Source organism: Triticum aestivum, chromosome 2B (assembly GCF_018294505.1).
Source record: "Triticum aestivum cultivar Chinese Spring chromosome 2B, IWGSC CS RefSeq v2.1, whole genome shotgun sequence".
NCBI lineage: Eukaryota > Viridiplantae > Streptophyta > Magnoliopsida > Poales > Poaceae > Triticum > Triticum aestivum.
In genome coordinates, this window is record NC_057798.1 from 390,502,418 (window position 1) to 390,574,506 (window position 72,089).

At 45.1% G+C, this 72,089-nt stretch overlaps 3 protein-coding genes and 1 long non-coding RNA gene across 6 annotated transcripts; 1 reads left to right on the forward strand and 3 right to left on the reverse strand.

Annotated features, from left to right (window-relative positions):
* Nucleotides 1-34,170: 34,170 nt before the first annotated feature.
* Nucleotides 34,171-38,328, forward strand: LOC123045070 (uncharacterized). Of its 2 annotated transcripts, none has more exons than XR_006421041.1 (2): nt 34,171-37,330; nt 37,848-38,328. It is a non-coding gene; the product is annotated as an uncharacterized lncRNA (long non-coding RNA). The 2 variants fall into 2 exon arrangements; XR_006421042.1 differs by having other exon boundaries at nt 38,075-38,328.
* Nucleotides 38,329-39,214: 886 nt separating this feature from the next.
* LOC123045069 (uncharacterized) lies at nt 39,215-40,317 on the reverse strand. Its single transcript, XM_044467995.1, has one exon. The coding sequence runs from the start codon at nt 39,998-40,000 to the stop codon at nt 39,449-39,451; it is 552 nt and encodes a 183-aa protein (XP_044323930.1). The 5' UTR covers nt 40,001-40,317; the 3' UTR covers nt 39,215-39,448.
* Nucleotides 40,318-41,735: 1,418 nt separating this feature from the next.
* On the reverse strand, nt 41,736-44,467 carry LOC123041274 (tRNA dimethylallyltransferase 2). 2 transcript variants are annotated; one of them, XM_044463919.1, is made up of 10 exons: nt 44,159-44,465; nt 43,957-44,036; nt 43,793-43,861; nt 43,573-43,654; nt 43,377-43,471; nt 43,168-43,242; nt 42,666-43,019; nt 42,503-42,578; nt 42,249-42,412; nt 41,736-42,073 (listed from the first exon to the last, which is right to left on the reverse strand). In XM_044463919.1, exons 1-10 carry the CDS (start codon nt 44,427-44,429, stop codon nt 41,939-41,941), a joined length of 1,401 nt encoding a protein of 466 aa, XP_044319854.1. In that variant the 5' UTR covers nt 44,430-44,465; the 3' UTR covers nt 41,736-41,938. The 2 variants fall into 2 exon arrangements, with proteins under 2 accessions (XP_044319854.1, XP_044319853.1); XM_044463918.1 differs by having other exon boundaries at nt 42,249-42,578; nt 44,159-44,467.
* A 3,219-nt stretch (nt 44,468-47,686) lies between these two features.
* LOC123041275 (uncharacterized) lies at nt 47,687-49,918 on the reverse strand. Its single transcript, XM_044463920.1, has 2 exons — nt 48,658-49,918; nt 47,687-48,256 (listed from the first exon to the last, which is right to left on the reverse strand). Exons 1-2 carry the CDS (start codon nt 49,754-49,756, stop codon nt 48,225-48,227), a joined length of 1,131 nt encoding a protein of 376 aa, XP_044319855.1. The 5' UTR covers nt 49,757-49,918; the 3' UTR covers nt 47,687-48,224.
* Nucleotides 49,919-72,089: the final 22,171 nt, after the last annotated feature.

Here is a 72,089-nt window from a genome sequence, read left to right on the forward strand (position 1 = left end):
AGGTTTGGAAACTTGAACTACACGACGGATATTCGCGGAGACTTGATCTTCGATGGATTCAGCCCTGTGCCGGCAGCGCCGGACAATCACGACGGGCACGTCCTAGACTTGCTAGCAGACAATGCTCGGAACATCATCCCTGCAATAGCCCCGGATCTAAATCTGGAACAAGTTGTGTTGCCCAAGGACGGAGGGGTAGACCCCGCCCCGCAGGACGCATACTCATCGGCGTTGGAGCCGAACACAGGTCTCACCTCTATGGAGACCTATAACCCCGGACCCCCGGACTTGTATCCGGTCGTTGGTTCCGGTCCGCGCACCCTCGAACCAGCCGAGCCAGGTTGGGCTCCGGTAATGGATTTTACCGCTGCGGACATCTTTCAACACTCGCCCTTTGGTGATGTGCTAAACTCATTGAAGTCTCTCTCTCTGACAAGAGACTCTGGGCCGAACTATGTCCAGCTTGAGTGGGAAGCAAGCGACGAAGGAATTCGCTTGCCACCCACCACCCACTTGATTGCCACGATCGATGATTTAACTTCAACCCCGAAGACTTCGACGGTATGGACGAAGATGCAGGAGAAGCTCCCGAATCTCTGGGGCGCGGGATCACTACCTTGTCACATTATATATACATGGTGGATACGCCCAAGAAGGACGACAGCGATAAACCGGATGATAAAACACCCGAACAAAAGCCAAAATGGCGGCGTAGACGCTGCTCAAAGTCCAACAATAGTGAAAACTGCGACAAGAGCGCAAGAAGGGCTGACATACCATAAGGCAGTAATGACCACACAGACCCAGCGATGGAGCAGGATGAGCCAGGTCACGCCAAACCAAGTTCGGAGCAAATATCCGATCACGATGATCCTGAGGGACGAGCTCGCGAAACCGCCCCAGAACAGGAACGCAGTCCGGACGACGATGCATTCATCATCCCGGACGAACAAGTGGAACGAGATAACCTCCACCGAAAGCTTTTGGCCATAGCAAGAAGTCTAAAGAAGCAGAAACAACGGCTTAAGGTTGCACAGGAAAAGCTCAGTCGCAGATGAAATAAAGTGCATAAAGTGCTAGGCACTGAAGAAAGATATGGCGACGATCGCCATACCAGAAGCTGCCCAAGGCGCAAGCTATTGCCAGAATTCGACAACAAGGCCGTTCCACCAAAGAATAATACAACCTGGAGACCAGACGTACCGCGTCACAACCACAACAGAGCGGCTACTGACGCCAGGCACGATCCACGTGAGAAGCCGGATAAGAAGGCCGGTGCACCCAGGTCCATCTACGGATCTAAAGGACACACCCCGGCGAGGGACTATGGTCACCCAAATGCTAATACAAGCCAAATGCCAGTTCGGAATAAAGTCCAGACACAACAACAGCCGACTACATGCCACGACGCGCCCAGATACAGAGGGGCTGCACACCCCCTGTGCTTCACCGAAGAAGTACTGGACCATGAATTCCCACAAGGTTTCAAACCTGTGAACATAGAGGCATATGACGGAACGACAGACCCAGGGGTCTGGATCGAGGATTTTATCCTGCATATTCACATGGCTCGTGGGGATGATCTCCATGCAATCAAATACCTTCCCCTCAAGCTGAAGGGACCAACTCAACACTGGTTAAAAAGCCTCCCCGAGAACTCAATTGGGAGTTGGGAGGAACTAGAAGACGCTTTCAGGGCCAATTTTCAAGGGACTTATGTTTGGCCTCCGGATGCAGACGACCTAAGTCACATAATCCAACAGCCCGGAGAGTCCGCTCGCAAGCTTTGGAACAGATTCCTCACTAAGAAGAATCAAATTGTCGATTGTCCGGACGCCGAAGCCTTAGCGGCATTCAAACACAGCATCTGCGACGATTGGCTTGCCAGACACCTCGGCCAGGAAAAGCCAAGGACAATGGCAGCCTTAACAAGCCTTATGACCCGCTTTTGCGCGGGTGAAGATAGATGGCTAGCCCGTAAAGGCACCATCGACCCCAGCACGTCCGAAATAAGGGACAGCAACAGGAAGCCTCGGCGTAATAAACACAAACGCCAAAGCAAGGAAGGGAGCTCGGATAACATAATGGTCAATGCCGGATTCAGGGGCTCTCAGCAAAAGAAGCCATTTAAAGGCAGTAAAGAGGGACCGTCCGGTCTGAACAGAGTCCTGGACAGACTATGCCAAATTCATGGCACCCCGGAAAAACCTGCGAACCACACCCATAGAGGGTGATGGGTCTTCAAGAAGGCCGGCAAACTAAATGCCGAACACAAAGGGAGGGAAACACCAAGTGAAGACGAGGACAAACCTCACCAGCCGAACATTGGGGGACAAACAAAATTCCCGCCAGAGGTTAAAACAGTAAACATGATCCACGCGACTCACACATTCATGAGAAGGCAAGGATGCGTGCTCAAAGACGCGCACCTATCTGACTACTTGATGTCTCGTCCGATCACTTCCGATCACACGGATGACCGAACTAGTATTCGGTGCGAAGGATCACATGCCTTGGTGCTCGACCCAATAATCGACGGATATCGTCTCACCCGTGTCCTCATGGATGGTGGCAGTAGTCTCAATTTAATATACGAGGACACTGTCCGCAGGATGGGGATAAACCTATCCTGAATTAGCCGAAGCAACACCACCTTTGAAGGGGTGATACCAGGCATTGAAGCCTACAGCAGGGGCTCCGTCGTACTGAGAGTAACATTTGGCCCCCCAAGCAACTCTAGAAGTGAGGAACTACTCTTCATCGTTGCGCCCTTCTAAAGCGGATATCATGCACTGCTCGGAAGACCGGCCTTTGCCCGCTTCAATGCATTGCCGCATTATGGCTACCTTACACTCAAGATGCCCGGTCCACGTGGCGTCATCACCGTTAGCGGAATCACATAGCGCTCTTCACGCGCAGAGGAACACGCGATGGCCCTGGCGGCCGGACTCTAAGCGGCCTCTAATAACATAAAACATGGTTGGTCATTAAGACCACAGACACAGTTAGACGAGTCCGGTGGCCCGGATAAAATTCAACCGGAGACCGTATATGTAATCCCATAGTGGAAACCAGGGGCTATAAACATTTAATGTAGCCCCAAAGCTTGGCTCAACCTTATTGGCAGGCCATCATATTACACTTTTACTATCTACCGCATATTTACATTGTATTCTCCTATGAGTTTTCCTTTTTTTTCACAGACAACGTTCGCGCGATACCCTTCCAGGATATGACACAATGGAGACAAAGGCGCAGACGTGCAGCAGGGCCCCATTCAACAGGTTTCTTTTTAGATTAAGCCCCTGTGTAAACCTTTTCTATTGCCTCTTGTTGTTTAAACCGTCCCATGGGTTCCATACCCACAGAGGACACTATCGTTATTAGCATTTCGCCACGACAGGTCACCGCACCTACCTGGAAACACAGGGTTCATATTGAATGGGCATTCTTGAGCCCATCTTCTGTTATAAAGTCCGAACACCTTCAGGAGTGTTCGGCGTCACGAGTTTGGCCTTATATGCATCAGCTCCGAATCATGTCTTGGGTCAAATGTTGGGTTTGCCCAGCTCCTGGGTTTGCCGCCTTATGTTCTGTTATTATCGGTTGTCGGTGTACTAGAGTAGGGGTACCCTAGTATCCCGAACTTGTGCACGGGCAGTTGCAGCACCCCGCGGCAAGGCTTGCCGGGCGACCGCCAAGGTCCTCCGTGGTTCCCTTGGAGCCAATCAAGAACAAAGTATTCAAGCCAAGGAGACAAGGCCCCGGCAAGAGGAGCTTGCCGGGAAGGCCAACCAAGGCATCTCAAGGAACTTGCCGCAACGCGCCGCGCGTCCCGGCAAGGCCTGGTGAGCGACAAGCTTCCGGGCGCGACAAGACAACGACCGTGGCAAGGCACTTGCCGCGGCAAGTAACCACCCTGTACCCGCGCTCCAGCACATCCACCAACGTGTTGCCCTGGGGCCTTTCCAGGCGCGCGTGGCAGGAGGCTGGCAGCCAGCGGTGCACGGTGGCATGCAACGCTGACAAGATCGCCATCGTGGTGAACGGTGGCGTCCCTGACGGTCCTTTTCTGCACTGTTTGGGCGACACAGACAGGCATTTAATGCCCTTGTCCCCTGCCGTCAGGGTTAGGTAGGATACACTGTACAAGTAGTTGTACCAACCGCAGCTCCTTTTACGTTTTTACCCTTGTCTGCGTTGCCACTTGTCGGTGACCCCTTGGACATATAAAAGGAGGCCCGTGCGCAACGTAGAAGGGGTTCGAAGGCCAAAATACACACACGCTCGGTCTTGTTAGCAGCACGAATGTACTGTAGCATTCAGCGCTCCCGAGCAAGAACACAATACAATCAGACAAGCAGCAGTAGGAGTATTATCTCTCCGGAGAGCTCCGAAGCTGGGTAAACTGCTCGTGTGCTTCGCCTCGATCTGCTCTTCGTGTGATCTCCGCCCCCCGCCGAACCGAAAGGGGCTTGGTCCGCCGGTCCCATAGGTGTTCGTGGATCAGTTTCCCCGACATCGGCTAAGGCAGGCCAAAGGAGAACTACTGCGATTGTGCCCTGGTTATTCCGGATGAGCGCCTCAGTAGAGAAAGCCGAAAACTGGCCGTCATGATACAGCGAGAGACTGTTCAACCACTCGAAGACTCACCGGAATCCCTAGGATTCCTCCGCATTAATGAAGGGCCGTTTACCGGCCATGTACACATGCGCCCGTATTTGGATGCCCGCGAAGGTACCAGGGGCTACATAGTAGCCCCACTATTATATCCCCACGGCTAAGCGAAAGTGTTAAAGCTATATAGTCTGGTTGCCTAGTTTGACGTGCGATCACCTCCTTAATGGACCAAGACATTGGATCAAGTGTGATTCAGCATATTCTTCGCGAACACCCCCGCATTGTATGCGTGGGGGCTGAAGCCAACGACTACTATCTTTCAGACTACTTATACATATAAGAATAGCCGTACAGGGGACACAATCATATTTTCAGGCAAAGAATATAAGTATAGCCTCATAATCAAAATAAACATTGTTTTTACAATAATTCGACTTATTACTCAAACAAAAAATTCTTTGAGCACTGCGCCTCTATTACGCGAGCACCCTCTGTGACCTGCGCCAAGTAGTGCTCTACCGGATATTGGCCTCCCGCCGGATCCTGGGTCGCTACAATGGTGGCCTCCATATCCGTCCAATAGGATTTAACGCGGGCAAGAGCCATCCGCACACCCTCTATGCATGCCGACCTCCTCACGACGTCGATCCGAGTCACGGCCCCAAGGAATTGTTGCACCAAACCAAAATAAATGTCCGGCTTGGGCCCCTTCGGCCAAAGATGGTCTATTACAGACCGCATTGCCAGCCCAGACAGCCTATGAAGCTCCGCCACAGCAGCCACCTTCTCATTCAACGGCAGCAAGCGGTGGGAAGCATTGAACTGCGACCAAAAAAGCTTCTCCGCTTCCTTATCACCTTGATCCTCGAAGAACTTGGCAGCGTTAGTTTTACTTTTCGTTAAGTCCGCATATGCGTCTGCAGGACTCCAACACCCAGCTAGGGGAGCATACTTTGGATCCAAAAACTTGGTCCGCAGTAAGTAGGAGCCCCCGACCACGATTTTGTCGGCCTGTTGGAGCTCCTCCCGCATACCCCGGATCTCGGTCCGCATCTACTTGGCGGCATTAAGCGCCTTGTCCAGCTCGTCCGAACTAGCCTTACTCTCCTTTTCAAGGAGCACATACCAGTCGGTGGCATTTTTCAACTCTTCAGCCATCTCAGCTATCTTCTCCTCGCTTCGGCGATGAGCAGCCTGTTCGGCTCTCAACTCCTCGGCCGCCTTTAGGGCACCCGCATTGCTAGCCCGAGCTTGTTCTTTGGCTTGAGCGAACTCGGCCCTTAGGGCCTCCACGGCAGCAGCACCATCTGCAGTGCATACACCGGGCATTAACATCATGCCATTCTCGCATCTTCCTATACAATATAATAAGGGAAGCAGAGTACATACCCTGAGATTCTTCCAGCCGTCTGTTCACCAGCATGTATCGGCATCAATAGAGCCGATCTGCCTTCTCAGTTCGGCAACTTCAACAGACTGGTCGGCTGTCGGATCCTTGTATATTTGCACATATATACAGCACAGCCATTAATAATTGATCCCCCGTTTGCCGCCTATGGAGGGCAACCAGAGTCTCAAGGGCTACTATCCATAGGGAGCACACCTAGCGCGTGCTTCTTAACAAAAAAATATAGTGCATTTTTTTCACCGCATACCTCGAAGCCTTTGAGCAGGCTTGTGAATGCCTCATTCAAACCGCTGGTAGCGGATGAAATCTTTGTGAGCACCATGCTCATTAAAGAGCGGTGCTCCTCCGAGAGCGCAGCTCGCTCCAAAAAGCATGTCAGTATGTCCGGTCGTACATCGAACTGAGCCGGACCCTTCCCTTCGCCCCTTGTGGGAGCCAAATGCTCCGGGCTCAGGGTGACTGACGTGTTCGCTCCTGGCTTCGGCAGATCCGGACTCCTCCATGATGACACCTCTGTGTCGCCCGCTTCATGAAGCGGAGTGGTGGGCGGAGTCTCACTCTCCATCAACTCCGGACGAAGGTCCCCCGAAGACGAACTCTGTTGAGAAGAGCTGCTCGGCGAACTACAAAAGACGAAGTCTCAGTTACAGATCTCGAAGTAACGCCATACCTTCGAATTAATGATTAACTTATGGCTTGGTGGAGGGCTGGCCCGTTGGTGAGCACGACGTGGTAGGGGCGCCTGTCGCGGCAGAGCCCCCTAGTGAAACTTTCTTCCCTTGCTTGGGCGTCTCCGCCTCCAAGTCTTCGGGGGCCGCCCTCTTCTTCCCGCATGGGGAGGAGGTTTTAACCTCCCCTTCCTGGCTATCCTCCATAGTAGAGGTAGTGATTCCTTCGGTCTGGATGCGTGGTGCGGTTTCACTGCCCTCTCCTTCGCCTTTCCCTGAGGGGATTTTGCTGAGCGCCCGGTCAAGCATCTTTGCGATGGTTGGACTAGGCGAGCCTTCAGGAAGTGGCACCGGACACCTGATTCTCTCCGCCTTATTGAGCCATTCCTGGCCACAGAGGGATTTTCAGAATTACAATTATGATAAATATAAATGAAGTGTCCGGCTTTAAGGTTACTTACTCGGGCGTCTAGGCGATTGCAGCTTAGGCCCGCATCCTCGGTGGTGTCTGGACACTTTACTTGTGGTCCGAAGAATAATTTACACATTCCTTCGAGCTTCAGGCCGAAGAAGTGCTTAATAGTCCGCGGACCCTCCGGATTAAACTCCCACATCCGGAGAGGCCGACTGAAAGTGCAATCATGCCCTTAATCATATTTTGATGTTGATGACAACACATATGCTCGGGACTAATCATGTTTATCAAGTATATCTCAGGATTATGTTCCAAAGACCGTGTGCATGGATCATGACTAGGGACAGAAGCATATAACTCAAGAATGGAGATACAAGATGTTGACTTCATTTATGGTTTGTTCTTGAGTATAGGGATCCCGCACTATTAAGAGGGGATCGATGGATCTGTGAAAAACTTGCTCAAAGTTGCTACCTTACCTTCGGACGTCCGGTGTTCTATGGACGTCCGGTCCTTCCTGATTGCCCGGACGTCCGGACACTTCCGAACGTCCGACACTTCCACAACAGAAACATTTTTACGGATGTCCGGAACCCTCCGGACGTCCGATACTTTCACATCAGAAGCGTTCTTACGGATGTCCGGCCCAGCTCGGACGTCCGTATCCTGTACACTGGATTGTGGGTCACACTTTTCACAGCGGCCGGTCGTCCGATGACTGTCGGACGTCCGGACCCATTTGGGCCTCCGGACGTCCGACGTTCTCCGGACGTCCGGCCATCCTGTACCCCAAACGGTCACTTTTTCCCACCACCTATATATACTCCCTTCCCTTCCATGGGATAGGGTTGACCATTCACTTTTGAGCCCCTCAAGAACACTCCTCACTCTCTCTCTCATTCATCCACACTAAATCCTAGATTCCAAGTGTTCTAGGAGCTTTTTGAGAGAAGTTCTCCAATCAAGTGATAGATCCACTTCTTCCCTTTCTTTGCACCAAAGGAATTCGTGACTTGAGCAAGTTTTGAGCATTTCCCCATCGTTCTTGTTACTCTTGGAGGTTGGAGACTCCTAGGCGGTAGGAGTCATCCGGCGAGGAATCGACCTTTGTGATTACCCTCGGAAAAGTTTGTGAGGGTTTGGAGACCACCCCAAGGTCTACCACTAGTGGTTGAGAAACGCCTCTGTGGTGTTGTCTCAAAGAGAGAATAGGGTGAGCCTTCGTGGCGTTGGTGTGCCTTCGTGGTAACATCCACCTCTCTAAATGGTGACGTAGCTTCCCTCCAAGGAAGTGAACATCGGCTTACATCCTCGTCTCTCGGAGTTGCGGTTATTCCTAACCCTATCTCTCTACTTGTGGTTACTTGTCTCTTAGCACTTACTTATCTCATCTTGTGCTTACTTACTCATATATTTGTGCCACTTGATTATCTTGCTTAGCTCATTAGTATCATACTTGCAATTGTTAGGCTCACTTTCATTTTCCGCATTATTGCCTAAAATTGCTTAGTAATAATTAAAATTTGTAATTGTACCTATTCACCCCCCCCCCTCTAGGTCCATCTCGATCCTTTCAATTGGTATCAGAGCCTCGTGCTCTATTCTTGTGGCTTAACCGCCCTAGAGCGAGATGAACCCAGATGGGACTCCCCTGGTTGTAGATCCTAAGGATAAAGGTGAGGCTTCTTCTGAAGTCAAGTCCTTTACGTCTCAGGATCTAGAACGGGCCCTTGCTAAGCAAAAAGAGGAGCATGATGCTTCTCTTGAGGCCTTGGTCCAACTGAGATTAGCCACGTTGTCCGCGGTGCTTGCACCACACTCAAGTGGTGTGAGTCCGAGCCCAATTGTGCCTACTTCATCACTTGCTCAACAACCTCCTAGCAATGAACACACCAGTGTTCCTTGGCTTTACGCAAGACCTCAGGTTGAGAAACCAAGATATAACCCTCAAGGCAAACCTCCTTTACTTACTGCTACTGCCGATTTTGCATTGTGGAAAGTTGCTATGCAGGATCATCTTCGACATGGAAACGATGAGATGCTGGAGATTATAGAGTATGGCTATCATGTGCTTGATCCAAAGAACCCCACACCAAGAGAAATATATGACAAGAACCTCAATGACACGGCAATCATGTGTATAAGGAGAGGTATGGATGAAAAGCAAAGGAGACCGTTCATACACATCAAAAGTGCCAAGGAACTATGGGAAAGTATTATATGATCCAGGACTGGCACTTCTACCCTCCGGAGTGCTCAATATGAAATTGCCAAAGGGCAATTGCAAAAAATTTGTATGGAAAAAGGTGAAACCCCCAATCAACTCCTTGAGCGTCTCATGACTCTCACTGCGGATATTGAGTCATGTGAGTGTGACAAGACTCAAGATGGATTCAATATGACTAAGAGGTTTCTTGTGGATAAGTTGCTTCATGCTCTTGCTCCATATCATCATCAAATGGTGTGGGACATAAGACAACACCATACCTTCAAGGAAATGACTACAGATGACATCATATCCACCTTCCAACTATTTGAAGAATCAAAGGCCAATGCCACAAAACATCTTGCCATGCATGGTTCCCCATCATCAAAAATCAATCTTGCGTTGAAGGCCAAGCAAGTATGTGAAGATGAGCAAAGTGAAGAAGAAGAAGAAGAAGATGAGGATGAAGATGGTAATGAGATTGACTCCGACGAGGGCCCTTCGTATGAAGACATGGCTCTTTTTGTCAAGAAGTTTAGCGCCGGAAAATTCAAGGGAAGATTTCAAAAGAAGAAAATGAGAAAATGCTACAACTATGAAGAAACCAGTCACTTCTCCAACGAGTGCCCTTATGAGAAGACAGAAGATAAACCAAGGTTTCCCAAGACCTTTCCCAAGAAGAAGTTGCCAAATCCTTTGAACTCCAAGCTCAAGAAGAGAGATGGAATGGCAATGGTTGCTCAAGAAGAATCTGATCCGGATGATGTTAGTGGTGTTGCCGGAGTTTCTCAAGACTCTCAAAACACGTTGAGGTTAGTAAACAAGAGTGGTGATGTGGTCACCTACAACTACATGAAAGATTACAAGGGCAACGCTCACAAGTGCCTAATGGCAAAGGCCATGGTTGAAGAAGGAGAGGACCAAAGCTCTTCTGACAAGGTCAAGGTAACTCCACGATCAAATCCTCCTCTTTTCACACCTTCTACTCCTAGTGATGAGTACCTTGATGCGGAGGATAGCTATGAGGATGATGATCTAGATGATCCTATGATTGCTAAACTTAATAAGTTCATGTGCTCCCTCAAAGGAAAGAAACTCACTATGTTTCGTATGCTTATGGAGATGGTGAGTAAGCACACCATCACCATTAAGGAACTCGAAACCCTCGTCACCGAGGAAAAGGAAAAGTGTGAAATCCTTGAGCGGAAAGTCCAATATGAGGAAGCACGAAATGATGAACTATGCTGAAAAATTGGTGCAAACATTGATGTTCACACTAATGATCTTGCCTCCTTGAAAAAGGCTATTGACTCTTGTGACGAGTTAATGAATGATAAAAGCAAGCTTGTGAAGTCTCATGCTTCTCTATCTAAGGATTGTGAGCTTCTATCCGTGTCCCTCAAGACTAAGGAAGGAGAGCTCACCGTTCTTAGAAAGAGTTTTGAGACGCTCAAACTTACTTATCTTGAAACCTTAGCCAAGGCTTACTCTTCCCCTATTATAAATGTTGATGCTTGTGTTACTAACTCTAGTAGTGATCTAGCATCTATTCTTGAGGAAAATCGTTTTCTCAAGGCTCAAATTGAGAAAGGTCTCATGACATGTGCTCAAGGGCAAAAGAATCTTGATGAGATTTTGAGTCAACACAATGAGGTGTTTGCCAAAGAGGGACTTGGGTTTGACCCTAGCACAAGTAAGAAGAAGACGTTCTCCCAAAAGTGCACAACTCCTCTAAACGAAACTTTTGTAAGAGAAGGACACAAGGAGAAAGGTAAGGTTGTGAGTGGAAAGGCCACAAGGGGCATGCCCACTCTCAACAAGCCTAAAGAGTTCATGCCTCCTTCCTATGTACTTCGGAAGACTAAGGATGGAGAAGTCTTTGCAAAATTTGTTGGTCCTCGAAATGCATTCCGTTTCTATGCTATTTGGGTCCCTAAGACCCTTGTAACTAACTTGAGAGGTCCCATTGCAAAATGGGTACCTCTAACCAAGTCCTAATTGTGTGTAGGTAAGCTTCTCCGGTGGAGTGAAATGGGTGACTGATAGTGGATGTACAAATCATATGACCGGAGATAGCAAATTGCTCTACGATTTCATGGAAGCTATTCAACCATTCATGAGCATTATGTTTGGTGGAGGTTCAAAAGGACAGGTACTCGGTTTGGGCAAGGTGGCTATCACCAATGGCATGTCTCTTGCAAATATTATGCTTGTCCAATCCCTTAAATATCACTTGCTTTCTGTTCGCCAATTGGCTTCTGTTGGTTATGATACACTCTTTGGACCAACGGATGTGAAAGTCTTTAAGAGAGATACTCTCGAAGTGGCCTTTGTTGGAGAGTTGGATGGCAACCTTTACACGGTTGATTTCTCGAAAGAGAGCACATTCCATGCAACTTGTCTAATGGCCAAGGCTGACAAGGGGTGGCTATGGCATCGCCGGCTAGCCCATGTCGGCATGAGAAATCTTCAAGATCTCTTGAAGGGAAATCACATCCTTGGACAAACCAATGTCTCTTTTGAGAAAGATCGTGTGTGTAGTGCATGCATAGCCGGGAAGCAACATCAATCAAAGCACCCACCCAAGAACATAGTATCTACTTCAAGGCCCCTGGAGCTCCTTCATGTGGATCTTTTTGGGCCTCCTTCATGGGATAGTCTTGGTGGGAAAAAGTATGGGCTTGTCATTGTTGATGATTACTCAAGATATACATCGGTGTTCTTCCTCAAGTCCAAGGACGAAACGAAGATCACCTTCATCGATTTTGCCAAGCAAGCTCAACGCAAGTTTGACAGAGAAATCCAAGCAATAAGGAGTGACAATGGATCAGAGTTCAAGAACTATACCTTGGAAGAATTTCTTAGTGATGAAGGGATTGAGCATCAATATTCATCTCCATACACTCCTCAGCAAAATGGTGTAGCCGAACGGAAGAACCGTACACTTGTAGAATTGGCAAGGTCCATGTTGGATGAATACAAGTCACCACATAGTTTTTGGGCTGAAGCTGTCAATACCGCATGCCATGCATCAAACCGACTCTTCCTCCGCACTATATTGGAAAAGACTCCATATGAGCTTCTAACTGGTAACAAGCCAAATGTCAAGTACTTTCGTGTATTTGGGTGCAAATGTTTTATTCTCAACAAAAGAGAACGGTTAGGAAAATTTCAATCCAAAACTATCGAGGGTATATTTGTTGGTTATGGATCAAACTCTCATGCCTATAGAGTCTACAACAAATCCAATGGATGTGTTGTAGAAACTTGTGACATGGTGTTTGATGAATTTAATGGCTCCCATGGGGAGCAAGTTGATCTAAGTGATGTAGGTGAAGAAGATTCTTCTCAAGACATTTTGAACATGGGTGTTGGTGCACTTCTTCCTATGGAACAAGAACCTCATGATGATGAAGAAGAAGTTGGAGGTCTCACGCATCATCAAACTACTTCAACATCCATACCAACACAAGTTCCTATTGTTCAACCTATATCCTTAGCCCAAGTTGATGAGGTTGATCAAGTCTCACTATATGATAACCATCAAGAACAAGATCATCATCAAGAGCAAGAACAAGATAGTCCAATCATGGATGACGAACCTCAACAAATGCAACATGAACAAGAAGATCTTCCTCCACACATGAATGATCCATATGTTGAAGATGTGGATGATGGACATGAAGTTGAACCTCGTGAAACCCTCACCTCCATCATGCCTCGAGTGGCCGGTCGTGTTGATGTTGACAAAATCCTCACCGGCATCTCGGAAGGTAGAGTCACTCGTAAACATTTGACAAACTTTTGTGCTCACTTCTCGTTTGTGTCTAGTATTGAACCACTCAAGGTACAAGAGGCCTTGATGGACAACGATTGGCTTGTTGCTATGCAAGAAGAGTTGAACAGTTTTGAACGCAACCAAGTGTGGTCACTAGTCAAGAGGCCGTCCACCGAGCACAACATCATTGGAACAAAATAGATTTTCAAGAACAAGCAAGATGAAAATGGTGTCATCATCCGAAACAAGGCAAGGTTAGTGGCACAAGGGTACTCACAAGTTGAAGGATTGGACTTTGGTGAGACCTTTGCTCCCGTTGCCCGTCTTGAATCCATTCGCATTTTACTTGCTTATGCCGCTTTCAATGGTTTTACATTACATCAAATGGATGTGAAGAGTGCTTTCCTTAATGGTCCTCTACAAGAAGAAGTATATGTGTCACAACCACCCGGGTTCGTTGACCCCTTTCACAAAGACTATGTGTATAAACTTCATAAGGCTTTGTATGGCCTCAAACAAGCACCTCGTGCTTGGTATGATCATTTGAAGAAGTTTTTACTCGATGATGGTTTTGTGAGAGGGGTGATCGATCCCACTCTTTTTACTAAGAGGGACAAGGGTGATTTGATTCTATGTCAAATCTATGTAGATGACATCATTTTTGGTTCTCCTAACATTCATTTGTGCAAGAAGTTTGCGGATTCCATGACCAAGAATTTTGAAATGTCACTCAATACGGATTTGAAGTTCTTCCTCGGTTTTCAAATTCAACAATTTCAAGAAGGAATTTTCTTATCTCAAGCAAAGTACCTCAAGGATATTCTAGAAAAGTTTGGTATGTCTGACGCTAGTCCATGCAAGACACCCATGCCAACCAAAATCACTCTCACTGAAGACACAAATGGTACTCCTTTAGACCCATCTACTTACCGCTCTATGATTGGTTCATTGCTTTATCTTTGTGCATCTAGACCAGACATCATGTTCAGTGTATGCATGTGTGCTAGATTTCAAGCTTTCCCTAAGGAAAGTCATCATAAGGTGGTTAAGCATATTCTTAGATACCTTGTTCACACCCCAAAGTTGGGCCTCTGGTACCCCAAGGATGCTAAGTTTGATCTCATTGGGTACACTGATGCGGATTGGGCTGGAGACAAAGTGGATCGTAAGTCCACATCCGGTGCATGTCAGTTTCTTGGACGATCCTTGGTGAGTTGGTCCTCGAAGAAACAAAATTGTATTGCTCTCTCTACCGCAGAAGCTGAATACATTGTTGCCGCTAGTTGTGCAACTCAGCTGTTATGGATGAGGCAAACTTTGAAGGATTAAGGTATCACCTATAGAAATGTACCTCTTCTGTGTGATAATGAAAGTGCCATCAATATTGCTGAGAACCCCAAAGATCATCTCCGCACCAAACACATTGATATTAGGTATCATTTCTTGAGAGATCATGTTGAAAAGGGTGATATTCACATTGATCACATTGGTACAGATTTTCAACTAGCAGATATCTTCACCAAACCTCTAGATGAAGCAAGGTTCTGTCGACTTAGGCGTGAACTTGATATCTTGGAGCTTGACAACATTATGTGAAATCTAGTACCCAGTCATGCATGAATCTAATGTCTTGTCATGATGTAGGCATATACTTAGGGGGAGACATTCAATTCATGAATGTTCTTGCCCTACTCAATGCATAAAAAGAACCAACACTCTCAAAGTATCCATGGGTCTAGACCTATGGTGCTTTAACATGATGGAGTAGTGACTATGCACTTAAAGTTCAAGTCTTTCTGTGTCATGTCATGTCTACTCAGACATGGTGGCATTAGCCACCACTTGTAGTCTATGGCTATGATTGAGTAAGATAGGATCTGAGTTACTAAAATAGATAAGGTTTACTGTGAGAAAATGCCTTTCTCATCATCATGTTCAGCCCTCCTGTCCAAACTTCTTGCGTCGGACGTCCGTAGGTTCCGGACGTCCGTGTGGTATTTCACTGTCGGACGTCCGTAAGCATCCGGACGTCCGTATATTCTGCTCTGGTTACCTTCGACCGGTCGTTCGGCCTTGCCGGACGTCCGTAAAATCCACTCTGGTTCACTTAAGTTGGCCTAGCAAATGAAGCTCCGGACGTCTGGAAGACTCCGGACGTCCGTAAAAACCGTTATGTTACAATATGCCCGGTCGTCCGACGCCGTCGGACGTCCGTAAAATCATCTCTATTATCCTTTCTTTGCTGATGGTCCTGACTCCGGTCGTCCGTCCGTTCCCGGACGTCCGGACGCATATATGACTTCGGTCGTCCGTAGGCTCCGGACGTCCGTACATTTTTACTGGGGTCTATATATACTGCGCCGTAGGGTTTTGGTCAACCAACCCCACTTCTCCACTCGGTTCGCCGCCGCCGCCGCTCCTGTTGTGCGTTCTCTCCCCGCAGCCGCCCGCCGCCGTACCCCTCGCCGGGGTTTCTCCCCGTCGCGGATCTGCCACTTGCCGTCCGGCCCATCCAGCCGTCCGGCCGCGTATCTGCTCGGAGCTTCTCTCCCCGCTCGTCCGTCGACCCCCCCCCCCCCTCGGCTCCTCCGTGTTCTTCCTTGCAAGGTAGGGCACAACCTCCTCTCCCCCCCCCCTCTCCACTTGGTTCACCCTGATCTATGGAGGGGTGTTGACATGTGTTTTCCTTCTCCCCTAGGTCACGATGCCTCGGTCCAAACACTCCGCACGCAAGCAAGTCGCCGGAGGGCCGGCTCGTCCGTCTCGTCGTGGTGGCTCCAATGACGCCCAGGAGGAAGCTCGCCCTCGGAAACATGCCGCTCGTTCTCCCAGCTCATCTAGTGATTCCTCGGAGGGGTTCGACTTTGAGGATGAGCTTGAAGAGGTGGATCCGTCACCGCTGATTGGCGTCCGCGTCGCTGCCTCCAAGCCCGGCGCTCGTCGTCCAACATTTCAACCTCCTCCTCCTCCGGTGCAACCCCACGGTGATGCCCATCACATCTCCATTGAGCCTCCACTATCACTAGGTCATCATGTTAAGCGTTTCAATGTGGTCCCCAAATCTTCTTATCTCAAATTGCATCGTGATGTAGATCAATTTACTGTTGTTAGGGATTCTCAGGATAGTCGTTTTCGCACAAATGTCCAAGCCGACATCTTCACCACGATTGTCATCCCTAAAGGCTTGTCACTTCATGTTTGCATTGATCTTGAGCACATTCGCACTCATCCGGAGAAATATCCGGGAGCCATTGAGCTCATTGAGTCGTCAAACCTAGCTGCTCCATTCGCCTTTCAACACGATTTTAACCACGCTGCCATCCATCAGTTTTATGCCACATGTTACTTTGCTCCTGATAACACTGTCACATGGATGACCTCCGACACTGCACTCACAGCATCTTATGCTGAGTTTGTCACCGCACTTGGATTTCCCGACACTGGGTTCAAAATCCACACCAATGACCCCAACCATAAGCCCAAAGGCATTGCGGTCTATGCGGATCTCCTTAGACCCATATCATCTTTGTCTAGTACTGAAAAACAAAAGGGTCTAAATCAAGTCTCCATTTGGCGTTTTCCATTCAACATCATTTATCAGTGTGTCATACGCACCATTTATCCCAAGATGGGTGACAAGGGCTCCTGCAGCAGCTACTGCATTGATCTCATGCATCGCCTCTACACATCTCCTAAAGGGAAGATAAATGTCCCACACTTTCTATGGCATGAGATTTGCCTTGCTAGCTTCCAGCACAAGCAGGCTTTCCCTCATGCACCTTTTCTTCAGGCATTTATCAAGAGTGTAGCTCCCTTTCCCATTGCACGCACTCATGTACATGAGAGATGGGTCATCCCACCTCACATGGCGGCTGACCATGTTCCTCCTCCTCCCGCTACTGCTAGTCGCACCGCCGCTAGTTTTCCCTCTCATACTACCCATCCTCCTTCCAGTGATGCCCCCTTTGGGCGCATTGCTCGTTTTCTTGGGAAGGCTCATTCAGCCATGATGAAGATGTTCACCATCCATTGCTCCCAACACCACGATGTGGTCACCCGCATGGTCACTTCCAAGAATGCTCTGAAGGCTCATCTGAGAGACTCAGGCATATATGATGTGAGTGACGATGAGCGTCTTCCTGCTGCTCCCCCTTCTGATTTTGGTTTTCCCTCCGGTCCTGTGTGGGCTGATTTCTTTGACGAGGCTGGTGGCAGTGGTGTTCATGATGATGATGATGAGGATGATCTTTAATACTGTCATGTCATTCCCCCTAGTTTTTTTTGGATACTTGATGCCAAAGGGGGAGTAGGCTCCATATGCATTACTCTAGCTCATTATGTAATCGAACCTATGTTAGGAGTAGTTTGTTGAACTATGTTATGAGTTGTTGAACTATGTTATGAGTTTGTTGGTTATGAGTTTGTTGAATCTGAGATTTGGTGAATCTATATGAAGTGATCCAACTATTGTGGCATCAGTTTGAGGGGGAGCCCTCATTCATTTTTGTTTTTAGTAGTATCTGTGGTATCACTTTGAGGGGGAGCTCGCTTGCTACTTATTCTTATTATGGTTATTGAGCTCCACAACAAATACTTCCGATTACTATTATGAGTATGCATATGAGTTGTCATCAACTACCAAAAAGGGGGAGATTGAAAGTGCAATCATGCCCTTAATCATATTTTGATGTTGATGACAACACATATGCTCGGGACTAATCATGTTTATCAAGTATATCTCAGGATTATGTTCCAAAGACCGTGTGCATGGATCATGACTAGGGACAGAAGCATATAACTCAAGAATGGAGATACAAGATGTTGACTTCATTTATGGTTTGTTCTTGAGTATAGGGATCCCACACTATTAAGAGGGGATCGATGGATCTGTGAAAAACTTGCTCAAAGTTGCTACCTTACCTTCGGACGTCCGGTCCTTCCTGATTGCCCGGACGTCCGGACACTTCCGGACGTCCGACACTTCCACAAAAGAAACATTTTTACGGATGTCCGGAACCCTCTGGACGTCCGACACTTTCACATCAGAAGCATTCTTACGGATGTCCGGCCCAGCTCGAACATCCGTATCCTGTACACTGGATTGTGGGTCACACTTTTCACAGCGGCCGGTCGTCCGATGACTGTCGGACGTCTGGACCCATTTGGGCCTCCGGACGTCCGGACCCATTTGGGCCTCCGGACGTCCGACGTTCTCCGGACGTCCGGCCATCCTGTACCCCAAACGGTCACTTTTTCCCACCACCTATATATACTCCCTTCCCTTCCACGAGATAGGGTTGACCATTCACTTTTGAGCCCCTCAAGAACACTCCTCACTCTCTCTCTCATTCATCCACACTAAATCCTAGATTCCAAGTGTTCTAGGAGCTTTTTGAGAGAAGTTCTCCAATCAAGTGATAGATCCACTTCTTCCCTTTCTTTGCACCAAAGGAATTCGTGACTTGAGCAAGTTTTGAGCATTTCCCCATCGTTCTTGTTACTCTTGGAGGTTGGAGACTCCTAGGCGGTAGGAGTCATCCGGCGAGGAATCGACCTTTGTGATTACCCTCGGAAAAGTTTGTGAGGGTTTGGAGACCACCCCAAGGTCTACCACTAGTGGTTGAGAAACGCCTCTGTGGTGTTGTCTCAAAGAGAGAATAGGGTGAGCCTTCGTGGCGTTGGTGTGCCTTCGTGGTAACATCCACCTCTCTAAACGGTGACGTAGCTTCCCTCCAAGGAAGTGAACATCGGCTTACATCCTCGTCTCTCGGAGTTGCGGTTATTCCTAACCCTATCTCTCTACTTGTGGTTACTTGTCTCTTAGCACTTACTTATCTCATCTTGTGCTTACTTACTCATATATTTGTGCCACTTGATTATCTTGCTTAGCTCATTAGTATCATACTTGCAATTGTTAGGCTCACTTTCATTTTCTGCATTATTGCCTAAAATTGCTTAGTAATAATTAAAATTTGTAATTGTACCTATTCACCCCCCCTCTAGGTCCATCTCGATCCTTTCACCGACGTTTGCACGGCAGCGTCCGCCGAATTAGCATCACTTGCATTATGGTGACAAGATTTATGTCTCTATCTATGAGCTCCCGGATACGATTCTGCAGTTCTGGTACATCGCCAGCAAGCCCATAATTTTGTCCTACGTCGGTCCAAGACGCTGACTGTGATGGAGGGCCCGAGCGGAACTCGGGGGCGGCTGCCCACTTTGTGCCTCTAGGAGCCGTGACATAAAACCACCTCCGTTGCCACACATCGGACGCTTCTGGAAAGGAGCCCTCTGGCCATGGGGCATCGACGTTCTTGCTTATTACGGCGCCTCCGCACTCCGCATGTTGCCCCTCGATCATCTTCGGCGTCACATTGAAGGTCTTGTGCCATAAGCCGAAGTGTGGGTTGACGTGGAGAAAAGCCTCGCACATGATAATAAACGACGAAATGTGGAGGATGGCGTCTGGATCCAGGTCATGAAAATCCACGCCGTAGTAGAACATGAGCCCCCTCACAAAGGGGTCGAGGGTGAGGCCTAGCCCTCGAAGGAAGTGAGGAACGAACACGACGCTCTCATTGGGCTCCAGCGTGGGGATAACCTGCCCTGGAGTGAGAAGCCTATGCTGGATATCGGCGGTCAGGTAACCGACCTCCCTAAGCTTAGTAATATCCTCCTCCTGGATTGAGGAGGCCACCCACCGGCCTTTGGCGTCGGATCCGGACATACTGGAGGATCTGGGGTGTTGAGGCTTAGGTTTTGAGTGCTGGAGCTCGAGGTGCGAGAAGGGGCAGGAGAGGTGGAAAAGAGGTGTAAACCTCGGCCCCTTTATAAAGAGGATGAATATCAAGAGTCCTCGACATGACCGCTTGGGACTTATCTAAAATACACGGAGTCATACCAACGATCGTCGTGGGGTCACACGCGCCCATATTGATGAGAGATCCCGCGATAAGAGGAACACGACCTCTACTTTGGCAGGGCGTGCCAATAAAACCGCCTCGCGACGCGAGTTGAGGTGGAGCAGGAAACGCCGGTTCGTGTTGTACCAGGCCACGATGCAGGAGCACGACGTACAAAAACTGCCAGCAGAACGAATTTACCATCTTGCAGATCCGGACACGATCTACGTGTTCAATAAATAACCTTGGAGTATTCAGAGAAGGAACCCGCCTTGCAATGCCGAAGACAAGACTGCGCGGCGGACTCATCATCATTGAAGCCTGGTTCAGGGGCTACTGAGGGAGTCCTGGATTAGGGGGTATCTGCACAGCCGGACTATATACGTTGTTCGGACTATCGAAGCGTGAAGATACAAGACTCAAGACTTCGACCCGTGTCCGGATGGGACTCTCCTTTGCGTGGAAGACAAGCTTGATGATCCGGATATTAGATTTCCTTCCTTGTAACCGACTCCATGTAAACCCTAGCCCTCTCCGGTGTCTATATAAACCAGAGAGGATGGTCCTTAGAAGGCCGATCACAATTACAATCATACCATCATAGGCTAGCTCTTAGGGTTTAGCCTCTACGATCTCATGGTAGATCTACTCTTGTACTACTCATATCTTCAATATTAATCAAGCAGGAAGTAGGGTTTTACCTCCATCGAGAGGGCCCGAACCTGGGTAAACATTGTGTCCCTTGCTTCCTGTTACCATCAGCCTAAGACGTACAGATCGGGACCCCCTACCCGAGATCCGCCGGTTTTGACACCGACAGGGGGCGCCACCCCTTGTGGGCTGCCTTGCCTCCCTCCGATGGCCCATATGGCCCATATCTTCCCCCGAGGGATTCCGGTAACCCCCCACCCCCCTCCCGTACACTGATACGTATCCGATACATTCCGAAACACTTCCGGCGTCTGAATACTATCATCCAATATATCAATATTTACCTCTCGACCATTTAGAGACTCCTTGTCATGTCCATGATCTCATCCGGGACTCCGAACAATCTTCGGTCACCAAAACACATAACTCATAATACAAATCGTCATATAACATTAAGTGTGCGGACCCTACAGGTTCGAGAACTATGTAGACATGACTGAGACAGATCTCCGGTCAATAACCAACAGCGGAACCTGGATGCTCATATTGGTTCCTACATATTCTACGAAGATCTTTATCGGTCAAACCGTAATGACAACATACGTCATTCCCTTTGTCATCGGTATGTTACTTGTCTGAGATTCGATCGTTGGTATCTACATACCTAGTTCAATCTCATTACCGACAAGTCTCTTTACTCGTTCCATAATACATCATCCCGCAACTAACTCATTAGTCACATTGCTTGCAAGGCTTATCATGATGTGTATTACCGAGAGGGTCCATAGATACCTCTTCGATACTCAGAGTGACAAATCCTAATCTCGATCTATGCCAACCCAACAAACACCTTCGGAGACACCTGTAGAGCATCTTTATAATCACCCAGTTATGTTGTGATGTTTGATAGCACATAAGGTGTTCCTCCGATATTCGGGAGTTGCATAATCTCATAGTCAAAGGAATATGTATAAGTCATGAAGAAAGCAGTAGCAATAAAACTTAATGATCATTATGCTAAGCTAACGGATGGGTCTTGTCCATCACATCATTCTCCTAATGATGAGATCCCGTTCATCAAATGACAACACATGTTTATGGTTAGGAAACTTATCCATCTTTGATTAACGAGCTAGTCTAGTAGAGGCATACTAGGGACACTGTGTTTTGTCTATGTATCAACACATGTATCAAGTTTCTGGTTAATACAATTCTAGCATGAATAATAAACATTTATCATGATATAAGGAAATATAAATAACAACTTTATTGTTGCCACTAGGGCATATTTCCTTCACTTTGTTCTCCTCCTCATACATGCTCCAGAGCTTTGTGAAAGGATCGATATAGTTGACTAGAGGGGGTGAATAGGCAACTAACAATTTTTAGCTTTCTTACCAAATTAAACTTTGCATAAAAGTAGGTTGTCTAGATATGCAACTAGGTGAGCAACCTAACAACAACAAGCACACAAGCAAGCAAGGGATACAAAATAAGCTTGCACAAGTAAAGGTAAGAGATAACCAAGAGTGGAGCCGGTGGAGACGAGGGTGTGTTACCGAAGTTCCTTCCCTTTGCGAGGAAGTACATCTCCGTTGGAGCGGTGTGGAGGCACAATGCTCCCCAAGAAGCCACTAGGGCCACCGTATTCTCCTCATGCCTGACACAATGCGAGATGCTGTGATTCCACTATTGGTGCCCTTGGAGGCGGCGACCGAACCTTTACAAACAAGGTTGGGGCAATCTCCACAACTTAATCGGAGGCTCCCAACGACACCACGAAGCTTCACCACAATGGAATATGGCTCCGCGGTGACCTCAACCATCTAGGGTGCTCGAACACCCAAGAGTAAATCTGAGAACGGTTTTTAGAAAACTGGGTGAGATGGTTTGGTTTTTATGTTGGGCTTAATTGGTTTGGTTTATATTGGGTCAAGACTTTTTTCAGTTCGGTTTAGTTTGGGTATGTGAGAAACCAGTTCGGGTATAATTGGTTATGGGCCTAAACAGTTTGGGTATTAGGGGCTACAAACTACGGGTCCAACCTAGTTTATAAGCTGGTTCCTCGCCTCAACACCCAGCGAGCAACGGAAAGGGACCGAGAAAAAAAAGAGAAATCCATCTTCCTCCCGACTCCCCAATCGGTCGCACCATCCTTCCTCCCCGCCGGCAAATCCCACATGAAGTCTTGTTGTGCCACTCGCTGCTTCCCCGGCGCAGAGATGCCGCCGCAGGAGCTGCGTCAGTGGTAGCTGACCACGCCGAGAAAGCCGCGACCACGTTAAGAAAGCCGCGGGCGCCGGCTGCACCGTGCCAGAAGCGGCTGTTCCTAACCCCCGGTGGGCCATGGACGGTAGGATGTCGAGAGCCACCAGACCCTGCAACAAACAAGCTCCCCGCAGCCAATTCCTAACCCCCATCTTGCAAGATCCATGAGCTCTCCGCCCACGGTGGGCGCCGTCAAGAAGCACCAGGACGAGCGCGCAGCGACAACCGAGCCGTCCTTCCTGAGCGTGGTGCTCATCCTCTGCTCCACGGGCATCATCGGCACCTCACTCCTCGACATCCTGCCGCGTGATGACACCCTCGATGGGCAATGGAAGGTACGCGCGGTCTCCCGCCGCGCGCCGTGCACCTGGTCGACCCCACTGTCGCCCCCTGCTGTCACACACCTGCAGCTCGACCTTGCCAGAGCATGGTCGAGCCACCCGATTGACAACCAGAATTGGGAGGTCAAAGCTGGCATGCTCTGCAACGTGCTCGTCCTAGCACTTCGTTCAGCTATGCTCCACACAGCTATGGTCTGCTCCTAGCTGAGAGTAACCAATCTCAACCAATAAGCTAAAACCACGGTTCGTATCAATAGTTTAGTTCGGTTTAGGTGGATATAACTTCTGGTTTAGTTTGGTTTGGGTCAAAGTATGCCTTTCAATGGGTTAGTTTGGTTTGGTTTTTCTAAATTTGACATGTGAGTTCAGTTTGGGTATGGTTCAGTTCCCCAACCATTGCCAGATTTACCCAAGAGTAACAAGATCTGCAAGGGATTAGTGGGGAGAATCAAATTTCTCTTGGTGGAAGTGTAGATCGGTGCCTTCTCAATCAATCCCTAGAAAATCAACAAGTTTGATTGGCTAGGGAGAGATATCGGGAGAAAATGGAGCTTTGAGCAACAATGGAGCTTGGGGAGGGAAGAGGTGGTCTTCTTGCGGAAGAAGACCCCCTTTATATAGTGGGGGGAAAGATCCAACCGTTACCCACTAACTCAGCTCGCGACATGCGGTACTACTACACAGACACACTGTATTATCACAAGGGCTTGTGGTACTACCGCTAGGCGGTGCGGTACTACCGATCGCGCGGCAGGGACCAGGCGAGGCCCTGTTGCGTAAAGCAACGAGCGGTAGAACCGCCGGAGCGGTACTACCGCGCGCCCTTGTGGTACTACCGCAAGGCAGGATTCAACTAGGCTTGGAAGGCATGGACTAATAAAATTACATCCGTGGCTACTTCCCCTGAGTTTCGGTGTGTGCAAAAATCCGGCACGATACTATCGCTCGCAGGGAGCGGTACTACCGCGAAGGGCGCCGAAGTAAAAAATTACTTCCGCACCTACTTCTGTGTGTGCCAGTGTTCTGGGCTAGAGGCCATGGTACTACCACTCGCGAGGAGCGGTACTACCGCACAGCGCGGTACTACGCTGCCCAGGGCAGTACTACCATGGACCGTTGCGGTAATACTACTCCCTTGAGCAGTACTACTGCACGCCAGAGAATTATAGCACTTGCAGGCCTTCATCTTCGCATAGACAAGGGAAAACGACCGGTGCTCCAATGAAGCGAAGGAAAGGTTGTGCAAAGTAACAGATGTGTATGTGTTGGTACCGCCCTAACCTTTCCAAAGCGGACCCCCTCTTAATAGTACGGCTTTCCTATGACTCAAATCCATCAAAAGGAAACGTAGAGAACCGCCGTCTTTGATAGGCTCCGAGGGGCACCGAATCGTCTTGTGCCTAGACATGAGATATCTGAAATGCTCAATGGACACGATTAGTCCGCAAATGCATTGTCATCAATCACCAAAACCACATAGAGACAAATATGCCCTTACAATCTCCCCCTTTTTGGTGGATTGATGACAATACTGGATTTGCACATGTATATAAAATGAACATAAGCAAACCCAACATCTATAAAATATAGACAGGCTCCCCCTAGATGTGTGCACTCTATAGATATGCTTTGGACTACACGGCACACATACTAGGATCAACACTCCCCCTATATTTTATATATAAGGCAATCCTTGCAACAATATAAGAGAAACTAAGCATGGGGGCAAGGTAAAGTACGTGAGCATGAAGTAAAGGGCACAAGATAACATTAGCTCACAATCTACTAAACATACTAGACAATAAAAAGATAAGCTAGAGTGCATATGTCTCACACCATATGATAGTCTCTTGGTCTCACACGAACACAACACAAACCAACAAACCAAAGCAATGAGGGTTCAATGAAAGCAAAGCGACACAAGACTCGACACAAGACTCGAAAATCCTACACTATCTCCCCCTTTGGCATCGAGACACCAAAAAGGCAGAGAGACCACCTACGACACAACTGGTGGTAGAACTCCAAGGCATCATCAGTCATGTTCCTCCTCCTTAGACTCCTCCACAGCACGAGATGAAGAGGGAACTCCAGTATCCTCCTCAGACTCACTCCACCGGCAGTGTTGTCTGGTCCATGTTTCCTCATCTCTGATCCTCTCCTCGGAGCCACTCCTAACCTCAAGACCAACCTGCCTCATAATAGCCTTGTCACGACGACGAGCCATCTTGGCGTTTACATGAGCCTTGTATTGTCCCTTGGCCTGCATGCAGAACAGAGCCTTCATCTTGGCCTTGAGCTTCTTAGCCCAAGATGGCTCAGCAGAGGGAGGAGCGTACCCCTCAGAACTGTCCTCAGCCGCCTCCTCCTCGAACTCATCCTCATCCTCATCGACATCCATCCGTGCAGCCTCAGCCTCGGCCCGGGTCGTGGTATTAGCCCACTTGCTCTTGATGCGTAGCTTGATAGGCTCATGGCGAATCCAGTTGGGAGCAAGAAACTCTTCACCCGGAAAGAGCTTCTCCCAAGTCTTCGAGATCAAGAGAAACAGGTAAGGTCCATAGATGGGCACCTTACGATTGAACACCGCAAACTGCAGCTCACACCACATGATATGAGAGACATCAAGTGGTTCTGTCTGTTGGAGACGCGCCTTCTCACAGATGAGCATCATGTCCACAAGATAGGCATGCACCTTGTCCTTGTCGCCTATGCGAGGAAAAAGTGTGTTGCGAAAGATCCGGTGCATGATGTCAAGGAATGGGTTCAACACCCAAGTCTTCTTGTCATTGGCTAACTTCTCCTCAACAAGGTAGGGTTGAAGCTTGTTCTTGTTGGCTGACTTGGGGTTGGCATGAGGGCGGACACCAACGAGCACATTGAGCCCCTCATCACGAACATGCAACATATCCATGAACTCCTTCCACTTAGCAGACATCCTCTTCCCATTAGTCATCCAAGGCATGGTCCGCTGCTCATCAGTGAGGAAGTGGATAGAAGCAAAGAACTGAGCCACAATCTCCGTGTCAAAGTCCATGTGAAACGTGAGTAACTCCTCAATGCCAAACTGCTCCACCAAATCCAGAGGCTCGCCAAAATATGCCCGGTTGTTGTCCTTCTTCATATGATTCATGTCAATCCACGGCACTGGCACATAGGTGTTCTGCTTGGCCTTGATCACATCTAGAAAGATGAGATTCTGCTGCTTGGTCCAAAACAAGTCGTTGTCCCTTGTGATCTCCCTAGGGTTGACGTAGGGGTTGAGCTTCCTTTGAATCAGAAACTCCGCTTGAGGCATTTCATCCATGCCAACATTTGGCTCCTTGGTCTCGGTAGCTGTGGTCTTGACTCTGCGTCGTTGGGCACTGGACCCCTCAGGAGCTTCTTGGTTGCGAAGCCGCTTGGAGCTCGTGTCGCGGCTGGGATTCGAGCGCCTGACATTGGATCCACCACCTATGACACACAACACAAACACACGAGAAGAACAAGAAGGATCGTTGCAAAGACCAAGGCCAAAACCAAACCAAACAATGTAGAAATGAGATTGAGTGTGGCAAAACAAAGTAATTTATATGTCAATGGTAGTACTGCACCATGAGGCAGAAGTAAAAAAGTTGCATCTGCTCTAGCCATGGTAGTACACTGCCGGGTTGGCACGGTAGTACCATGTGACAGTGTCCTGTACTATGGAGTACTCACCATGTTGTCTCCCGATCAGTTGGATTGGGCCGAGGACCCCCATTGCCGTATACTCTTGGGCCAGTTCGGACAACCCCTGCCACATACAAGGAAGACTCCACAAGACTTGGCGCCCAAGACAAGGACTCTCCTAAACCCTAGGCCTCCGGTGTCTTATATAAATCGGGGCCAGGCTAGTCAATAGACAATCTCATATTCATTACTACAATCTCGTGGTAGATGCATGTACTCTGTACTATCCCCATATGAATACAATCAAAAGCAGGACGTAGGGTTTTACCTCCATCAAGAGGGCCCGAACCTGAGTAAAATTCCGTGTCCATGTTACCATCGTTCCAAGACGCCTAGCTTAGGACCCCTACTACGAGATATGCCGGATTTGACACCGACATTGGTGCTTTCATTGAGAACCTGCTAGGTGTTCGTCACGGATTGATTGGGATGATCAGGTGATGTTTTTTCAGTTAGATCTGTTTTGTATATATCAATTTCTTGCAAAATTATTCTTTGCCGGTCTGCGTATTTTTCTTCACAGATGTGTTCTAGATTGAAACCGACAGGAAGAACCGTAGTCAATACATTGGGATTAGCAACATGCAGTTGTCTGATGACGATTCGTCTAGGTCGATTCAATATATTCATGTCTTGGTCGGGGGCGGCAGGAGACGTGCGTACGAACGCTGGCAGGCCCAACCAAAAGCTCTCATAATCAATGGAGCAGTTCGAAGGAATCCCACGTCTGATGGGATGGCTACCCTTCGTCACCTAAAAATTTATGGTGCATGTGTTAGTACTACGATCCAAGTACTGATGATACACATGTTACACTCCACGTAAAGTATTAGATGTGCTAAAGCCTTGATGCGTCCCTGTCTTGTCTGCTACCAGTTCACATATCATTGGATAAATCATCAGGTGCGGTTGTTCTATTATTTTTCTTGTACGTATATCAATAATATCCCAAAGAGTGTTTTCCGTTGGTCCAGGATGTCCGGTTTTACAGGTTTTGCAATCCGGTTTATGCTACAGGGCGATCATATATGTTGTTGTCCCACGCTCATTGTGTCCGCCACTCGAGCGATCCCGCGAATTTGGATCTTGTCATCTCGTCGCATCTGTGCCCTGTGTTGACATCGGCCTCGCGCCAGGCCACATCTCTTTAAATAAATTATTTCTCGTAAATTAATTATGCGAGGATTTTTTATATTTATATTATTATTTTTGGACTACACTATTCTACATGTGTAGGTACACGACTTTGACTACGTCACGCGGTCACTTCGGCAAGCCGACGTCGTCGTCCCAATCGGCATAAATCGGCTTGCGTGATCATCTTGTTGGTTGAATTGCCATACAACATGTTCGGTTGCCTCGGGGACTTCGGCATCGTTGAGGGAGCTCTACCTCATCGAGTGTTCGACACACGGGCCATATTTCTTTTATTACTCACTTTGCATAAATTATTTATTATGCAACATTATTATTATTATTATTATTATTATTATTATCTCCGGCTTGCACTATTTTCTGTGCAGAGGTAAATGATCCGGGTCGGGCAGCGTTGTCACCTTGGCGTACTGACATACCACATCACCTCGGCTGGAGGGGGGGCTTCGCCAACACTTCATTAACCCACGCCGGGGGCTTCGGCGTCACACTGCCGGCCTGCATTGGCCATGCTATGTCACCACCTTGGACTGCCGAGCTCTTCGCTCCGCCACCTCGGGACTAGCTCGGGGGCTAGGACTTTGTCCCGCATCAAGCTCGGACCGCGTCATCAATTCCAAACACACTTGCTAAGTCGCTTTCATGCTCAAAACTTTCAGTTTTAAATTTTGTTCGGTCCGACCAAGCATTATACTTTTTTTTAGCAGAAAGTTGTTTGTGAAAAACTTCCTCGTCCAAACTTTGTTTGTGACACACAAATTCAAATACCTCGTTTACTTGGGGGCTTCCTTTATGAAGCTTTTCCTCTTGCATATGATTATACTTGTACGGCTTCGTTCCTTGTTCGTGTATTACGCCACAATATGCACCATGTTGACTTAAGCAATTTGCAAGTTGGGTTGCCTTGCTCCTGTGTTTATCCCTACGTTCCCGATTGTCCGACTAGGGAGTAGAGGGAGCACTTCTGCGATTGTCACGATCGGGCCATCCGAGCCGGACCTCAGACTCGGTGAAGCCGAAAGCTAGCGCTCTTATTGTTTTCAATTATGGCCGGCACACAACGGAACTCATGAGTACAAAACATCTATTGCACAAGTCTCATATTAACAATGAGCACCGAAGAAAGGTATCGGTGGGGGTACTATTTTCTTCGAAGATGCTTCTTACACTTTGTCAGTAATATAGCATAAGTTTCCTGAGCGCGCTTTGTCTGTGACAGCCTTATGACCTGATTGTCTGGTTATCGGAAACACCATCGATATTCTCGACAGGTGGAGTACATAACACTTTTTGGTCCTTGACCAAAGAGGGAGAAGCCGACGGTCGGTTAAGACGCGTTTAAAGTTCAGGTGAACATAGATATGATATAGGTACTTCGGTACATATAATCATTCTTTTACCCAAGTCACTTGGGGGCTCTTAAATTTATGTGAGCTATTTTATAATAAGTGTTCTTCTTCTTAGTCGTTGCAAAGTCTTTTTTCTATCACTCCTTTTTTCGAAGCAAGTGTGCAGTCAATAGCCGGGGAGCCTAATTTCTCTCTCAAAGCGGCTAAAGTTTGCTAAACTAGCCTATCGAGAAGTACTCCGCCTTCGGGATAGGAGGTTGAAGCCGTAGGCTGACCCACTTGAAGTCTTGAGATAGGATGTGTCATGTTAAAGCACAACAGAAGCACAATTTTTTTAAGACCAATTTTCTGATTGGCACCGAACAATTGATCTAGTTCGGACGTCGAGTTTTTACTGACGTTTTTTTGGTTTTCCTAGCCTATGGCACTTTTAAACTATTTGTGCGTTTCCAGCATTAATCTCGCAGTGCAACGCCAGACACCTTTAGGAATTCGACAAAAACATTCTCAGATATTGCTATATATGCATCTGTTTCGTATTGTGTCTTCGGTCAAAAGTTTGGTTGCCCGGCTCTTGTGCTTGCCTCCTATGTTCCGCTTTGTTTGGCTAGGTGTGCAAAGGGAGAACCACTGTGATTGTGCTTCTAGCTCGCATGGTTAAGCACCTCAGTGGAGAAAGCCGAAAACTGACTGTCACAATAGGCGTAAACCGGTCAGCGATCCGATGACTATGTTAAATGACGGGTCGTTCATAACATTGGCCGAAGTGTTTACAGCTCGACCTCGGATGTCGTCGAACACTAACCGGGGGCTCATAGCTAGCTGCCCCGGTTTAAAGGTCCTATGACTAAGCAAAAGTTATAAAGCTCGCATACCTGATTGCCTTGTTTCTGCTAACACAACCGCCTCCGGGCACCGAGACGTCGGCTAAGGGTTGTTTTGTTAGTGCGGAAACACCCTGCGTAGTATCTACCAAGGGGTAGAAGCCGACGATGGGCCACTTTCAACTGATAAACGGTCACAATGGAGTCAAAATAATGATGTAAAGTACTTGGATACATAGAATCATTACACATAATTTGTGATTTTACTTCGGACATCGATCCTTAATTCGGCCACCCGTGCCCACGTTAAGGCTCGGGGGCTACTGGGCTTCGTGCTTATCATTTACAAACATTAAAGGGGTACATCGATCCCCTGATCTGGTGTTGCCACCCGACCAGTGTCTCGGGGGCTACTGCATTGACAATCCAATGCATAAAATTTTAAAGTGCAATATAGTTTTCGAGGAGATTATTATCCTCGGGTTGGTCGGTCGCACCCAACCTGAGTCTCGAGGACTTTGCACACCGCGTTTCTATCCCTAAGTATGCTGCCGAGCTAGGAATTGATCCTCAGGCTGATTTTATGAATCGACCTGGGTCTCAGGAGCTACTAGGGTCAGCGGTTTGATTTTTTCCTTCAGGTGCATCCCGGATATTAGGCCAACACGCACCTTGAGGGCATTTCCGGCATTAAGCTCGGCTAAACTCCTTCAACTTTTTTGAACCAAGGTGATCTATGACACCTCGAATATAGTCCGGTGTTGGAGCTTGGACATAGTCCGGCGGTGGAGCTTGGACATAGTCCGGCGTTGGAGCTTGGACATAGTCCGGCGTTGGAGTTCGGATACAGTCCGGTGTTGGAGCTTGGACATAGTCCGGCATTGGAGCTCGGATACATTCCGGTGTTGGAGCTCGGAAGCGGTCCGGCGTTGGTGCTCGGCTGCTAAAGATACCTCGAATGCAGTCCGGCGTTGGAGCTCGGACGCAAGAGGACGTTGCCGCTCGGGAACAACTCCAAACCCGAGGTGCGGCATAAAAATAACAAGGCATTGATAAAGGCCGAAAACTTAAAGGGGCTCCTCGGATACCCGACGTGTAAACTCTTCGGATGCACTTCGGCGATCCTCAAGATCGAAGATGAGAAGATTTGTTGAACCAGTTTTCAAGACCAACGACCGAAGGTGAAGAATAGTTAGAAAGAATCGAGGAGCGTCCCCAACTTGAAGACCGGTTCAGGGGGCTACTGGCGGTGTCCTGGACTAGGGGGTACTCACCATGTCGTCTCTCGATCAGTTGGATTGGGCCGAGGACCCCCATGGCTGTATACTCTTGGGCCAGTTCGAACAACCCCTGCCGCATACAAGGAAGACTCCACAAGACTTGGCGCCCAAGACAAGGACTCTCCTAAACCCTAGGCCTCCGGTGTCTTATATAAACCGGGGCCAGGCTAGTCAATAGACAATCTCATGGTAGATACATGTACTCTGTACTATCCCCATATGAATACAATCAAAAGCAGGACGTAGGGTTTTACCTCCATCAAGAGGGCCCGAACCTGGGTAAAATCCCATGTCCATGTTACCATTGTTCCAAGACGCCTAGCTTAGGACCCCTACTACGAGATATGCCAGATTTGACACCGACACCATGCCTAGAGCGGAAGTAATTTTTTACTTCCGTGCCACGGGCGGTAGTATCGCTCCAGTGGAGCGGTAGTACCGCACGGGGCGGATCTCGCTAGAGCAGGCGGTTGTACCCCTCCGGGAGGAGCGGTAGTACCGCACGGGTTAGAACTCACCAAAACGGATTTAGGAACAAGGTTGTAGTACTCGTAGTAGTGGCTGCGCTAGAGCTCGCATTGGTACTCCACCGCCGATTCCTCGATGGACAGACTCTTCTCTACCTCGACCTCGACCACGCGCAACTCCTCCTCCCGGCGCTCCTCGGTCTCCGCCGCCCCCTGCATCTCCAGCTCCTGCTCGAAGATCTCATGAGGAAGCAGGTGCTCCATGGCCACCGCCGCCTTTTCGGACGTGGGTTGCATGCTGGATTCCGAGGTGGCCTCGAATATCTTGGCGTGTGCGTCCTCGATCTTGGCATGGATAGCCTCGACCCTGGCCAGGGCGACATCGGCGGCACGGACGGTAGCTCGAGCGCTCTCGGCGTTTGCAGCCGCCGTCGCAGCAGCTGCTGCAGACGCCCTCTCGGCGGATGCGGCGACACTCTCGGCGTAGGCGGACGTGCTCTCGGCGCAGGCGGCAGTGCTCGGGGAGGACGTGGCCACCGTACAGGCCCTCACGAAGCGTTTCCACGGCGTCATCTTTGCAAGAAGGGGTTGCGGGAATGGGGATTGGGATTCATGGATTCGGGGATTGCCGGCACTAGAGCAGACGAGCCAGCGAAGCTTAAGAAGGAAGACTTAAATAGACCCATGAATTTTCATCACAAACAGTTCCTAAAAAACAACTGTGTGCAATGTTGTTGATATTTTTTATTAGATGTGAAAGACGAATTTGAAGTAAAGTGGCAACGGATGGTGTTAAATGTGTATAGAGAATTTGTTTGTCAAGTATTTGGAAAATGTATAAAAAAAGTGTATCAAGCAATTTGATCATGTATTTAAAAAAATGTTAATCAAGCATGTGAACAAAGTGTTTGCAAAATGTTAATCAAGCATTTGTTAAATGTTAGATGTGTATAGAAAAAATATTGATCATGTATTAAAAATGATTAAATGTTTTGATCATGTATATAAAAATGTAAATCAAGCATTTAAAAAATAATGAACGAGTATTTGAAAAATGTAAATCAACATTTGAAAAATCTAAAATGTGTTTAGAAAAAATGTTAGTCAAGTATTTGAAAGAATGTTGATCATGTATATAAACATGTAAATCAAGCATTTGAAAAATGTTGTGTTGAGTAAAAATGTTAATCAAGCATTTGAAAAAATGTTGATCATGTATATAAAAATGTTAATCAAGCATTTGAAAAAAATTGTTGTTCCGCTTTGGCTTGAAGGGGATAGAGTTCGGGTTTTAGGCAATGTGATGGATATCATGATATTTGCCCCTCCGACTAAAAGCTTTATAAGATTGTAGTACTGACTTGCCACCTCTGTTTCTAACCCTTGAAACTGCCTTTCAACTAATTCTTATTCTTCCCGTGTACGTGTCCTGTGTTGTAGTGGTACCATTTTCTCTGAATATATTGGTGTCAAAATCATAAGAAAGCTGCATCTGAGTGCCAAGTGGCTATGGTGGTTTACTTCATATATAAAGCATAAATTCAAGTGTAAGTACCTATATATGCACAAATTCAAGTGTAAGTACCTATATATGCACAGATTCAAGTGTCTGTGTGAAGGTCCCATTTGATGTTTAACTGAATCATTTGTGCAATGTTGTGGGTGGACCATACTTTTCTTTCTGTTGTGATGGCCGGTTCGTTGCAGAGTAGCTCTGCTCTTAGCAGTAGAAATGGAACTGCTGCTCCAGATCAAGGATTATAAATGAAGCGACTTGTTAAATCAACAGAGACTAGCTAGTAACATTGCCTTGTTCCAATCTTGAAGATTATGACAGATTTCCAGTCTTGATTATGGCGACAGATTTAGCGGAGCAGGTGTCAGGCTCAACGGTGATCTTAAAACAGGGTTTATTCACTCTTCAGTAGAGGAAGTGGATGCAAACTGCAGGAGGGATTGCAAGGGGAGTAAAATAAAATGAAGACAGTTTATGATTGTCATGCCACCCATCCGCCCCTCTCTGGGTTGGGTTTTACTAACATGAACACAATCCAGAGCCATGACAAATTACACTACTTCCGACTAAAAGCGCATCTAATAAGCGCTGAAATTGGGTTTAATCTCTACTATTAAAGAAGGATCGAACGTCGTGATGGTTCAACCTCGATCGATGGTTCGACCTCGCCTTCGCTACCTCCACCTTGTTCGACAAAAATCGCAGGAAATAGAACCCCACGTTCCATGGTAGCGAAAAAATCGAGATAACCCACACGTTCTCCACCTTCTCCCCAACCTGTCCATCTTATCTCCAGATCTCTTTGGCACGAACCCGAACGACCCGGCTCTCTCCTCTCCTCGCGACCGCGCGGCGCCCTCCCTCTCTAGGTTGGCCATAGCCCGAGCCCCCGGGCGACGACCGTCCGAGCCACTCTACCGTCATGGATTGAAGGAGGCAGCGGCGGGGGGCGGTGCGGATCCCATCTTACCCTCCACCGTCACGTATGGAAGGAAGCCATGGCAACCAGCTGTCCGAATCCAATCCTCCGCCTGGCAGTTATGTGCGGCTCCCTTCGCCGGAGCTTCTCTGCACATGTACATTGTCTCGTCGGTCTTTTCATCCCTTCCGTCGGCACGCACCGGCGCTGCTGACCCGTGGTTGACCAGCAGCGGAGGCGTGTGTCAGGAGTCTCCAGCCGCTGCATGCTACATTATCAGGTTTGATCTTCTGTTAAATCTTGATCCCTTCAGTTTCCGTTTGGAATATTCCATTCTTGTTAGTGATCATCAGGGATGCCATCAGCCCTCATATCTGGACAGATATATGGGATTTTTCATCTGTGTGTAGTTCAATTGGCATATTATTAGCCATCTGATAAAATTGCCTAAAGGTGACCGCCGAATACCATCCCCTCACCGATGAGGCCTAGAAGATGGTTAAACTCTCACAAGGTGAACACCATGGGGTAAAGCTAGCTTATAATTTAGCGGCGGCGTGGTGTCATCATGGTCGGAGGAGGCAACTCATATGGGGATGCCAAGGTGATCAATCAGAATTCTATCGCTGCTGTTGCACCAAATATCTTTACAGCTGCTATTTTTTTAAATATCACAAATACAGATTATTTTGTCAATGCAACAAAATGATCAATCTCAATCTGGGACAATGCATTACTCATGGTATCTCTACTATTAAAGAGGGATCGAACGTCGTGATGGTTCAACCTCGATCGATGGTTCGACCTCGCCTTCGCTACCTCCACCTTGTTCGACAAAAATCGCAGGAAATAGAACCCCACGTTCCATGGTAGCGAAAAAATCGAGGTAACCCACACGTTCTCCACCTTCTCCCCGACCTGTCCATCTCATCTCCAGATCTCTTTGGCACGAACCCGAACGACCCGGCTCTCTCCTCTCCTCGCGACCGCGCGGCGCCCTCCCTCTCTAGGTTGGCCATAGCCCGAGCCCCCGGGCGACGACCGTCCGAGCCACTCTACCGTAATGGATTGAAGGAGGCAGTGGCGGGGGGCGGTGCGGATCCCATCTTACCCTTCACCGTCACGTATGGAAGGAAGCCATGGCAACCAGCTGTCCGAATCCAATCCTCCGCCTGGCAATTATGTGCGGCTCCCTTCGCCGGAGCTTCTCTGCACATGTACATTGTCTCGTCGGTCTCTTCATCCCTTCCGTTGGCACGCACCGGCGCTGCTGACCCGTGGTTGACCAGCAGCGGAGGCGTGTGTCAGGAGTCTCCAGCCGCTGCATGCTACATTATCAGGTTTGATCTTCTGTTAAATCTTGATCCCTTCAGTTTCCGTTTGGAATATTCCATTCTTGTTAGTGATCATCAGGGATGCCATCAGCCCTCATATCTGGACAGATATATGGGATTTTTCATCTGTGTGTGGTTCAATTGGCATATTATTAGCCATCTGATAAAATTGCCTAAAGGTGACCGCCGAATACCATCCCCTCACCGATGAGGCCTAGAAGATGGTTAAACTCTCACAAGGTGAACACCATGGGGTAAAGCTAGCTTATAATTTAGCGGCGGCGTGGTGTCATCATGGTCGGAGGAGGCAACTCATATGGGGATGCCAAGGTGATCAATCAGAATTCTATCGCTGTTGTTGCACCAAATATCTTTACAGCTGCTATTTTTTTAAATATCCCAAATACAGATTATTTTGTCAATGCAACAAAATGATCAATCTCAATCTGGGACAATGCATTACTCATGGTATACTTAATAATTAAGTGGAGTTCCAAAAGCGACGGTGATGGTTGTGCCACCACCAACAGCAGAGAAGAAAGAGGCGTGGCAGTGGTGGTGCAAAAAGAGCGATAGAGAAGTGGGAGGAAACTAAGTAGCGGCATTGGTGTAAGGACTAAGGAAGAAGGGGAGAGCATGGAGAGCAAGATGAGGTTCTGGGGAAATGCGACAGGGTAGTCGCTCCCTAAGCCTATCGGCATGACCCAATTCACTCCAATTTTTTTCCAGGTTCAGTTTTGTTAGCATTGGTATTCACATTCTACTATTCAGAGAAAAATATATTCATTATTACAGGATGGAAGTTATCTGTACTTTTGTTTTGTACATTTTTACAGCTATACCTTTTTTTAATGCCATTATGGCTTTTTTACAGCTATGCCTTACTGGAAGTGAGCCAGGCCCTTGAAAAAAACTCACGGTAGTCACTTCGTTCAGTAACATTTTTGCATGTATAGCATGTAGGTTTCATTCACATCTAGCAAAAGACTCTCCAGACAACGGAGGTTTGCTTTGTAGACTTTATTTTCTAATACAGTCAAACTTCAACATATATTTACTTTTTTTGTTAATCAATACACACATTCAATTGAACATACTACCCGCAGAAAAGTAGTCAGTCAAACATGCTTGCATTTACTTAGATGGTATATAGGTCCGAATTAATGATTGTAGGTGTTGACATACTATGTACAATGTAAGAGAACGACATGGATGATATATTATTAGAGGAAAAAATGAAAGAATTAGGGTGGATGTTAATTTGCTGGAAGTGAGTACTCCACTACAATGCTTCTAATAGCTTTATAGTTCTATATATGATGCAAACGTATGTGTTCAGGAGCCGTTTTTGCTACGGAACTCTGAAGCAGGTGGTTGAAGTAAACACTGGACGGAGAAAGACTTTGCATATTCTAGCAGCAGACTCAAAGCTGCTGGTGCGAAAACAGAATTTGCACCGTACAACAGGCAAAGCCTCACTATAGAGTTCCGCCTAGGGATACGCTTTTTGCTAAGGTAATTGAGATTTTTTTTGAATGATGATAATAAAGATTTATACCTTTAATACATGTTCCAGCTATACGAGGATGCCAAGGAGATCAATCAGATTTCTTTACACATTAAGACATCTTCATCTTTTATTGCTACTGTTGCAGCACAATAGCTTTACTGTCGCTATTTTTCAGAAAAATGTCCCAATTTACACATTGTTTTGTCAATTTTAATTTTCAAACGGAGGTTTGTTTGGTAGACATTACTTCTAAATATAGTTAAACTTTAACAGATATATACATTCAGCAGAGTCAACTGAACATGCTACCGGCAGAAAGAGTCAATTAAAACATTATGTATTTTCTTAGTTCTTAGATGGTATGTAGGTCCTGGACTAATAATTGTAGGTGTTGACATACTATTTCTATTGTAAGAGAACTATGTGGATGATGCATCATTAGAAAAAAATTGACAGAATTAGAATGGTTGTTATTTTGATGGACGTGATTACTCCACTACAATGCTTCTAATAGCTTTATAGTTTTATGATGCAAACCTATGTGTTCGGGAGCCTTTTTTTCTACGGAAATCTGAAGCATGTGGTTGAAGTAAATACTGTACGGAAAGAGTTTGCATATTCAGCAGCAGTGCAGGCTGCTGGTACGACAACAGAATCTGTCCAAGCTGAAGTGAAACACATACGGCAAACTGTCAATCTTGTATCGAATGAGAGCCAAAAATTGATGGTAACTGCCTTCATCTTATCAGGACCAGATAGGAAGATCTCCTGAGTACACGGTCGAGAGGAAGCTCGGCAAAGGGGGGCTCGACCATGTTTTCGCCAGCCGGCATTTAGCTGGTGCAACAGGATAGTCCACATGTGCGAGTGCTCAACAGATGGGTGCTATTTTTACATGTTCCCTGCTTTCTTACTATACCCTTTGCCAAAAAAAAAAACTTTGGCGACGGGTTTTGTACTCACTGATGTGAAGCAAGAGGAAAGCTAATTGCACATTTGGTCACGTTACTGTTTCTGTTTGTGGGTTGCAAGGACTTTGAGATTACCACATGTCCCCTGTTTAATTATCTATATTAAGGCGTGGCCTTCATGTGTAGCCATTTTTTCTAAGAAGCAAAGAACCTACAATTCATTGGAGTTGGATAAAGAGTGCATATGTAACAAAAGCAGCTGCGAGCCCGAGGCAGAGATGAACGACAGAGATGTACCATCGTCATGCTTCATCTTCTTCAGGGTTGGGAGGGAGAAAGGGAAATGGTGATTTCCGAAGAGGGAGCAAGCGGGAGAACTGTAGTTCATCAACGAATGTTGAAAACTGAATGAACGCCTGCTGGATAAATTACATGATCTGAAAACTTGACTCTATGTTGTTGCATATAAATAATTTATCATCCAGTATTCACCAGTCTCCCTGTGTTGTTCAAATTCCCTTCAGTGATGACAAAGCATGCAGGCAACTTTGAGTATGTGTTTCTTATATATCATTGTCAGATTGTAAGATGTTGACGTGTTGTCCACCTTACATTTTCAATGTCTCCAACACAGTATAGTTTTGAAGTTTCTGCACTTGCTTTGACCAGACAAAGGCAATAATTCCAGGACTTAGCCAAATAGGAACACAAGGGAAAGAGGAATAAAAATTTATATTTGAATGGCCTGGTTAGTCCAAATCCGATGGATATCTTCCCAAGTCTTACTTATTTTGCAACATTCTATAGATTGATTTGTTATGCTGATTATATATCAAATGTTCCTCGCGACTCTCGCACAAATTATGTACTTAATTCTAAGAAAGACGGTGGGAACAAATTCCATGATAAAGATATTTGTATATAAAAGAACCAACGTGTGTAGTGGCAAGGATCGAAGGAATGGTCAACACATTGATATTTTGCATGGTAGGCATAACAGAATGAGATGTCGTACAAATAAAGTGGGTTTGAGGCGTACATGATAATCAATGAGGAATAAGACACTATTTTTCTAATACATTGTATAGTTTACCGTTGTCACCGTAGCAACGCACGGGTATTTAGCTAGTAACACTACAAAGCAAGATTACACGACGACGACTGTAGTAAGGGACCAATCCCATGTGTTGTTGCTACTTGCTTGCTAGTCCACTAGCGGGCCTTCTTCATGAAGTAGCAAGGGATCGGGAGCTCGCTCGGATCCGGGGGCACGACGCTCATGAACGTCGGACCAGCGAACAGTTGCTTTGCCTCCGGAGCAGCTTCCTTGTCGACCGGAGCCTTGGGCTTCTTGTCACACCGATCAGTGGAAGGGGCGCGGCTCGCAGGCCTCTTGACAGCGCTCCAGCTGGTTCGGGACTCCTCGCGACCGGCACGGTCACCGCCGCCCATGCCCAATGCCACGCGTCCGGCGCGATCACCACCACCCGTGTCCGATGGCCCGCGTACGGCACGGTCGCCGCTGCCCATGTCCGATGCCACGCGTTTGACTCGCTCGCCTCCGCTCATCTCCAACAGCACGCGTCCGACGCGCTCACCGCCGGTCATGTCCGACGCGGTGGCCAGAATCATAAATCTGTTATCTGTCCATCTCCGGCTCGCCGACGCACGGCCAGGCTTCCCATCCGTCCGCGATGTCTTGAGTAACGTAGAGATTGGGGCCGACGGTGGGGTTGGCAGCAGCGCAGGAAGAACCGCGGCCATCTTGATCTTGCCCTGTCAAGAACAGAGACCAAAGACCAAGGAAGCAGAAAAGGAGACGAAAAGCACGAACCCTAATTCGATCGGATCGACGGAGGAAGAAGAAGGCGACTTACACGATTTGATCTTCGTGTTCCGCCCAACGGAGCGGAAGGCGAGAGCTTCGAAACGAAAGGGAAAGCCGGGGTACGTATGTGGTTCCCGTATCTACGTATTTCTAGATCCGGATCTAGGTATTTGTAATTGTCTAGGTTGGTCGTGTCTGTACGTCGTATTTCTAGATCGGACCTAGGTATTTGTAGATCGGATCTGCGTGGGGAACTTCTATTTCCTTTTTTTTTTTTGTTTTTTGAGAGAGAGAGAAGGGAACTTCTGTTCTGTTTCCTGCCCGTGTGGTGGAAAGGAGGCCTCGCTCCCCCACGCGCAAACTTCGGCCAGCCCAGGTACGGGTCGGGCCTCTCCTAATGTTTTTCGTTCCGTTTTTTTCTTTTTTTTCCTTTTTAGCTTCTTTAAAGATATTCGAGATTTCAAAAGTACTGCATTTGAAAAATTTCCACAATTTAAAAAATAAAAAATAAAAATGTTGATTTCAAAAAACTTAGCTGAGCTTGAAAATTCGTTCTTAAATTGAAAACATGTTCTTGAATTAGAAAATTATTGTAGAATTTAAAAAATGTCCGTGCATTACAAAACGTTTGCAAATTAAAAAATATTCATGAATTTCAAGAAATGTTCTCGAGTTTTTAAAATTTCCATAAATTATAAAAACGTTTGCACATTCAAAAATATTTACGGATTTTAAAACACATTCACATATGTGGAAAATATGTCCGTCAATTCAAAAATTGTCCACAAATTTCAAAACAATGTTCACAAAATTAAGAAGAAAAGAATGTAATATAATAATAAGGACACTATTAAAAAGATAAATGAAATAAAAAACTAAAGAAAAAGAAAAAACGTCTCAGAACCCGAACCTTCCCAAAACCGATGGGAAAAACCTAGAATGGGCCGGACATGGCGCACAAAAGGATACACGCGGTAGGTCGCTACCTACGCGAGATGTCCCCGGACTTCTCCTCTGTTGTTGGGGTCGGAGACTTCTCTTGTTCCGCTCTCCCATGGCACAAATGATCCGCCGTTGTCCTCTCCCTCTTACACGGCCTCGGCCCCTCGGCCGCCATCCTCTCCCTCTTACATGGCCTCGGTCCCTCAGCTGCCTATGCCATTGCCAGCATACGACGCATCGTCCTCGCCAACCTATGTGAAGTCCTCGTATACAGCCTCGCTTGCCCCTTTTGCCTCCTTGATTTTTGAAGTTTGGTTTATAAGGAAAAAAAACACGTATTTTTGTGCTTTTTGACTCTTTGGCTTTGGGCTTTTGAGTGGATATTGTCACATTAAGGTGTAAGCCAAAGGCCAAAACCAAAACCAAAACCACACAAATAAGTGCCTTTTTGGCTTATAAGCCAAATTTGAGCTAAGTTTGGCATAATAAAACCGTCTGGACCGCCGAGAAGACAGAGCGTGAATGTAGTTGGAGGCGCTGGACTGCTGCTTTCACTGATTTGCACGTTGAATTCGTCCTGGATATTTCTTTCTAAAATATCATGATCTGCATTCTAAGGTTCCACGATTTACCTTTTGTTTTTTCATCGGTTTAGTTTTCGGTCCACTGCTGATTGCTTTTAAATTCACCCTGACGATATTCACTAGCTCCATGAACAATTAGAAGACGTGTTCAGAATGGGCATAAATTAAGACGAACTCGAGTTTTCTGCGATATCAAGTCAGGCAGCATACAAAAACACCTTTAAAGATCAGAACTAGTGTTTGGATCCGTGTCCTTATCGATCCCCTTCCCCAGTCTCCTCCATAAGACTCGAAACCAATCTAAATGGTGTTCCATCAACACCGAAACTACAACTGATGTTCACATGGTTATACTTCTGCTTCAGACGATGTACTCTTGATCTTACTCTTCCGCTTCAAATGCTGTGTTCTTTTCCGGTGGCCTCGGCCTTGCTTGTGTTGTTCCCACTCGTGTGCCCCTCGAAGGACCCGGTTGTCGCAGGCCTATAACACATGATTCAGAAATGGTACAAGTTTGTCAGATCCATGTTTTTTATTAACTAATACATCAAGGGATGTGACAAAAGGAAAGCATCAGATACTTCAACCAATTATCATAGGGCAACCAAAGCATAACCAGAACCACCTCGTAATAAGAACATCAAATAAAAAACATCACCTCGCAAACATATTGAGTCCATAACTCTCTTGAGGCCAACCTAGTTCCACCACCATCGATCGAACAATCTTTACTTGCCAAAGTTGTATCGTTAGACAAGAATCTTCTGACAGTATCTGCGCAAGGTTTTATAACCTTGACATGCCAAGAGTCACCAGTGGTACCTAGTAAAATATACATTGCATATGAAGGAAAAGAACACATCAAAGCAGGCCAATTCAACACTCTGGGCAAATACATACAAATGGACTTACATTGGAATGCTTCTGTTGCATCGATGTGATGCAAATTCCACCCGAAGTCTTTATTCAGCCGGTGTAGCCTCCGTCTCTGCGGCAGAGATTTGCAGTCTAGTACTGATTATTATCTCAGACCGTCTAAAAAATGTAAGGATAAAGATACGGAGGGAGTGTTTACTTGGCGTCGAACAAGTCTTCGTGTGTTTGCTTTTAGCTGAGAGACAGCTTCATCCAACAAGCTTTTCAGCTTATCATCATGGAGATCAAGCATACCAGCTTTTATCTCATCAGGTTCTTTCTTTGTAAAATATAATCTAAAAAACTCATCAAATTCACGAACCCCAATGGCCTGCCGTAGACCTTGGGTATAAACGGCACCTGGATTATATATATTGCACACTTCATCAAGCAGCCCAGCATTAATCATGCAATCGACTCTTTCATTGACATAATTATCCAGAACATGAAGCTCGGCATCCACCCACAGGAAACAACAGTCAAATCTGGAGCTAGTAGGCCGGCCCCACTTGTCCTGACAACAAACAATCTTTTTTAGGACATCCATATTGAAACAGGAAAGTCTAATCTCATGCGCAAAAAATGTGTGGTAGCAGTTAGTAGTTCATATTCATGGCATATATATTGAATGATTAATCAAAGAAAATACAAAAATTCCTCACTTCTGCAGCTTCTCCTTGGAAAAGATCGCTTGGTAGTGCACCTGTGGTTGCATATAACTCAAGATAACGTTTTATCTGTTCAATACAGCAAATCGAACGACTAAAATAAGATAAATAGGGGAATGCCATGAGGAAAGTGAGAGCATGCTACAGATGAAGAATGACTGGCTAAGTGACCAGGAGATGGTAGGAATGTGCAACACCCTTACTTTTCGGTGGTTGTTTGGGTGGATCCTTTGTGCCGCAATAGGATCAATCTCCTTTAAGTGTTCATACCCACTTCCAACACCATCTGTGGCAAGGCCTGAATAGCACATTGAAGATACAATAGGCAAATAAATAAAACATGAATACAGAACAGGCACACGATGAATAAGGAGCAAGTGTTATGGTTTCAATATTCACCTATATCATCGAGTTGGTCACTCAAAGTGCAACCCTGCGTATCTTCTGACATATCCTCAAAGAGGAATGGACTAACAAGAGCCTAAGGCCATCGTAAGAGCCCGCAAAAATGTAAATCAGATACACAATTAACTTAAGATAAGGCTATCGACCAGAATTGAACTATGAACATGTGTGAATAACTCCTGATATGGAAATCGACAAGTGTTGAACTATGAACCTGTATATAGAAGTTTGTGCCACCAACAATAACAGGCAGGCCGCCACGATCCAATATATCTTCTATAATCTGCGGCCATTCAGAATGAACATGGTACGGTTACTCAGTTGGAAGTCTAGAAGACTGAAACAAAGTTGCATCAGCAACATCAGATGTAAGCTTACAGGCAAGGCATGATCACGGAAATCGCGGCAAGTGAACTCCGCCGAAGGATCGACGATGCTCAAGAGATGGTGAGGAACACCTGCAGACACGCCAAATATAGCGTCGCTCAGCTCAAACTGAACGGAACTGAATTTCCTTTTTCTTTTTTTTTGAAGAAAAATATATACAAGGCGGGATTCTGGAGTGTTCGAGAGGAGAGACCGTTCTGCTCATGGAGGGAGACCTTGTTAGTGAGGACATCGAGACCGCGGTAGACCTGCATGGAGTCGGCGCTCACCACCTCGACGCCGGCAAAGTGCCCCGCCAGGTCAACGGCAAGCCGGGACTTGCCGGCGCCCGTCGCGCCCATGACCACCACCACCGCCTTCCTCCGCCCCCTTTTGGACGGCGGCGAGGAGGAGGCAGCCTCGCGAGCGTTGGACATAAAGTTTGGAGCCGGCGGCGGAGAGGCAGGTGCGGCGAGGTGGGGCATCTCGAGGGCAGATTTTACAGGGTTCTTTTTTCTTCTACAGAAGAGATGACGGGTGTTCTCCTGCTTTGGGGCCCAGGCACGCGGGAGGCCACAGCCTCGTTTTTTTCACATTTTTAACTTCCTTTTTTACTTTTGTTCATACTTCCAAATATTCTAAATAATTATATTTAAAAAATATTTAAGTAAAAAGATTTGGGAAAAATGTTAACCAGGCATTTGAAAAATATTAAATGCATACAGAGAAAATGATTCTCATGCATACAAAAAATGTATACAGAAAAGTATACTATGAAAAAGTTGATCATGTATTTAAAAAATATTAATCAAGAAATTTATAAAAAGTGTTATATTGTATTTCAAAAATAATAATCAAGAATTTGAAAAATGTTGACCATGTATTAAAAAAATGTTGATCCTTATTAAAAAATTAAAGCTGTTTAAAAATGTTAATCGAGCATTTCAAAATTCAATGTGCATATAAACCATTTGACCATGTTTTAAAAAAATGTTTATGTTCTATTTGAAAACCTTTAATCAAGCATTTGAAAATGTCAAATATGTATAGAAAAAATAATGACCATGTATTCAGAAAATATTAATCTTGTATTTGAAAAATGTTAATCAGGCATTAGAAAAATGTTAAACCTGTATAGAAAAATATTGACTATATATTAAAATGTTAATTTTGTATTTAAAAATTTAATTAGCATTTGAAAATGATAATGTATAGAAATGTGTTGACCATGTCTTAGAAATATATTAATAATGTATTTGAAAAAGGATGATCAAGCATTTAGAAAATGTTAAAAATGTGTATGGAAAAATTATTGAACATGTATTAAAAAAACTTGTATTCAAAAAATGCTAAACGTGTATTAGATGTATATATACCAAAAAATGTACAATGTTATGAAATAAAGTAGGCATAAAAAATATAAGTTTAAAAAAACATGTATATAAAAAATGTTTCCAATGTGTACGAAAAATGTTGAATGTGTACTGAAAAAGTTTACAGTGTTGAACAAAAATAGGAAACCGATGAAAATAGACAAAAAAATAAAATGAAAAGGCAAAGAAAACAAGAAAAGAAAAGAAGCAAACCAAAGTATAATGAAGAACAAAAGGTAAACTAAAGAAAACAAGTGAATACAAAATAAAAACTAATTTATAAGAAAGAAAAAACCAAAGAAACCAGCGAAGAAAAATGGAAAAGAAATAAAAATAAGGAAAAGAAAAACCGGTGAAAACTGATTAATATAAGAAGAAAACTGGTGAAAAACAATAAAACCGAAGAAAAAACGAAGAAAAGGTTTGAAGAAAACCATTGAAGAAGAGAGAAAACCGACAGAAAAAAGAAAATGAAAAGAGAAAACTGAAGTAACCTGCGAAGGAAAGGTTCGAACATGGTGAGCGCAGATGCGAGCGAACGAACGGCTGGCCCTACTTTAGCGAGAGGGGGCATCTTCAGCGAGCCGAACATACATCTCGCTATAAGAGAGATATAGCCCTGGCAGATGGGCACAATCCGTCCCGGCACAGTTGTTGGGTGTGTCGTGTCGGCCCGCGTGTCGAGTCGTCTGGCTGGACACAACCTCTCTAGTAAATGGGCCAGCCCGCGGCACGTTTGGCCCGCGTGGGGCGCGTGCTTTCAGCCTAATGGGCTTTTTTGGGCTAGTTGGGTTGATTCTATGTCTACATATAAAAATAAAACAAACGGTCATGACGTTCGGGCACGCGGGCCTGGCTTTGCAGCCCAAACATGACCCAAGGCGTGTTGTGTGCAGGCACGTGTCGGGTTAGGCCCATGATGACGACATGTGGTTGAGGTCGCCAGGTTTGTCTCTAACGAGTGTCCTGTAAATGATCCTCAAAAAAAAAAACGAGTGTCCTGTAAATTAGCACTATTCGCCCGTGAATGCATCCGAACGGGTCTGCGGACATGAATACGAGAGGCAGCCATTCGCCCGCATTCCCAAAATATTCACCCGCATTTCAAACGAGAAATGAACCAAAATGATAAAATTAATGCAAACTGGACCTAATTCATGCAAAGTTGGACATGTCACATTAAATCGGGCGATATTTGACAAGTTCAACTAACCTTTTTTAGAAACCTAAAAGAATACACGGGATATCGGATTAATCTCATACGCATGGCCTTCCAGGCTGGTGGAACCTTCGTTGTAGTCCTCCCAGCGGCGGAAGGGTGCATATGGGCCGCGGCATCGCTGATTGGCCGCTTGGCTTCCTCCGCCATCGGCATCACGCGCATGACTGTTTCGTCAATGGACGCCACCGCAGTTCGCCCGCCCCTCGTCTTGCCATTGTCGGCGACGAGGGCAACGACGTGTAGTGACTCGATCACACCAATCTTGACGAGTTAGTCGTTGAGGCTGAGGCAGTGTCGGCGCCGTACGGACGTCTCCGCGGTGGTCCTAGACCGGTCCTCCACCTAGGCCAGTGCAAAGTCAGGGTCAACAAGGACCCAGTCCAGCGCGGCGTCCGACATGACGAACGCGGCCTGGCGCTTCATGTTGCGCTGCTCCGCCGACTCAGCCACCATCAAAGGTGTTGCATGATGATGTGTTGTAGCCGCCATGGTCGTGGTAATACATGAAGCGCCCTCGCGCGTTCACAAGCGTCAGGGATGGCTCCTTCACGGCGACGGGGCGATGATGGCGACACCCACTCCTTGTCACGCCAGAGACGTCTTGGCAATGACGTTCGTCGGTCTAAGCGGCCAAACGTGTTAAGCGGCGGCTCCTCCTTCACCTCCTCTTGACGCGACGTTCGATTTGGAAGCCGCGGTAGCACGGGGTAGGGCGGCTTCTCCTTCACTTCCTGTTTATGCGGTGGCGACGACGGCGCCGGTCTACAGTTACCAGAGCGACCGCTCAAGCATGACCTCCAGCTGCCCCTGGAACTCCAATTATGGCACAATCAAGAATGCTCCTGCTTTGTCCCATCGATGTTTCCTGGAGTACTTGGTTCCAGATTTGGCCAACATGGTTCTCTTTTAAATTCTACAATTTGATATAAGAGCAACATTGTGCAGCAAAGTTGAAAAAGTATTTCCATGACTCAAAAAGGCTGAAGTTAGTACTTGAATAACCTTGTTCCAAGAATGAAAAATTAAACAAAAGCATACGTATTAATTAACATTTTTAAAATAACTCAAACAAGCAGTAATGTACACCAAAATGATCAGTATCATAATCACTTTCTTTTGCGGTGGCAGTATTATAGTCACTAATAACTGGAGTAGATCAACAAATGTGCATTATAACTCACTCTGGAGTATCAATTGCCATGAGCTTGCCAAGCATGAAATAAGCAGACACTAAGAAAACCAGAATGTAAATCTGCTACGATCATGCTGGTTGCCACAATCCAGACACTCAAAGATACAATACTAAATACTAATTGACCATCATTGTCTTGCTTAAGCTTCACAACTGCAAAGAGAACATACTAAACTGACCGCGATTACATAACTTTTTCCCTTGTTTCAACTGCCACACTGTAAACTAAACATACTAAAGGCATGTTCGGATCCTCTCCGCTCCCGTACAGCAGCTCCCAGAGCGGAAGGAGCGCCAGCACAAAAGCAAGGAGCGGCTTGAAACCAACTCCTCGAGCAGAGCGGAGTTAAGGGACGGGAGAGCTTCCGAACAGGCCTTAACATTGACCATGGTAACTACTTAGACAGTCCAGCTTGGAAGCAAAACACTTGGAGCGTCATCTATGCAACAAGCCAAGAGCAGCAGGTCCTTGTTACAGGATGACAGTGGGTCCTCATGGCGATGGCAGTCTGCCCATAGCACGATCTGAAAAGATACAGTTGATTAAGCTTATAACCATGCTGTAACTCTTTATTCCGACTAATTAGGTATGAAATCTAAAACAATAACATTATTCAGATTTACTCCCTCCATCCCATAATATAAGAGCTTTTTTTACACTAGTGTATTATATTATGGGACGAAGGAAGTATATCTAAGCCAATTTCAAGAATTGTCGATAAAATTGAATGAGACAGGTTCTCCAAGGAGAGGCTGAAACAAACAAACAACCTGAAGATTACATATAGGCAGTAGGGGCAAGGAGATGCATACAAGATTACAGCCTTGCGCAACCTGCCTATAAGCAGGACTGCAAGAGCAGCTCGGAGCATATGACATTGCAAATGTTCACACATCATAATTCTCAAACGTGCATCAATATGTACCTGGAGTGCAGAAGCTCATGTAGGGAACAACGGTGACGTCGTAGTTTCTTGACCTGCAGGTGTATACCTTACGGACATGGCCTGACTTGAGATCCATGGAGAACACCGTGTTGCCTGTCCTAATGAAAATGAGTCCGTGGCCGTCCGCGAAGCCAACGACCTCAGGTGGTGTCGAGAGGCCACGAGTGCGGAGCATCGTCTTGTGCTGGATAACTCTGCGCTGCACCCATTCCACATTCCCGTCGGTGCCGTCCTTCATCGACCAGAGGTAGAGCGTGCCATTCCGCACGCCGGCGAACCCCAGCTTGCCATCCTCCGCTTTCACGAGGACAGTGCAAGAGTAGTACTCGTGCTGGGACGGCGGCCAGATCACCGACAGCTCCTGCCTGACGATGTCGTACCCCAACATTTTGAAATTGAGGTATGGATCGCAGGTGAAGTAGAGCATGTTCCCCACAAGGACGCTCGGTCGCCTGTCAACAAACGCCGGCTGCTCGACCTCAATTCGCTGGCTCCAGGCACCGGCCTCCGACGAGTAGGTGCAGGCGAACGTGATGCCGCGTTCGCCGCATCCCACGAAGGCGACACGGAAGGGTCCGCCATGACAGTCGAGGTGGTCGCAGCCGACCGCGGCGCAGAGCACGGCCGCGTTGAAGCCGAGCGCGTAGGCCGGCACGCGAGGGATCTTGCACTCTTCACCCGTGACGGGGTCCCAGACGACGAGGCGCTGGCCCTGAGCGGTGTGGAGGAGCACGCGGCCGTGGCGGGCGTCCAGCACATTCAGGCCGGGGCGGTCAGAGGCGGCGGGGCAGAAAGAGGAGGTGGGGACGAGCTGGGCCATGCCTTGGTAGTGCTGCTTCAGGTTGAGGACGAAGCCGAGCATGGGAGGTGTTCGATGGAATGCGCGGTAGCGGCGGAGGTACGCCGGGTCGGTGAGGAGGCGGCGCCAGCGCCAGCAGACGAGGGAGGCGCGCATAAGGCGCGCGGGGTCGTCTGGAGGGAGGCGGAGGAGGATCTCCGGGGCCATGTCGGCGATTGTCCGAGGCGCCGGTGCCGGTGCTGGCACGAGGCGAGGCCGTTTCGGCACGGGCGTGTCCATGGGTGGTTGCTTGCTTCGTTTGATGCGCTAGGGTTAGGTTTTAAGCAGGCTAGTGGGTAAGAGAACGGCGACCGGAATGGGAGGGTCACGCACGCGGCTTGCGGAGGGCGACGGTGGCGGCGTGGGAGGGGAAGTTGGCTCGAGAAGTGCGCGGGCCGGGCGGGAGGAATAAGTTGGTGCGTGATTTTAACACCGTTTGGCGGGAAGCAAATTCAAGCATTGCCGCCAAGCAGCCAACCAGAATACTCCCTCCGTTGTATTAGAATATACTTCCTCCGTCTCATAATATAAAAGCGTTTTTGACACTACACTAGTATAAAAAACATTTTTATATTATGAGATGGAGGGAGTAGAATATAGTACTTTCTCTATTTACGTGCTTTAATTTTGACCATAAATTTAACCAACGAGACCAACTGCAACGGAAGCAAAAGTTATACCAGTGAATTCGTATTAAAAGAAGTTTTCAATTATATAATTTTTCTCTCCTGCCGCAATCGGTCTCGTTGGTCAAAATTGGACCTCAGAAAGCGCGGGCGCACAATATTTTGGAATGGAGGGAGTATTGTGCAATCTGGCGCTTGGCGCCTACCGCGGATCAAGGCACACCGATGGAGGAGCACGTGGCCGTAGCTACTGGTGTGGCTCCCATATCAGACCTCTTCCAAGCCATCAACTTTTTCTTAGAAACTTTTAATCTGTTCGGGCGCATTTGGTTACCTGCATCTTTTTTGCCACTTTGCATATTTGTCCCAGTTAGGACTGGCTGAGCATATACAAGCTAAAAACCAACATCTGCATGTTGATTTGTTGTCTGCATCCCCTCTAGTCTGAATGTGCTAAAACGAAAGGCCTGTTGTTCGGTTGCGGACTTGTTTGAGGGGAAACACAAGTCCGGTTGTTTGGTTACATCAAGGACAATTGTGTGGTAACCTCCTACTCGATGTGATGAGGTTACCCAAGGCACACATGAAGTAGTAAGAACTAAACTAGTAGCAACAGAATAATCTTAGGCACAAACATAAGTCTTAACCACTCAGAACAAGTTTTAAACCAACACAGTACGATAAGTTCTAAACGAAACTGAAGTCTTAAAGCAAGAACAACCAAGGATTGGACCACATGAGCTCAGGCGGTCGTGGCGAAGGCATTGTCGTGCTCCTTGCACTTGGTCACCACCTCCACGCCCTCGTCGTTGAAGACGATCACCTTCATGGTGTCGGGGGACAACAGCTTGAACGTCAGCATGTACCCGATCATGATCTGGTGAACGGCGGTGAAGGTGGCCCAACCCTGATCAAGGGTGACCCTGCCGTTGATCACCCTCACTGTCACCCTCCATGCGCAGTCGGTGTTTGTCTTCAACTTGAACTCTGTAGGGGTGGCGGGGAAGTGCTTTGTGAAGTCCAGAAGCAATGGCAGACTCTCCAGCTTAGGAGCAAGGAAAACCTTGCAGAAGTGGTTTGGTCCTGACTCCTGATGGAAGTGGCATCATCAATAACATGCAACATATTGGAATCAATAGCAGGTGTAGATGTCGCAGGTTTACTCAAAACAGAAGGAGAATCAAGTGCAGAGCTAGATGGCAGTTCCTTACCTCCCCTCGTAGTTGAGGGAAAAATCTTAGTTATTTGATCTTTCAAATTCCTCATAGTGATCAATAAATATAAATCCCAAGTGACTCAAAGAATAGTGCTATGCTCCCCGACAATGGCGCCAGAAAAAGGTCTTGATAACCCACAAGTATAGGGGATCGCAACAGTTTTCGAAGGTAGAGTATTCAACCCAATTTTATTGATACGACACGAGGGGAGCCAAAGAATATTCTTGAGTATTAGCAGCTGAGTTGTCAATTCAAGCACACCTGAAAGACTTAATATCTGCAGCAAAATATTTAGTAGCAAAGTAGTATGGAAGCAGCGGTAACGGTGGCAAAGGTAACCGTAGCAATTTTGTAGCAATCATAACAATGGCAACGGAAAAGTAAAGTAGCAAAGATCAATATGTGAAAAGCTCGTAGGCAATGGATCAATGGTGGATAATTATGTTGGATGGCATTCATCATGCAATGGTTATAACATAGGGTGACACAGAACTAGCTCCAATTCATCAATATAATGTAGGCATGTATTTTGAATATAGTCATACGTGCTTATGGAAAATAACTTGCATGGCATCTTTTATCCTACCTCCCGTGGCGGCGGGGTCCTAATGGAAACTAAGGATATTAAGGCCTCCTTTTAATAGAGTACCAGACCAAAGCATTAGCACTTAGTGAATACATGAACTCCACAAACTACGGTCATCACCGGGAGTGATCCCGACTATTGTCACTCTGGGGTTGCCAGATCATAACACGTAGTAGGTGACTATAACTTGCAAGATAGGATCAAGAACACAAATATATTCATGAAAACATAAAGGGTTCAGATATGAGATCATGGCACTCGGGCCCTAATAACAAGCATTAAGCATAGCAAAGTCATGGCAACATCAATCTTAGAACATAGTGGATACTAGGGATCAAACCCTAACAAAACTAACTTGATTACATGGTAAATATCATCCAACCCATCACGGTCCAGCAAGCCTAAAATGGGATTACTCACGCACGGCGGCGAGCATCATGAAATTGGTGATGGAGGATGGTTGATGATGATGATGGCGATGGATTCCCCTCTGCAGAGCCACGAACGGACTCCAGATATGCCCTCCCAAGGAAGAATAGGGCTCGGCAGCGGCTACGTATCGTAAAACGCGATGAATCCTTCTCTCTGATTTTTCCCCAAAAGTGAATATATGGAGTTGGAGTTGAGGTCGGTGGAGGTCCAGGGGCCCCACAAGGTCGGAGGGCGCGCCCCCACCCTTGTGACCAGGGTGTGGGCCCCCTTCTGCTGATTCTTTCGCCAATATTTTTTGTATTTTCCACAAATAATCTTCGTTGATTTTTCAGGTCATTCTGAGAACTTTTATTTCTGCACAAAAATAACACCATGGCAATTCTGCTAAAAACAGCGTCAGTCCGGGTTAGTTCCATTCAAATCATGCAAGTTAGAGTCCAAAACAAGGGCAAAAGAGTTTGGAAAAGTAGATACGATGGAGACGTATCAACTCCCCCAAGCTTAACCCATTGCTTGTCCTCAAGCAATTCAATTGATAAACTGGAAGCGATAAAGAAAAACTTTTACAAACTTTGTTTGATCTTGTTGTTGCAAATATGTAAAGCCAACATTCAAGTTTTCAGCAAAGATTATGAACTAACCATATTCACAATAACTTTTAGGTCTCACATTTACTCAAATCAACGACATAATCAACTAGCGAGCAATAATAATAAATCTCGGATGACAACACTTTCTCAAAACAATCATGATATGATATAACAAGATGGTATCTCGCTAGCCCTTTCTGAGGCCGCAAAACATAAATCCAGAGCACCCCTGAAGATTAAGGACTGACTAGACATTGTAATTCATGGTAAAAGAGATCCAGTCACAGTCATACTCAATATAAATTAATAACAATGCATACAAATGACAGTAGTGCTCTCTAACTGGTGCTTTTTATAAGAGGATGATGACTCAGCAACAAAAGTAAATAGATAGGCCCTTCGTAGAGGGAAGCAGGGATTTGCAGAGGTGCCAAAACTCGAGTTTTGAAATAGAAATAAATAAATTTTGAGCGGTAAACAGAATGGTAAAGTTAATACTCCCCATCACCAACAAGCACACTCCACGGCTGGTCCAAAACAACGGGTACCGTCCAACTAACAATAATCTTGGGGGAGTTTTGTTTGCAATTATTTTGATTTGATTTGAGCATGGGACTGGGCATCCCGGTTACCGGCCATTTTCTCGTGAATGATGAGCGGAGTCCACTCATCATGAGAATAACCCACCTAGCATGGAAGATATGGACAACCCTAGTTGGTACATGAGCTATTCGACCATACAAAACAGATTATCATTTGAAGGTTTAGAGTTTGGCACATGCAAATTTACTTGGAACGGCAGGTAAATACCGCATATAGGAAGGTATGGTGGACTCATATGGAACAACTTTGGGGTTTATGGAAGTGGAGGCACAAGCAGTATTCCCACTTAGTACAAGTGAAGGCTAGAAAGAGACTGAGAAGCGACCAACTAGAGAGCGACAACAGTCATAAACATGCATTGAGATTAACCAACATTGATGCAAGCATGAGTAGGATATAAATCACCATGAACATAAATATCGTAGAGGCTATGTTGATTTTGTTTCAACTACATGCGTGAACGTGTGCCAAGTCAAGCCGCTCGAATCATTCAAAGGAGGATACCATCCTATCATACTACATCACAACCATTTTAATTTCCATGTTGGCACGCCAGGTAAACCAGTATAAACTCCTAGCTAATTAAGCATGCATGAGTAACTATAATCTCTAACTGTCATTACAAACATGTTTCATTGATAATAGGCTAAATCAGGAACGATGAACTAATCATATTTACAAAAACAAGATAGGTCAAGTTTACCAACTTTTCCTCATCTCAATCATTTCATCATATATTGTCATTATTGCCTTCACTTGCATGACCGAACGGTGTGGATAAAAATAACAGTGCACATGCATTGGACTAAGCTAGAATCTGCAAACATTTATTTGAAGGAGAAGACAAGGTAATATGGGCTCTTTGTTAGATCAACAATAATGCATATGAGAGACACTCAACATTGTCATCGTGGTCTTCTCCTCTCGACCCCCAAAGAAAAGAAAAGAATTTCAAAGAAACACACTGAAATATTTTTGGAGTTTTAGTTTTTTTGAAGAAAGTAGAACAAGAACGAGAAAAACTATTTATACGGGAAAGCTCCCAACAAGGCACGAGAAATCTTTTTGGGTTTTCTTTTAATATTATAAATAAGCATGCAAGGGAAGTAAACTAACTACGCCTATTTTTTTCTTAAGGTTTTTCAAATACACAAGAAGAAAGCGGGAAAAAGAAATAAACTAACATGGATATTACAATGAAAAAGTATGAACACCGACAACTGAAATGAGTGTGTGAACATGAATGTAATGTCGGTGAGCAATACGTACTCCCCCAAGCTTAGGCTTTTGGCCTAAGTTGGTCTAAGCCTCAAAGTAGTTCTCTCCGGTGTACCGAGGAGGATTCAGGGGGTTCCACTGGTTAGCGAGCTCCTGTGGATCCCACTGATAAATAGACTCCTTGTATGGATCAGGTGATGGCTCTAGCTCGGGAGGTGGGGATCGTGTCCCCTCCCAGTATGCACGAATGTCCGTGGGCAAAACGAAGTACCTGCCTGAATGAATATCGAACAAAACAGGTGCAGGCAAGGTAATAATCTAAAAGGTGACCTCGATAAATACCAAATTATAAATAAGTCTCTTTTCCTCATCATGGCAAATAAACTTATGTGCTAGCACGCTGTCATAATCTAAATATATAGTGGGTAGCAGTTTCTCTTCTTTTTCATAGTGCCTAGTGGGTATCTCAAAGTGTTTAGCAAGGCGGGAGGCGAAGATACCTCCAAAAATAGGACCCTTTGTACGGTTCATACTCAACCATTTAGCAACCATAGCGCCTAAACTGTAAGTTCTATCTCTATGTAAAGTGTGGCGCAAAATAGCGAGGTCGGGGGCACTAAGGCCTCCACTCTCTCCATGACCAATTAAACATCTTCTAGCAAATAATGAGTAACAGCGTAAAATAGGGAAATGAATACTAGCCACTCTCGCTCCCGACACTCCTCTGTTTTCCCCTATGGTAATTTCAGCAATTAAACCTTCCACATCACTAGGACGTGGTTCCTCGATGCTACCCTCATAAGGTAATTTACATGTCTCACAAAAGTCATAAAGCATCATTTCCTTGTACTCATCATATAAGTAAAAGTCTACTGTGGGTGGTGATTTTCTAGCATGAAAATGAATTTTTTGCACGAAAGTATTAGTGAGTAGGAGGTACTGATCACAGTGGTCGAGGGGGAAGTCTGTGACGCATGCATTCCTAGCAAAATAATAAAAATCATCATAAATTACGGCTGCTTGTAAGAATGCATCACATGGCCATTCACACAGCCAAATCTCCTGTGGCGCGAGGAAGATTGCACTTGGGCTTTTCCTTCTCCTTGTTTTCTTTTTCCTTCGAACCTCGGCTCGAGGAGCCTCTCAACAATCTCCTCAACATTTTCTTCTTCTGAAAATTTCTGAAATTTTTAGTGACTCAAAATAAAAGTGAACCAAACTCAACAAAATTGATAGCAACTACTCCTACAAGTGCCTAGAAGCTATATCATGCATCAAAACTACTTTGAACCATATAAATTTGACATGCAAGCTCAAGAACATGGTCACTACAGCAACAAAAATTTGCAATGAATAAAGCACTAGAACAAAAACTAATTGAACCATTGGAGGATTCACATTCCGAAGAACAATCGCCCAAAACAGTTTTGTGAATGGAGCTTTGAGCAAGGAGATCGAAATGGCAGCAACATGAGCAAGAACACGAGTTTGAGCTATGGAGTGATTTTTTCTAGAGGAAGAAGGAATGAAATAGTGCTAGAATAAGTGGAGGGAGCCCACGTGGGGCCCACCAGGTCAGGGGGCGCGCCCTCCACCCTTGTAGCCAACTGGTGAGGCCCCATGGTGTGTTCTTTGTACCAGAAATTCTTAAATATTGCATTAAAATCATACTAAATTTTCAGGGCATTTGGAGAATTTTTATTTTCGAGACATTTATTATTGCATGGATAATTCAAAAAACAGACAGAAAATACTATTTTTGCTTTATTTAATCTAAATAATAGAACGTAAAAGAAGGGTACAGAGAGTTGTGCTTTCTAAATTCATCCATCTCATGCTCATCAAAAGGAATCCATTAACAAGGTTGATCAAGTCTTATTAACAACCTTCTACCGAATGACATGAAACCGGAGAACTTTCGAATAACACTAGGTTACCTCAATGGGGATATGCATGTCCCCAACAATAAGAATATCATATTTCTTTTTGACAGTAGGAAGAGGGAATTCAAAACCTCCAATAGTGATAGTTGAAATTTTTCCAATAGAATTGATACTATGAACTTGAGGTTGTTTCTTCGAAAAGTGTACCGTATGCTCATTACCATTAACATGAAAAGTGGCATTGCCTTTGTTGCAATCAATAACAGCCACTGCAGTATTCAAAAAGGGTCTACCAAGGATAATCGACATATTGTCGTCCTCGGGAATATCAAGAATAACAAAAGTCCGTTAAGATAGTAACATTTGCAACCACAACAGGCACATCCTCGCAAATACCGATGGGTATAGCAGTTGATTTATAAGCCATCTGCAAAGAGATTCCAGTAGGTGTCAACTTATTCAATTCAAGTCTACGCTATAAAGAGAAAGGCATAACACTAACACCGGCTCCAAGATCACACAAAGCAGTTTTAACATAGTTTCTTTTAATGGAGCATGGTATAGTTGGTACTCCTGGATCTCCAAGTTTCTTTGGTATTCCACCCTTAAAAGTATAATTAGCAAGCATGGTGGAAATTTCAGCTTTCGGTATCTTTCTTTTATTATTAACAATATCTTTCATATACTTAGCATAAGTGTTGGGGGACGTAGTATTTCAAAAAAATTGCCTACGATCACACAACGAGCGGGGAGAGTGTGTCCATGTACCCTCGTAGACCGAAAGCGGAAGCGTTTAGTAACGCGGTTGATGTAGTCGAACGTCTTTGCGATCCAACCGATCCAAGTACCGAACGCACAACCTCCGCGATCTGCACACGTTCAGGTCGGTGATGTCCCTCGAACTCCTGATCTAGTTGAGGCTGAGGGAGAGTTTCGTCAGCATGACGGCGTGGTGATGGTGATGATGAAGTTACCAGCGTAGGGCTTCGCCTAAGCACTACGACGATATGACTGAGGTGTGTAACTGTGGAGGGGGCACCGCACACGGCTAAAAGATCAACTTGTATGCTCTAGGGTGCCCCCTCCCCACGTATATAAAGGAGGGAGGAGGAGGAGGCCGGCCAAGGGTGGCGCGCCCAAGGGGGGGAGTCCTACTCCAAGTAGGATTCACCCCACTTCCTATTCCCACAAGGAGAAGGGGGAAGGAGGAGGAGGAGGAGAGAAGGAAAGGGGGGGCGTAACCCTAGTCCAATTCGGTCTGGGCTAGGGGGCACGCGCGACACTCCTTGGCCTACCTCCTCTCTTCCACCACTAGGCCCAATAACTTCCGGGGGGGGGGGGGTCCGGTAACCCCAGTACTCCGAAACTTATCTGAAACGACCCGAACCATTTCGGTGTCCAAATATAACCTTCCAATATATGAATCTTTATGTCTCGGCCATTTCGAGACTCCTCGTCACGTCCGTGATCTCATCCGGGACTCCGAACAATCTTCAGTCTTCAAATCACATAAACTCATAATACAAATCATCATCGAACATTGAGCGTGCGGACACCATGGGTTCGAGAACTATGTAGACATGACCGAGGCACATCTCCGGTCAATAACCAATAGCGGAACCTGGATGCTCATATTGGCTCCTACATATTCTATGAAGATCTTTATCGGTCAAACCGCATAACAACATACGTTGTTCCCTTTGTCATCGGTATGTCACTTGCCCGAGATTCGATCGCGGTATCATCATACTTAGTTCAATCTCATTACCGGCAAGTCTCTTTACTCGTTCCGTAATGCATCATCCCGTGACTAACTCATTAGTCACATTGCTTGCAAGGCTTATAGTGATGTGCATTACCGAGAGGGCCCAGAGATACCTCTCCGATACACGAAGCGACGAATCCTAATCTCGAGCTATGCCAACCTAACAAACACCATCGGAGACACCTGTAGAGCATCTTTATAATCATCCATTTATGTTGTGACGTTGATAGCACACAAGGTGTTCCTCCGGTATTCGGGAGTTGCATAATCTCATTGTCAGAGGAACATGTATAAGTCATGATGAAAGCATTAGCAATAAAAACTAAACGATCATTGTGCTAAGCTAACGGATGGGTCTTGTCCAACACATCATTCTCTAATGATGTGATCCCGTTCATCAAATGACAACACATGTCTATGGCCAGGAAACATAACCATATTTGATTAATGAGCTAGTCAAGTAAAGGCATACTAGGGACACTTTGTTTTGTCTATGTGCTCACACATGTACTAAGTTTCCGGTTAATACAATTCTAGCATGAATACTAGACATTTATCATGATATAAGGAAATATAGATAACAACTTTACTATTGCCTCTAGGGCATATTTTCTTCAGTCTCCCACTTGCACTAGAGTCAATAATCTAGTTCACATCGTCATGTGATTTAACACCATAGTTCACATCTTTATGTGATTAGTTCACATCTCCATGTGACTAATACCCAAAGGGTTTACTAGAGTCAATAATCTAGTTCATATCGCTATGTGATTAACACCCAAAAGTGATCATGTTTTGCTTGTGAGAGAAGTTTAGTCAATGGGTCTGCCACATTCAGAGTCGTATGTATTTTGCAATTTTTCTATGTATACAATGCTCTGCACGAAGCTACTCTAGTTAATCGCTCCCACTTTCAATATGTATCTAGATTGAGACTTAGAGTCATCCAGATCAATGTCAAAGCTTGCATCGATGAAACCCTTTACGACGAACTTTTTGTCACCTCCATAACCGAGAAACATGTCTTTATTCTACTAAGGATAATTTTGACCGCTGTCCAGTGATCCTCTCCTGGATCATTATTGTACCCTCTTACCAAACTCATGGTGAGGTACACAATAGGTCTGGTACACAACATAGAATACTTTATAGAACCTATGACTGAGGCATAGGGAATGACTTTTCATTCTCTTTCTATTTTCTGCCGTGGTCGGGTTTTGAGTCTTTACTCAACTTCACACCTTACGACTCAGGCAAGAACTCCTTCTTTGACTGGTCCATTTTGAACTCCTTCAAAATCTTATCAAGGTATGTACTCATCGAAAGTCTTATCAAGCGTCTTGATCTATGTTTATAGATCTTGATGCCCAATATGTAAGTAGCTTTACTGAGGTCTTTCTTTGAAAAAATCCTTTCAAACACTCCTTTATGCTTTCCAGAAAATTCTACATCATTTTCAATCAACAATATGTCATTCACATATATTTATCAGAAAGGCTATAGTGCTCCCACTCACTTTCTTGTAAATACAGGCTTCACCAAAAGTCTATATAAAACCATATGCTTTGATCCCTTTATCAAAGCATATATTCCAACTCCGAGATGCTTGCACCAGTCCATAGATGGATCGCTGGAGTTTGCACGCTTTGTTAGCACCTTTAGGATCGACAAAACCTTCTGGTTGCATCATATACAACTCTTCTTTAAGAAATCCATTAAGGAATGCAGTTTTGACATTCATTTGCCAGATTTCATAAAATGTGGCAATTGCTAACATGATTCGGACAGACTTAAGCATCGCTACGAGTGAGAAAATCTTATCGTAGTCAACACCTTGAACTTGTATAAAACTTTTTGCGACAATTCGAGCTTTGTAGATAGTAACACTACTATCAGCGTCCGTCTTCCTCTTGAAGGTCCATTTATTCTCAATGGCTTACCAATCATCGGGCAAGTCAATCAAAGTCCATACTTTGTTCTCATACATGGATCCCATCTCAGATTTCATGGCCACAAGCCATTTCACGGAATCTGGGCTCATCATCGCTTCCTCATAGTTTGTAGGTTCGTCATGGTCAAGTAACATGACCTCCTGAACAAGATTACCGTACCACTCTGGTGCTAACCTTACTCTAGTTGACCTACGAGGTTCAGTAGTAACTTGATCCGACGATTCATGATCATCATTATTAACTTCCTCACTAATTGGTGTAGGCATCACTGGAACTGATTTCTGTGATGAACTACTTTCCAATTCGGGAGAAGGTACAATTACCTAATCAAGTTCTACTTTCCTCCCACTCACTTCTTTCAAAGAAACTCCTTCTCTAGAAAGGATCCATTCTTAGCAACAAATATCTTCCCTTTGGATATGTGATAGAAGGTGTACCCAACAATTTCTTTTGGGTATCCTATGAAGACGCACTTCTCCGATTTGGGTTCGAACTTATCAGTTTGAAACTTTTTCACATAAGCATCGCAACCCCAAACTTTAAAAAATGACAGCTTTGGTTTCTTGCCAAACCATAGTTATACAGTGTCATCTCAACGGATTTAGATGGTGCCCTATTTAATGTGAATGCAACTGTCTCTAATGCATAACCCCAAAATGATAGTGGTAAATCGGTAAGAGACATCATAGATCACACCATATCTAATAAAGTACGGTTACGACATTCAGACACACCATTACGTTGTGGTGTTCCAGGTGGCGTGAGCTATGAAACTATTCCACATTCTTTCAAATGAAGGCCAAACTCGTAACTCAAATATTCACCTCCATGATCAGATTGTAGAAACTTTATTTTCTTGTTATGATGATTTTCCACTTCACTCTAAAATTCTTTGAACTTTTCAAATGTTTCAAACTTATGTTTCATCAAGTAGATATACCCATATCTGCTCAAATCATCTATGAAGGTCAGAAAATAATGATACCGGCCGCGAGCCTCAACAATCGTCAGACTGCATACATTAGTATGTATTATTAACAAGAAGTCAATTGCTCGCTCCATTGTTCTAGAGAACAGAGTCTTAGTCATCTTGCCCATGAGGCATGGTTCGCAAGCATCAAATGATTCATAATCAAGTGATTCCAAAAGTCCACCCGCATGGAGTTTCTTCATGCGCTTTACACTGTTATGACCTAAACGGCAATGCCACTAGTATGTTGCACTATCATTATCAACTTTGCATCTTTTGGCATCAATATCATGAATATGTGTATCACTCCAATCGAGATTCAATAAACCATTCACCTTGGGTGTATGACCATAGAAGGTTTTATTCATTTAAATAGAACAACAATTATTCTTTGACTTAAATGAATAACCGTATTGCAATAAACATGATCCAATCATATTCATGCTCAACGCAAACACCAAATAACATTTATTTTTGGTTCAACACTAATCCCGAAGGTAAAGGGAGTGTGTGATGGTGATCTTATCAACCTTGGAATCACTTCCAACTCACATCATCACCTCGCCCTTATCTAGTCTCTGTTTATTTTATAACTCCTATTTCAAGTTACTAATCATAGTAACTGAACCAGCATCAAATACCCAGGGGCTACTATGAATACTAGTAAAGTACACATCAATAATATGTATATCAAATATACCTTTGTTCACTTTGCCATCCTTCTTATCCGCCAAGTATCTAGGGCAGTTCCACTTCCAGTGACCATTTCCTTTGTGGTAGAAGCACTCAGTTTCAGGTTTGGGTCTAGCTTTGGGCTTCTTCACGGGAGTGGCAAACTTGCTTGCCATTCTTCTTAAAGTTCCCTTTCTTTCCCTTGCCCTTTTACTTGAAACTAGTGGTCTTGTCAACCATCAACACTTGATGCTTTTCTTGATTTCTACCTTTGCTGATTTCAACATCGCGAAGAGCTCGCGAATCGTTTTCGTCATTCCTTACATATTATAGTTCATCACGAAGTTCTAGTAACTTGGTGATAGTGACTAGAGAACTTTGTCAATCACTATCTTATCTAGAAGATTAACTCCCACTTGATTCAAGTGATTGTAGTACTCAGAAACTCTGAGCACATTCTCACTAGTTGAGCTATTCTCCTCCATCTTGTAGGCAAAATACTTGTCAGAGGTCTCATACCTCTTGACCCGGGCATGAGTCTGAAATACAAATTTCAGCTCTTGGAACATCTTATATTTTCTGTGGCATTCAAAACGTTTTTGAAGTCCTGTTTCTAAGTCGTAAATCATGGCGCACTAAACTATCAAGTAGTCATCATACCGAGCTTTGCCAAACGTTCATAACCTCTGCATCTGCTCCTGCAATAGGTCCGTCACCTAGTGGTGCATCAAGGACATAATTCTTCTGTGCAACAATGAGGATAATCCTCAGATCACGGACCTAGTCCGCATCATTGCTACTATCATCTTTCAACTTATTTTTCTCTAGGAACATATCAAAAATAAATGGGGAAGCTATATGCGAGCTTATTAATCTACAACATAGACATGCAAAATACTATCAGGACTAAGTTCATGATAAATTTAAGTTCAGTTAATCATATTACTTAAGAACTCCCACTTAGATAGACATCCCTCTAGTCATCTAAATGATCATGTGATCCATATCAACTAAACCATGTCCGATCATCACGTGAGAATAGCTTTCAATGGTGAACATCACTATGTTGATCATATCTACTACGATTCACATTCGACCTTTCGGTCTCAGTGTTCCGAGGGCCATATCTGCATATGCTAGGCTCATCAAGTTTAACCCGAGTATTGTGCATATGCAAAACTGGCTTGCACCCCTTGTATGTGAACGTAGAGCTTATCACACCCGATCATCACATGGTGTCTCAGCACGAAGAACTGTCGCACCGGTGCATACTCAGGGAGAACACTTGTACCTTGAAATTTTAGTAAGGGATCATCTCATAATGCTACCGCTGTACTAAGCAAAATAAGATGCATAAAAGACAAACATCACATGCAATCAAAATATGTGACATGATATGGCCATCATCATCTTGTGCCTTTGATCTCCATCTCCAAAGTTCCGTCATGATCTCCATCGTCACTGGCATGACACCATGATCTCCATCATCTTGATCTTTATCAACGTGTCGTCACATGGTCGTCTCGCCAACTATTGCTTTTGCAACTATTGCTATCGCATAGCGATAAAGTAAAGCAATTACATGGCGCTTGCATCTTATGCAATAAAGAGACAACCAGAAGGGTCCTGCCAGTTGCCGATAAGTTTAAGAAAACATGATCATCTCATACAACAATTTATATCTCATCACGTCTTGACCATATCACATCACAACATGCCCTGCAAAAACAAGTTAGACGTCCTCTACTTTGTTGTTGCAAGTTTTACGTGGATGCTACGGGCTTCTAGCAAGAACTGTTCTTACCTAAGCATCAAAACCACAACGATTTTTCGTCAAGTGTGCTGTTTTAACCTTCAACAAGGACCGGGCGTAGTCAAACTCGATACAACTAAAGTTGGAGAAACAGACACCCACTAGCCACCTATGTGCGAAGCACGTCGGTAGAACCAGTCTCATGAACGCGGTCACGTAATGTCGGTCTGGGACGCTTCATCCAACAACGTCACCGAATAAAAGTAAGACGTTGTTGTAAGCAGTATGACTATTATCGCCCACAACTCATTGTGTTTCTACTCGTGCATATAACATCTACGCATAGACCTGGCCCAGATGCCACCGTTGGGGAACACAGTATTTCAAAAAAATTGCCTACGATCATGCAAGATCTATCTAGGAGAAGCATAGCAACGAGCGGGGAGAGTGTGTCCACATACCCTCGTAGACCAAAAGCGGAAGTGTTTAGTAACACGGTTGATGTAGTCGAACGTCTTCGCGATCCAACCGATCCAAGTACCAAACGCACAGTACCTCCGCGATATGCACACATTCAGCTCGGTGACGTCCCTCAAACTCTTGATCCAGTTGAGGCCGAGGGACAGTTCCGTCAGCATGATGTCATGGTGATGGTGATGATGAAGTTACCAGCACAGGGCTTCGCCTAAGCACTACGACGATATGACCGAGGTGTGTAACTATGGAGGGGGGCACCGCACACGGCTAAAAGATCAACTTGTCTGTTTTAGGGTGCCCCCCTCCCCACGTATATAAAGGAGGGAGGGAGGAGGACGCCGGCCAAGGGTGGCACGCCCAAGGGGGGGGCCCTACTCCAAGTAGGATTCGCCCCTCCCCCCTTTCCTATTCCCACAAGGAGAAGGGGGAAGGAGGAGGGGAGAGAAGGAAAGGGAGGGGTCGCCCCCCAACCCTAGTCCAATTCGGTTTGGGCTATGGGGGCGTGCACCACTCCTTGTCCCACCTCCTCTCTTCCACCACTAGGCCCATGAGGCCCAATAACTTCCTGGGGCGGGGGAGGGGGTCCGATAACCCCCGGTACTCCGAAACTTATCCGAAACGACTCGAACCATTCCGGTGTCCGAATATAACCTTCCAATATATCAATCTTTATGTCTCGACCATTTCGAAACTCCTCGTCATGTCCATGATCTCATCCAGGACTCCGAACAACCTTCGGTCATCAAATCACATAAACTCATAATACAAATCATCATCAAACGTTAAGCGTGCGGACCCCATGGGTTCGAGAACTATGTAGACATGACCGAGACACATCTCCGGTCAATAACCAATAGTGGAACCTGGATGCTCATATTGGCTCCTACATATTCTATGAAGATCTTTATCGGTCAAACCGCATAACAACATACGTTGTTCCCTTTGTCATCAGTATGTCACTTGCCCGAGATTCGATCGCGGTATCATCATACTTAGTTCAATCTCATTACCGGCAAGTCTCTTTACTCGTTCCGTAATGCATCATCCCGTGACTAACTCATTAGTCACATTGCTTGCAAGGCTTATAGTGATGTGCATTACCGAGAGGGCCCAGAGATACCTCTCCGATACACGAAGCGACGAATCCTAATCTCGAGCTATGCCAACCTAACAAACACCATCAGAGACACCTGTAGAGCATCTTTGTAATCACCCATTCATGTTGTGACGTTGATAGCACACAAGGTGTTCCTCCGGTATTCGGGAGTTGCATAATCTCATTGTCAAAGGAACATGTATAAGTCATGATGAAAGCATTAGCAATAAAAACTAAACGATCATTGTGCTAAGCTAACGGATGGGTCTTGTCCAACACATCATTCTCTAATGATGTGATCCCGTTCATCAAATGACAACACATGTCTATGGCCAGGAAACATAACCATATTTGATTAACGAGCTAGTCAAGTAAAGGCATACGAGGGACACTTTGTTTTGTCTATGTGCTCACACATGTACTAAGTTTCCGGTTAATACAATTCTAGCATGAACAATAAACATTTATCATGATATAAGGAAATATAAATAACAACTTTATTATTGCCTCTAGGGTATATTTCCTTCAATAAGGAGGCATTTTAAGCATATCAGTCAAACGCATACGCAAAAAGATAGGTCTAATCATTTCAGCAAAGCGCTCAAAATACTCATCATCCTTTTTCTTGGATGGCTTAGGAGGAAAGGGCATGGGTTTCTGAACCCATGGTTCTCTTTCTTTACCATGTTTCCTAGCAATGAAGTCTCTCTTATCATAATGTTGATTCTTTGATTGTGGGTTATCAAGATCAACAGCAGGTTTAATCTCTACATCATTATCATTGCTAGGTTGAGCATCAACATGAACATAATTATTAACATTATCACTAGGTTCATGTTCATCACCAGATTGTGTCTTAGCATCAGAAATAGAAATATCATTGGGATTCTCAGGTGTGTCTATAGCAGGTTCACTAGCATGCAAAGCCCTATCAGGTTTCTTTTTCTTTTTATTACTAGGACTAGGTGCATTAGTATTAATTCTCTGAGAATCTTGCATAAATCTCTTAGGATGACCCTCAGGATAGAAAGGTTCCTCTAGTCATAACCTAACTGCATCATCATTATTGTCACTATTAAACTCATTAAGGAAATCATCTCGAGCTTTAAGTACTTGTTCTACTTGAGTTGTAACCATGGAAGCATGTTTACTAATAAGCTTAAGATCATTAATAGTTCTACTCATATAATTACCCAAGTGGTCAAGCATGTAAGCATTACGTTTCAATTGTCTACTAACATAAGCATTTAAGTTCTCTTATTTAACAATAAAATTATCAAACTCATCAAAGCATTGATTAGCAGACTTATCATGAGGAATATCACCTTCATCAAATCTACGGAGAGAATTTACCTCTACTACATGTGTCGGGTTATCAAGACCATGTATTTCTTCAATAGGCGGTAGATTCTTAACATCTTCATCTTTAATACCTTTTTCTTTCATGGATTTCTTTGCCTCTTGCATATCTTCGGGACTGAAAAATAGAATACCCCTTTTCTTCGGAGTTGGCTTCGGAATTGGTTCAGGAAGTGTCCAGTCATTTTCATTACTCAATATATTATTCAATAGCAATTCATCTTGCTCAGCAGTTCTTTCCCTAAAAACACAACCAACACAATTATCCAGGTGGTCTTTGGAAGCATCGGTTAGTCCATTTTAAAAGATATCAAGTATTTCATTTTTCTTGAGGGGATGATCAGGAAAAGCATTAAGCAATTGGAGAAGCCTACCCCAAGCTTGTGGGATACTCTCTTCTTCAATTTGCACGAAGTTAATTATTTCCTTTAAAGCAGCTTGTTTCTTATGAGCAGGGAAATATTTTGCAGAGAAGTAATATATCATATCCTGGGGACTACGCACACAACCAGGAGCAAGAGAATTAAACCATAACTTAGCATCACCCTTTAATGAGAAAGGAAATAGTTTGAGAATATAGTAATAACAATTGTTTTCCTCATGAGCAAATAGGATGGCTATATCATTGAATTTAGTAAGTTGTGCCACAATAGTTTCAGATTCATAACCATGAAAAGGATCAGATTCAACCAAAGTAATTAACTCAGGATCGACAGAGAATTCATAATCCTTATCAGTAACAAAGATAGGTGAAGTAGCAAAAGCGGGATCATATTTCTAGCATTCAAGGATTTTTCTTTCAGCTTGGCTAACAATTTCTTAAGATCCTCTCTATCATTACAAGCAAAGAAGTCTCTAGCAGTTTCTTCATCCATAACATATCCCTCAGGTACAATGGGAAATTCATATCTAGGGGGAGAATCATAATCATAATCTTCAATAATATCATCAGTTTCACTAATTTCATTCTCTCTAACCCTAGCAAATTGTTCATCAAGAAATTCACCTAGTGGCACAATATTATCAAGCACAGAAGTAGTATCATCATAAGCATCATGCAAAGCAGAAGTGGCATCATCAATAACATGCGACATATTGGAATCAATAGCAGGTGTAGGTGTCGCAAGTTTACTCAAAACAGAAGGAGAATCAAGTGCAGAGCTAGATGGCAGTTCCTTACCTCCCCTCGTAGTTGAGGGAAAAAATCTTAGTTCTTTGATCTTTCAAATTCCTCATAGTGATCAACAAATATAAATCACAAGTGACACAAAGAATAGATCCATGCTCCCCGTCAACGGCGCCAGAAAAAGGTCTTGATAACCCACAATTATAGGGGATCACAACAGTTTTCGAGGGTAGAGTATTCAACCCAAATTTATTGATTCGGCACAAGGGGAGCCAAAGAATATTCTTGAGTATTAGCAGTTGAGTTGCCAATTCAACCACACCTGAAAGACTTAATATCTGTAGCAAAATATTTAGTAGCAAAGTAGTATGGAAGTAGCGGTAATGGCGGCAAAGGTAACAGTAGCAATTTTGTAGCAATCGTAACTATGGCAACGGAAAAGTAAAGTAGCAAAGATCAATATGTGAAAAGCTCGTAGGCAATGGATCAATGATGGATAATTATGTTGGGTGGCATTCATCATGCAACGGTTATAACATAGGGTGACACAGAACTAGCTCCAATTCATCAATATAATGTAGGCATGTATTCCGAATATAGTCATACGTGCTTATGGAAAAGAACTTGTATGACATCTTTTATTCTACCCTCCCGTGGCAACGGGGTCCTAATGGAAACTAAGGGATATTAAGGCCTCCTTTTAATAGAGTACTGGACCAAAGCATTAACACTTAGTGAATACATGAACTCCTCAAACTACGGTCATCACCGGGAGTGGTCCCGACTATTGTCACTCCGGGGTTGCCGGATCATAACACGTAGTAGGTGACTATAACTTGCAAGATAGGATCAAGAGCACTAATATATTCATGAAAATATAAAGGGTTCAGATCTGAGATCATGGCACTCGAGCCCTAGTGACAAGCATTAAGTATAGCAAAGTCATAGCAACATCAATCTTAGAACATAGTGGGTACTAGGAATCAAACCCTAACAAAACTAACTTGATTACATGGTAAATCTCATCTAACCCATCACGGTCCAGCAAGCCTACGATGGGATTACTCACGCATGGCGGTGAACATCATGAAATTGGTGATGCAGGATGGTTGATGATGACGATGGCGATGGATTCCCCTCTCCGGAGCCTCGAACAAACTCCAGGTCTGCCCTCCCGAGGAAGAACAGGGCTTCGCGGCGGCTCTGTATCGTAAAACGTGACGAATCCTTCTCCTTGATTTTTTTCTCCCCAAAAGTGAATAAATGGAGTTGGAGTTGAGGTCGATGGAGGTCCAGGGGGCCCACAAGGTCGGAGGGCATGCCCCGACCCTTGTGACCAGGGTGTGGGCCCCCTTCTGCTGATTCTTTCGCCAATATTTTTTATATTTTCTAGAAATAATCTCCATTGATTTTTTAGGTCATTCTGAAAACTTCTATTTCTGCACAAAAATAACACCATGGCAATTCTGCTGAAAACAACGTCAGTCCGGGTTAGTTCCATTCAAATCATGCAAGTTAGATTCCAAAACAAGGGCAAAAGAGTTTGGAAAAGTAGATACGACGGAGATGTATCAGAGGGGGCCATCATCACCGGAGGCCATGGAGGAGGAAGCCGGAGGGGGACATCATCACCACGGAAGCCAAGGACCAGAGGGAGAACCTCTTCCCATCTAGGGGGAGGCCATGGAGGAGGAAGCACAAGGGGGAGACCCTCTCTCCCTCTCTCTCGGTGGCGCCGGAGTGCCGTCGGGGGAACCATCGCCGCGGTGATCGTTTTCATCTACATCACCTTCCTCATCTCTTTTAAGCGGTCCACTCTCCCGCACCCCGCTGTAATCCCCTACTTCAACATGGTGCTTTATGCCACATATTATGATCTAATGATATGTTGCCATCCTATGATGTTTTGAGTAGATTTCTTTTGTCTTTTGGGTTGATTGATGTTCTAGATTGGTTTGAGTTGTATGTTTTTTTGGTGCTGTCCTATGGTGCCTTCCGTGCCGCGCACACATGAAGGATTCCCACTGTAGGGTGTTGCAATACGTTCATGATTCGCTTATAGTGGGTTGCTAGAGTGACATAAGCTTAAATCCGAGTAAGAGGGTTGTTGCATATGTGATAAAGGGGACTTGATACTTTAATGCTATGGTTGGGTTTTACCTTAATGATCTTTAATAGTTGCGGATGCTTGCTAGAGTTCCAATCATAAGTGAATATGATCCAAGTAGAGAAAGTATGTTAGCTTATGCCTCTCCCTCATATAAAATTGCAATAATTATTACCGATCTTGTTAACAATTGCCTAGGATAATTCCGCACACCCACCCATCATTATTCCACACTCGCTATTTTAAATATATAGTAATATATTCTAACTTTATGTTAATATCATCTATTCTTATATTGTAGTTCTTCGATATCATGCAAAGCTATCCTGTTCATACCCAGAACATAGTTTTATTTCTCGTTTCTAGATGGACGCAAACGTTCGATGTACGTAGAGTCGTATCAGTGCTAGATAGGACTTGAGAGAATATTGATCTTACGTTTAGCTCCCTGTGGGTTCGACACTCCATACTTATCACTTCCACCTTTGGAAATTGCTACGATGATTCCTTGCACTTGGGGATTATCAAGCTCTTTTCTGGTGCCGTTGCCGGGGAGCAATAGCGTGGGGTTGATATTCTCGTGTGTGCTTGTTTGCTTTCTTCACTAAGTAGATTTTGTTTTCCCTTCTGTTTTCTTTAGTTGTGGGTGAAACAAACAAAAAAATGTAAAGAATGCAAAATATAAAAAAAAATACTTGCCTCTTATGCCTAAAATCTTTTTTTCAAAAAGAGAAGTGATTGGAAGGTAATGCATTGGAGAAGTGAGGGCCGACCTTGAACACTTGTTTTCATGCTCATGGAAACAATGTAGAATTTTTCACGGAAGTTTCTCAGAAATAATTATAACCTTGTATATATCCATTGTATTACAAAAATAATGTGCCAACTTTTGGCTTTAGGATGATTAGATTGCTTGTTTCCTATGTGCGGTGCAAAATCAGAAATTTTGGCTATAGTGCGTGAATTTATATTTTTACTAGAACGTCAAAAGTTTCTAAAAAATTTACACAATACTTCTATACAAAGTTTTATTTTTCCTAATTTTTCAGAATTTTTGGAGTTATAAAAGTATACGAAGTTTCCAGATTGCTACGGACTGTCCTGTTTTTTGACAGATTCTGTTTTCTATGTGTTGTTTGCTTATTTTGATAAATCTATGGGTAGTATTGGGGGTATGAACCATGGTGAAGTTGGATACAGTAGATATAATGCCAACATGAAATTGTAATGAGTTTACATAGTACCTAAAGGTAGTGATTTGCTTTATTAAACTAACGGATCTCATGAGGGTTTTATTAAGTTTTGTGTGGATGAAGTGTTCAAAGATCGAGGAGTTATCGATATAAGAGGAACAAGGAGAGGCAAGATTTCAAGATTTGGGATGCCCAAGGCACCCCAAGTAATTATTTCAATGAGACTCAAGCATCTAAGCTTGGGGATGCCCCAGAAGGCATCCCATCTTTATTCTTCAACAATTATCGGTATACCTTTGTTTTTGTTTTGTTCACATGATATGTGTATTTTGTGTTTTCCTTTTCCTTTATGCACTATGCTAGTTTGAGATAGTCCTTCATGGATTTATAGATTGCTCTTTGTGCTTCACTTAAATCTTTTGAGTATGGCTTTGTAGAAGTAGAATGATCTTTGTGCTTCACTTAAATCTTTTGAGTGCTTTTATAGAATGCTTCGTGTGCTTCACTTATATATTTTGAGCTTGGATATTGGTCAATCTATATTAATTGTAGAATTCTATATGAACTTCACTTATATATTTTAGATTATGAATAAAATTATCATCGAAATTGGGCTTGGAAGAGTATCATTAAAATATCATGCCTATCTAAAAAGGCATTAAAGAAAAGCGCTTGTTGGCAGACAACCCAATATTTACCCCTGCTATTTTTGTGTGTTCTCATGATTATGATACTGTAGTAATCATGTTTTATAGCTTTTGTTTCAATAAACTGCCAAGTAAGACCTTTGGGATGATCTATGGTGATAGTTGATTTGATCTTGCTGAAAAACAGAAACTTTTGCGCTAATTGCCAGAATTTTAAAAATCACAGAAGCATGATTTTGATCTGATTTTTTAACACAAGATTGATATACAAATTGCCTAGGTTGTCCTAATGTTTAAGAAA

Excerpts from the sequence above, each read along its gene's own strand:
- LOC123045069 (XM_044467995.1), bottom strand. The coding sequence starts at position 40,000 with ATGGCCGCGGTTCTTCCTGCGCTGCTGCCAACCCCACCGTCGGCCCCA.
- LOC123041274 (XM_044463918.1), bottom strand. The coding sequence starts at position 44,429 with ATGCCCCACCTCGCCGCACCTGCCTCTCCGCCGCCGGCTCCAAACTTT. Across the intron at positions 43,243-43,376 it reads ACCCAAACAACCACCGAAAA|ATAAAACGTTATCTTGAGTT; the intron begins GTAAGGGTGTTG and ends TGTATTGAACAG. Across the intron at positions 42,579-42,665 it reads GAAGACTTGTTCGACGCCAA|AGACGGAGGCTACACCGGCT; the intron begins GTAAACACTCCC and ends TCTCTGCCGCAG.
- LOC123041275 (XM_044463920.1), bottom strand. The coding sequence starts at position 49,756 with ATGGACACGCCCGTGCCGAAACGGCCTCGCCTCGTGCCAGCACCGGCA. Across the intron at positions 48,257-48,657 it reads CATGAGCTTCTGCACTCCAG|ATCGTGCTATGGGCAGACTG; the intron begins GTACATATTGAT and ends GTATCTTTTCAG.